The sequence below is a fragment of the Dasypus novemcinctus genome, chromosome 18 (genome assembly GCF_030445035.2).
Source record: "Dasypus novemcinctus isolate mDasNov1 chromosome 18, mDasNov1.1.hap2, whole genome shotgun sequence".
In the NCBI taxonomy this organism is placed as follows: Eukaryota; Metazoa; Chordata; class Mammalia; order Cingulata; family Dasypodidae; genus Dasypus; species Dasypus novemcinctus.
The window spans coordinates 68699682-68771770 of NC_080690.1; the positions used below are offsets into that span (position 1 = coordinate 68699682).

The 72089-nt window shown below is 40.2% G+C and overlaps 1 protein-coding gene across 1 annotated transcript; it reads right to left on the minus strand.

The window, feature by feature from the left end:
- Positions 1-2459: 2459 nt before the first annotated feature.
- SULT2A1 (sulfotransferase family 2A member 1) lies at positions 2460-60164 on the minus strand. Its single transcript, XM_058279139.1, is given in 7 exon segments — positions 2460-2567; positions 24006-24113; positions 32313-32353; positions 55201-55327; positions 57334-57398; positions 57401-57541; positions 60029-60164. Coding segments are annotated over 7 exon segments (726 nt in total).
- Positions 60165-72089: the final 11925 nt, after the last annotated feature.

The window sequence follows — 72089 nt, forward strand, 5'->3', positions numbered from 1 at the left end:
TGTGTTTTTTTCATTGGCCCATTGGTTGTTTAAAAGTACATTGTTTATTTCCACATATTGTGGATCTTTCAGTTCTCTCTCTGTTATCTATTTCTAGCTTCACTCCATTGTGGTCGGAAAAGATGCTGTTGTAGTTTCCCAGCTGCTAAAACAAATACCACACAATGGGTTGTCTTAATAATAGGAATTTATTGGTTCATGGTTTCAGAGGCTAGAAGGCTTGCTTCCTCTCGGGGTTGGTGTCTTCTGGCTGGCTGGTAATCTTTGGGGTTCCTTGGTTTCTCTGTAACATGGGAATGCACCTGGCAATGTCTTCTCCTTTTTCCTTTGGGTTCTGTTGAATTTCAGTTTCTGGCTGCTCCCCATGGATTCTCCCTCTCTTTCTGCCTGAATATCATTCTGCTTATAAAGGACTCCAGTAATCTGGATTAAAGCCCACGGTAATTCAGTTAGGCCATACCTTAACTGACATAGCATCTTTGAGAGATCTTATTTACAATGGGTTCAGAACTACAGAACCATGGGATGGGACTTGACCATGTCTTTCAGAGGGGACAGGACTCAATTCCCAAACACATGCATTGTTCTGGTCAATATACATACAGTAGGGGACTGTAACAGTTTGGCATTGTTTATGAATTCCAAAAATAGATATTGGATTATGTTTGTGAACTGGTCTGTTCCTCTGGGCATATTAGATTGGATTGGATTCAGAGGTTCACTTTTACTTGATTAAATAATGATTAAGGCTTTGATTGGGCCATATCTGTAGGATGTTGAGTCTCTGCCCCCTTGGTGATAGTAATGCACCCCCTCTCAATTCTGATTTCCATTGCTTGAATTCTTTTTTTCATTGTCAGTCTAGTTAGAGTTTTTTTCCCCCAAAGATTATTTTATTTATTTCTTCCCACCCCCTCATTGTTTGCAGAGAAAATGTTTGCAGAGGAGAAAGTTAGAGATTTGATCCTGGAGCCTGGGAAGTAAATATACAGTTAAGCAGATATGTGAGAAGTCTCCATCAGACACAGCAGAGACCCCAGGAAGAGAGACGAGCCATTCGCCTGACAGTTTACAGCTGAACTAGTGGAGAAAGCAGAGCACCTGAGCCCAGAAAGAAGCAAGCCCTGGGAGAGAGTCAAGACTTGTACTAGCCTGCGGCTGAGACTGGGAGGAGCTGGGACTGTGGAGCCTTGGGAGGAGGAGGAAGTCTGAATCCTCACAGACATCACCTGCCATCTTGTTCCAACACGTGACAATAGACTTTGGTGAGCAAAGTCATTTACTCTTCTTTTTTTTCCTCTTTCTGGTTGTATCATCGTCTTTTTTGGTGCATTGCTTCACTGTGCAGGGGCCTCACACCTCTACGCATGGCACCTTTTTTTACCGGGAGGTCCCAGGGATTGAACCCAGGTCCTCCATATGGTAAATGGGAGCTCAATTGCTTGAGCCACAGCTGCTTCTCCATTTACTCTCTCTCCTTTTAAAATGATTTATTTATTTATTTATCTATTTATTTATTTATTTTTCTCCCTTCACCGCCTCCTGCCATGCTGTTTTTGCTGTCTGTGTTGTCTTCTTTTCTCATTTTCTCTTCTCTAGGATTCACCGGGATTCGATCCTGGAGACTCCTGATGTGAAGAGAGGTTCCCTGTCAATTGCACCACCTCCGTTCCTGGTTTCTGCTGTGTTTCACCTTGACTCTTCCCTTGTCTCTCTTTTTGCTATGTCATCATGTTGTTGTGTGACTCACTTGTGCAGGCACTGGGTCACCACGTGGGCACTGGATCACTGCGTGGGCATTCGCACTCACTCTGCGGGTATTGACTCGCTGCGCGGGCATGCTTTCTCTTCTTTTTCACCAGGAGGCCCTAGGGATCAAACCCAGGTCCTCCCATATGGTAGGTGGAAGCTCTATCACTTGAGCCACATCCGCTTCCCTCCCCATTTACTCTTCATGGCCTTGTGACATAAGATTCTACCCTAAATAAATACCCTCTATAAATGACAACAGATTTCTGGTATTTTGCTTCAGCATCCCTTTGGCTGACTAATAGAGGGACTAAAAGTAAATGAGAAGTTACTATCCCTCAAGATCAAAATAATAATACTTATGGAGAAACAGGTGGTAGAAAGGAAAAGAGCCCTCATTCTGTCTGTAATTTTTATTGCCCTTTAAAATAATTCAGACAGAACTTTGGATAATACTGACATTATTTCACTTTCAATCACTATGTTGAAAACATTACAAACATTTTTTAACAGGTAGGATGCCATGATGTACGTTGGGGTAACCAGATCTATTTAACAATCAAGTGGTCAAAGATGTGAAAAATGGAGATTTCAAGGCTCCAGTATAAAATAACACATTTTGTGCAATTACCCAAGTCATCCATATGTGCCAGGACATATGAACAAAGGTCAGTATTCATATCAGATCCAGAGCATTGTGGCCATTATTCTCAAGGGAATGGCTCGCGAGGAAGATCTGCCGTCTTCTCCTGGTATATTTTATCAAAGGCTTCAGCCTGGGCCACTGTAAAGTGATTTTTCCAGTCCCCAAAGATGCCCTGAAAACAATATGAAATAGAGACTCAGATCACATTCAGGGCTAACTCTCAAAGCCCTATCACTTCTGCTCTCCACCGGTGTGGAAATTGTAGCCAATATAGCAGAATGATGAACGGTTGGTGGGCCCCCTTACTACCTGCCAGTCATACGTATGTTTCCACTTGCTGAGAAACTATTTCACATGTTCTTTTCTCTCCCATTCATCCTATACATTGCTGGTTATATCTTCCAATACATCCTGAATAAGCCACATCTGTTCCTACCACTGTGGTTTAAGCCACCATCATTTCTCACTTGGCTTACTGTAGTAGACCTCTACCTGATCTCTCTGCTTTTGATTTTTCTCCTTTATAAGTTATTCTCAGCATGATTGCCATCTTGAGCCTTTGAGAAACTAAGGCAGACCATGTCACTTCCCTGGTCAAATTCTCCAAGGATTTCCGATTTCATTTAGTAAAAGTGCTTATGTTGATTTCCAAGTGTCCAAGGACTGGATCCCAGGGTACTTCTCTCTCCCTATTGTCTATGACTCTGTACTTGCTCACGCTAGCCATCACATTTGGACTCCTCCTGAAACATGCTAGAAACAACCCCACCTTGGACTATTTTATTTCATGTTCCCTCTTTCTGGAATGTTGTTTTCTTAGATATATCCATGTGTCTCTCCTTTACCTTCTTCAAGCCTTTACTTGATGCAGACTTTTTAGTGAGGTTCTCTCCAACCAACCAGTTTAAAACTGCAAACATCCATCCTTGCTATGTTTTACTTTATATTATGGGTCATCTATGACATGCTATATATTTCCTTTTTTATTTTTTGCACCTATTCCCAATATAGATGTCTTAGAAAGTAAAACATTTTTTATTATTAAATTGCCAAACACTTAGAGTTTAGAAAGTCACAGGCACATAATACGTACTAACTAAATATTTGTTAAAGGTTGGATGAGAGAAGGAGTAAAGTACTATTATCTTCATTTTATACATGAAGGGAAAAAAAGGCTTAGAAAAGTGGTTACAGAGTTAGAAAGTGATGGATGGGGAAGCAGATGCGGCTCAGGAGATTGGGCTCCTGTCTGCCATATGGGTGAATGCAAGCTGGCCCGTGCCACAGAGAGCTGGCACAGCAAGGTGATGCAACAGAGGGAGTTGCAGAGGAGATTTATTGAAAGATGCAGCAGACCAGGAAGTTGAGGTGGCTCAAGCAATTGAGTACCTTTCTCCCACACTGGAAAGTCTAGGGATCAGTTCCTGGTCCCTCCTAAAAGAGATAGAAAAGAAGAAAAAGACAAGCAGATACAGAAAGAACATACAGTGAATGGACACAGAGAGCAGACAGTGAGTGCAAACAACAAGGGGGGAAATAAATTTTAAAAAATATATATTCATGAGCATTAAAAAAAAAAGAGAAAGTGATGGATGTATATATGAAGTCAAATTTTTCATACCAGTTCCCATATTCTTTTTTTTTTAGGAGGTACCAGGGAATGAATCCAGGACCTTGTACATGGAAAGCAGGTGCTCAACCACTGAGCTGCTACATCTGCTCCCCAATGAGAGCTGGTTTTTTCATTTATTTGTTTGTTTCTGGAAGTACCAGACATTGAACACTGGACCTTGTAAATGGGAAGCAGGAGCTCATCCACTTGACCGAATCCATTCCCCACCCAAATTCTTAATTGTATATATAAAAGTAAAATAACAAAATGTCAAATATACTGCTTTTTTTACACTTTTTAAAATTAAAGTTAATAGATCACAAAGAATGTTACATTAAAAAACATAGAAAACATAAGAGGTTCCCATATACCCCACTCCCCACCCCATCAAATATACTATTGATGCCTTGTAAATATCCATTTTTACCCTCATGATCATCTTCATCCTCATAATTAGAATAATGTTTATTATTATTAGTTTCTTCTGCTCATCAATCATCCATATCATACCCATCTTATGGTAAGCCAGAAAGAGTTCTTGAGGTGCCAGAATCTCAGTAAGTTAAATGTGGCTGCCCACTATTAAATATGAGTCCATATGAGAGAATTTGGTGGTTCTCTGTAGGGGTCTCAAATTCTAAATCTTACTCAAAACCCTACAAAATTGTCAGTTGTCAATTAGCTCATTATTCCTTATCCTTCAGGGCTGTCCCCAAACTCTTGGTATGGAGACACTTTTAAAAAAACTCTGTCAAATGTGGGACATGACTCCCTGAGATGAGCCTCCCTGGTATCAAGGAATTATTAGGACACATTAATCAGCGATGCATTTGGAAAAAGACCTTGACCAAAAGGGGGAAATATTAAATGGAGCAGAATTTTTATGGCTAAGAGATTTCAAAGTGAGCTGGCGGTCATTCCAGAGGTTACATTTATGAACTCTCAGCAGATTTAATAAACTACCACAGTAAACAAAGCCTCAAACAAAAGTGCTCCCGAAGGCTCTAGGGATGTGTGGACACTATAGGCAAACCACATAACCTTGTGAAATCAACACTCCTTTGGCATGTCCTATTTGGGAATATATGAAAATCTATTTCCCCAATACAACATAGTTATACTCATTTATAATTCCTCTAATCATGATTCTTCTACTCCTTTTATTTGAACCTATAATTTTCAATGTACCTGTTAAATATATTTCTCAGAAACTTAAATCTTAGGGTTGTTCATATGCTGGTTGAGCCCTGAAACCCAGCAGAGATGCAGCCAACTCCTACTCTCTAGTTCTTTGGGCTTTCCCTGGACAACTAACAAAACAATGATAATGGACAATCCCATCCCCAAAACAAGGTGTATCTTCATCTGCATTGCCCAATAATAGCTAAGTCTCCTCTCAGCCTGAAGCAGCCAGAGCAGATGTCATCCTAAATCCTTCAAGATTGAGGAATGAACAAAAATAAGGGGGGAGTGTAACTATGGACCAAAACAGAATTATTGTTGGCGTAGTTATTATCTTGTGAAAAGGAGTAACTTGTAACATTGATATAAAAAATAAAATAAAAAAATCTCTGTCAAACACTAATTTATTAATAATAGTTAAAACTGGACATTTCCATCTCTATTCCATGTTCCCCATTACTTCTAAGAACTGGAACTCTAATGTGCCAATAATGTTTTTGTTATAGTGTAAGATCATACTTACACTATTTATAGTTCTTGTGTTAACTCCTAAACTTCAACTATTTTTCTATTCTGATCTTCAATCCTTTTTTTTTTCGGGAGGTACTGGGGATTGAACCCAGGATCTCGTATATGAGAAGGGGGTGCTTGACCACTGAGCTACATCTGCTTCTTACATTTTGATATATGTTATAACTGAAAGGGTAAAGTGTCATCACCACAAGTACATCATTATTCTTTAATCAAAATTTCCTTAATTAAATCAGTATATTGTATTTTAATTAATTCTTCATTCTGTTCTTTCAAAGAATATTATGAACTGCCTATTCTGTACCAGGCACTGTCCTTTAGAACAGAAAATAGAGATAATAATAACCACAATTAGTTAGACAAATAATATTATTGCTTTAATCTCAAAACCAGATATATCACTATTAAGTGGGTAATTTCAATGGTCAGGTTTCCCTTAAATGAAATTAATATGTGTATTCCTTAAGGGGCAATAAAAGATATTGTTCTCATGCCCTGAGCAGAAAAGGACCCCAAATATCCTAAAAGTAGAAAAAATGGAGCTGAACTTGACAACTGATAGAGCTTTTTAATACATCAAGATTTGTGTAATTAATTATCAAATTATACTTGATATAACTAATTTAAAATTCAATCTTGAGAGACAGGGCTGACTGAAAAATCACAGTGAAGGTAGGAACCAGCTTCTTTCCACCCAGATTGGACTGCAGCCCTGACCTAGGCTTCAGCTCCACCTCGAGCAGGGAGGAAGCTGGAGGGACCAGCATCTCCAGGTAACTGAAAGTACATTCAGCTGGCACAGACTGAATACTTGGAAGTCTACCTGGTCAACTGCGGTCATTTTGGACCCACACTGCATAGACTGCTGTCCACGCCTTCAGTTCCATCCCTATCCCAGGCAGGGGAGGAAGGGATTTGAAGCTTCATCAGAATCTCTGGGCAACTAGTCTTGGCCTGCACAACCTGGGTTATTACACACAACTGTGGCTCTGTCCCTACCCTTGGCAAAGGGGAAAGGTGGAACAAGCTTCATCAGTCCCTTGGGCAATGTGGGCAGCTTGAGCCTGCTCAGCTTACAGCACCAACTACATCCTTGGCTTCTACTACATAACCAAAAAGGGAGAAAGGGCAAGAAAGCCCTAAACTAAAGAAAAAACCGCACCCAGAATAAATATTCTAGTAAACCAGATGCCAAGACACCAATAAAAAACACAATCCATACCAAGAAACTGGAAGATATGGTCCAGTTAAAGGAACAAGATAAGCCTCCAGATGACATAAAGGAATTGAGACAACTAATCACAGATGTTCAAACAAATCTCCTTAATAAATTCAATGAGATGGATAAAGAGATTAAGGACATTAAGAAAACATTGGATGGGTACAAAGAAGAATTAGAAAGCATACATAAAAAAACAGCACATCTTATGGGAATGAAAGGTGTAATAAAATAAAACATACTCTGGAGACATGTAACAGGAGATTTGAAGAGGCAGAAGAAAGGATTTGTGAGCTTGAAAATATGGCCTCCAAAAATGAACATACAAAAGAACAGATGAAGAAAAGAATGGAAAAAATTGAATGAGGTCTCAGGGAGCTAAACAACAGCAAGAGATATGCAAACATACATGTCATGGATTTCCCAGAAGAAGAGAAGGGAGAAGGGGCCGAAAGAATATTTGAAGAAATAATGGTAGAAAATTTCCTAACTCTATTGAAGGGCATAGATATTGATGTCCAAAAAGCACAATGTACTCCTAACTGAATAAATCCAAATAGACCAACTCTGAGACACATACTCATCAGAACGTCAAATGCCAAAGACAAAGAGAGAATTCTGAGAGCAGCAAGAGAAAAGCAATGCATAACATATAAGGGATATCCAATAAGATTAAGTGCTGATTCACATCAGAAACCATGGAGGGTGGTGGACTTGGCCCAGTGGTTAGGGCATCCGTCTACCACACGGGAGGTCTGCGGTTCAAACCCCGGGCCTCCTCGACCCATGTGCAGCTGGCCCATGCACAGTGCTGATGCGCGCAAGGAGTGCCCTGCCATGCAGGGCTGTCCCCCGCATAGGGGAGCCCCATGCACAAAAGAAAGTGCAACCTGCCCAGGAATGGCACTGCACACACAGAGAGCTGACATAAGATGATGCAACAAAAAGAAACACAAATTCCCGTGCTGCTGAAAACAACAGTAGTGGACAAAGAAGATGCAGCAAATAGACACAGAGAACAGACAACCAGGGTGGGGAGGGAAAGGGAGAGAAATAAATAAATAAATAAATAAACAAATAAATAAATCTTAAAAAAAAAAACCATGGAGGCAAGAAAACAGTGGTGTGATATATTTAAGATACTGCAAGAGAAAAGCTTCCAGCCAAGAATCTTATATCCAGCAAGATTGTCTTTTAAAAATGAGGACCAGTTTAAAATAGTCACAGATAATCAGAAAATGAGAGAGTTTATAACAAAGAGACTGGCCTTGCAGGAAATACTAAAGGGTCTTCTACAGTCTGAAAAGAAAAGACAGGAGAGAGAGGCTTGGAAAAGAGTCTAGAAATGAAGATTATATCAGTAAAAGTCTCAAAAGTGTGGTGAAAATAAAACATGACCATTAAAACCCAAAGGTCAAAATGGGTAAAATAAAAACTGCCTTTACAGTAATAACATTGAATGCTAATGAATTAAACTCTCCAATCAAAGGACACAGAATGGTGGAATGGATAAGACAATATGAGCCTTCTATATGCTGTCTGCAAGAGACTCACCTCAGACCCAAGGATAACAATAGATCAAAAGAGAAAGGCTGAAAAAAGATATTCCATGCGTGCAGTTAAAAACAAACAAACCAAAAAAAGCCTGAGTAGCTATACTTAGATGAAATAGACTTTAAAAGACACCAGTTTAATTCACAATTTGAGGAAGTAAGGAAAAAAATTCCATTTACAATAGCAACTGAAAAAATCAAATATTTAGGAATCAAGGATATAAAGCACTTGTATTCGGAAAACTATAAGGCATTGTTAAAAGAAATTAAAAAAGACCCAAATAATTGGAAGAACATTCCATGCTCATGGATTGGAAGACTAAATATCATTAAGATATCAATTCTACCCAGATTGGTATACAGATTCAATGCAATCCCAATAAAAATTCCACCAGCATTTTTTTAAACTTTTAAAAAATTGAAATATATAACTCATACATTAACATACCTAAACAATAAATGTATAATAGTTGTGAACTGACAAAACAAACATATAACATCAAACATAAATAACATCTCACCCTACCACCAATAACTCGCATTGTTTTTAAATCTTTTTACCTAATGATTAAAGGGGCACTGTCAAAATATTACTACTAAACAAAGTATTTTTCCCCTATCCAATCCAATTATTATTATCTTTATATCATTTATATATGAACATACATAAACAATTAAGTGTATAGTAAAAGTTGTGAACTTACAAAGCAAACATGCATAACATCATACAGGGGTCCCATACATCAACTCTCCACCAACACCTTGCATTGTCATGAGACATTTGTTACAAACTATGAAAGAACACTGTCAAAATCTTACTACTAATTATGGTTCTTATCTTACATTTGGTGTGTTTTTCCCCAAACCCACCCCATTATTACTTTTTAAATATATTTTTTGACAGAAGTTGTAAACTTATAAAACAATCATACACATGTGCAGAATTCCCAAACAACACCCCTCCATCAACACACCACAATGTGTGTGTCATTTTGCTACAGATAAAATATCATTTGATTATTGCCATGTCCATAGCATACATTTGGCTCACTTTTTCCATACTGCCTCAGTATCAACACAATACTCCTTTTGCATAGATGCAAGAATATTATATTATTACTACTAACCACAGTCCATAGGTCACTCCAGCTGTATTTTTCCCATGTTTCTCCATATTCCCAACACCCTGCAGTAGTGATATACATTTGTTCTAACTCACAAAGGACACTCTTGCATCTGTACCATCAACCACTATTCTCACCACCTCTTGGTTTACTGTGCTATCCAGTTCCTAGATTATTCTCAACCATTTTGTCAATTGGCATGTACATAAGTAGACTACCATTTTCAGTCAAATCCCCATTTATAAACTAGCTGTTACTCACTGTGTTATCATCCACTCTATACATTTCCACACTTGTACAGTAAAGCTAATTAAAACTTTTTTAAAGATTAATTTTATTTATTTCTCTCCTCTTCCCCCCAACCCTGCCATTGTCTGCTGTGTCCATTCGCTGGTGTGTTCTTCTGTGTCCGCTTAAACATTCTTATCATGCGGCACTGGGAAATTGTGTCGCATTTTTTCGTTGTGGCGTCATCTTGCTGTGGCAGCTCTGTGTGTGTGGTGCCACTCCTGGTCAGGCTGCGTTGTTTTTCCACAAGGCAGCTCTCCTTGCGGGGTGCACTCCTTGCATGTGGGGCACCCCTACACAGGGGACACCCTTGTGTGGCACAGTGCTCCTTGCACATGGCAGCACTGTGCATGGCCAGCTCACCACATGGGTCAGGAGGCCCTGGGTATTGAACCCTGGGCCCTCCATATAGTAGGCAGATGCTCTATCAGTTGAGCCACAACTGTGTCCCTAAAACTTCTACATACATTAAAGATTAGTAGTCCACTCAGTCCTTCTCTTATCTCCTTTAATTTTTAAAAAAGATTTATTTATTTATTTCTCTCCCCTTCCCCCCGGTTGTCTGTTCTCTGTGTCTGTTGGCTGCGTCTTCGCTCCTGTTATTGTCAGCAGCACAGGAATCTGTGTTTCTTTCTGTTGCGTTATCTTTTTTTTTTTAAATTTTATTCATTTTGTAAAAATATTACATTCAAAAAATATGAGGTCCCATTCAACCCCACCACCCCCACAGCAACACTCACTCCCATCATCATGACACATCCATTGCATTTGGTAAGTACATCTCTGGGAATCTCTGCACCTCATGGTCAATGGTTCACATCATAGCCCATACTCTCCCACGTTCCATCTAGTGGGCCCTGGGAGGGTTTACAATGTCCGGTGATTGCCCCTGAAGCACCATCCAGGTCTGTTGCGTCATCTTGTCGTGTCAGCTCTCCGAGTGTGCGGCACTATTCCTGGGCAGGCTGCACTTTCTTTTGTGCTGGGCAGCTCTCCTTACGGGGCACACTACTTGCTCGTGGGGCTCCCCTACATGGGGGACACCCCTGCGTGGCAGGGCACTCCTTGCGCGCATCAGCACTTCGCATGGGCCAGCTCCACAAGGGTCAAGGAGGCCCGGGGTTTGAACCACAGACCTCCCATGTGGTAGACGGACGCCCTAACCACTGCGCCAAGTCTGCCGCCTCTTATCTCCTTTAAGAATCCACCACCTATCACCAGGTCTTGAAGATATTTTCCAATTTTTTCTTCTAGAAGTTTTATGGTTCTTGCTTTTATTTTTAGTTTTTTGATTCATTTTGAGTTAATTTTTGGATAAGGTGTGAGACAGGGGTCCTCTTTCCTTTTTTCAGCTATGGATGTCCAATTCTTTCAGCACCATTTGTTGAATGGATTGTTCTGCCTGAGCTGTGTGACTTTAACAGACTAGTCAAAAATCACTTGACCATACCTGTGAGGGTATGTTTCTGAACCATAAATTTGGTTCTGGGTGGGGGGTATATGGGGCCTCATATTTTTTGAATGTAATATTTTAAAAATGAATAAAGACAAAAAAAAAAAGAAAAAACAAACAACAAAACAAACAAAACAAAACAAAACAAAACATAAATTTGGTTCCATTGGTCTATTGTGTCTGTCTTTAGGCCAGTACCATTCTGCTTTTGCCACTATAGGTAGGTATTATGATTTAAAGTCTGGAGATGAGGATTTGCTTTTTCTTTTTATGATGTTTCTGGCTATTCAGGACTCCTTACCCTTCCAAATAAATTTAATGATCATGTTTTCAAGTTTTTCTTTAATGTTGGTGGAATTTTTATGGCGATTGCATTAAATCTGTATATCAATTTGAGTAGAATTGACATCTTAATGATATTTAGTCTTCCAATACATGAGCATGGAAAGTTCTTCCAGTTATTTAGGGCTTTTTTGATTTGTTTTAACATTGAGTTGCAGTGTTCTGAATACAAGTGCTTTACATCATTGGTTAAGTTTATTCCTATTTATCTGTCATTTATTATCACCACTCTTTTGACACTTATAGTTACTTTTATTGATATAATCTTCATTTCTAGACTCTCTTTCAGGCCTCTCTCTCCTGTCTTTTCTTTTCAGGCTCTAGCACACCCTTTAGTATTTCCTGAAATTCTGGTCTCTTGCTTAGAAATTCTCTCAGTTTCTGTTTATCTGTGAATATTCTAATTTTTCACTCATTTTTGAAAGACAGTCTTGCAGGATATAAAATTCTTGGCTAGAAGTTTTTCTCTTGTAGTATCTTAAATATATCAGACCACTGTCTTCTTGCCTCCATGGTTTCTGGTGAGAAACCAGCAGTTAACCTTATTGGGTATCCCTTATATGTTATGCATTGATTTTCTCTTGCTGCTCTCAGAATTCTCTTTGTCTTTGGCCTTTGACATTCTGATGAGTATGTGTCTCAGAGTTGGTCTATTTGGATTTTTTTGGATGGAAGTATGTTGTGCTTCTTGGACATGGATATCTATGTCCTTCAATAGGGTTGGGAAATTTTCTACCATTATTTCTTAAAATATTCCTTCTGCCCTCTTTCCCTTCTCTTCTTCTGGGACACCCATGACACGTATGTTTGCATGCCTTTTGCTGTCATTTAGTTCCCTGAGACCTCATTCAATTTTTTCCATTCTTTTCTTCATCTCTTCTTTTGTATGTTTACTTTCAGAGGCCATTTCGTCAAGTTCACAAATTCTTTTTCCTGCCTCCTCAAATCTACTATTATATGATTCCAATGTTTTTTTTATTTACTGTTTTTTTGTCTTTACTTATTTTTTAAATATTACATTAAAAAATATGAGGTCCTCATATACCCCTCACCTCCCTCACCCCACTACTTCCCCCATAACAACATCCTCCTCCATCATCATGAGACATTCATTGCATTTGGTGAATACATCTCTGAGCACTGCTGTACCTCATGGTCAATGGTCTACACCATAGCCCACACTCTCCCACAGTCCACCCAGTGAGCCATGGGAGGACATACAATGTCCGGTAACTGTCCCTGCAGCACCACCCAGGACAATTCCAAGTCCCGAAAATGCCCCCACATCTCATCTCTTCCTCCCATTCCCTACCCCCAGCAGCCACCATGGCCACTTTCTCCACACCAATGCCACATTTTCTTCAATTATTAATCACAATAGTTCATGAATAGAATATCAGTAAGTCCACTCTAATCCATATTCTATTCCTCCATCCTGTGGACCTTGGAATGGTTGTGTCTACTCCACATCTATATCAAGAGGGGCCTTAGATTCCACATGGATGCTGGATGTAATCCTCCTGCTTTCAGCTGTAGGCACTCTTGGCTCCCTGGTGTGGTGGTTGACCTTCTTCACCTCCATGTTAGCTGAGTGGGGTAAGTCCAATAAACCAGAGTGTAGGAGCTGAAGTCTGTTGAGGTTAAGGGCCTGGCTATCACATGGTCAGTCCAGAGATTCAGGTCCCCTGGGTATATATTAAACCCCAGCACCAATTACAGTTCTGGTAAAAGTAACAGGAGAGGCTTGTGAACAAAGATCACATCTGAGTCCAGCTCCATCACACAGAAACACAAACTCCAAAGTAGGTCCAACTGACATGGCACTGAACTCCATCTGCCATGACCATAGAACCTGTGGGTCTCTGTAGCCCTCAGGAGGACCAATACCTGGGGTTGTATCTACTTTATCTGTCTCTGGGACTCTGCTGAGGTGTGCATAAGGGCAACCCCTCTGATAACCTCCCAGCTCTTTTTGGAGACTCATAGCCATATAAACTCATTTGTCCTTTCCATTTCCCCCTTTGATTCAGGTCAAAAAGCATTTTTAACTCCTGATATTACATGTAGGCTAGATATTCTGCTGGTCCGAGTTGACCCTTTTATTCAAGGTCATTTTCTAGTTACATCATCAGCTGGTACTTGATAGTAATCCCTCGGCACCAGGGAGGCTCATCCCTGGGAGTCATGTCCCACACTTGGGGGAAGGCAACACATTTACATGCTGAGTTTGACTTCGAGACTGGCCACATTTGAGCAACATGGAGGCTCTCAGGAGGTAACTCTTAGGCAACCTGCAGCTCTAGGCCGTGTTCTTATTTCAGGTGCACAGGCTCACACGCATAGTCATTAGTATCAAGGACTCATTGTTGGACCTTCCTTCTTTTTTGGTCTTTGCCGTTGCCTTGGGGGATTGTTGCTGTTCCTTTAGGGACTGTGATAGAGCTCCCCTGGCTAGGAACTCAGCACTCCCTCAGTTTTTGTTTTTAATTGTATCCACTATGAAAATATCCAAACATTTTTATGTACCCTAGATATATGCCCTGTAGAACTCCCTCCAACCATGTGTCCCCTGTCAATAACATCCCACACCAGCATTCCTCCCCTGCCATTGTTGAACCTCTCTGTGATCCAAAACTTCCTGAAAAGTTAAACCCAATATATTGCCAGGTTCTATTAATAGTAAAATGGAATATAGTGATGAGTTTAAAGGTTAGATATAGAATACATATTAATTTAGAAAAATTAAGGTAAAAATAAATTGGGGTATCAAAAAATAAAAAAATGCAAAAGCTTTGTTTTTGATGTTTTGCCTTCCATCACTGCAATAAGTGTTGCCCTGTATGCAAATTGGCAAGGCAACCACTTCCGTCTTTTCCTCAGTGTCTACGTCCTATCTTTTTCTTTTCTTTTTTCTAATTATTAAGCTTATCTTCACAAAAGTTTTAGATCACAATAATTCATATATACAATATACAGTATTCCCACATATCCAACATAAAACCTTTTCCTTTCCACAGCAATAATCTTTTTACATATTCATACTATATTTACTGAAACTGATGTACAGATATTGAGACAGTAGCCTTCAAACAAGGTAACATTTGTGTTTACATTGTGGTTTATATTTTAAACTATACAATTTTCTAAATTTTTAGTTATCTTATGTTTTACATTATGATTTACATTTTAGCCTATCAGCCCCTGTATATTTTTGGTGTAATTTAACATGCCTTATATCCATCCTTGTGTACTCTTGTGGAACACTTCTGTTGCCCACACAGTTACATTGGTTCCATCTATTCAATACCTCTTTCCCCCTCCCCTTAGGGCCCCCAGTGACAGTCAATCTTCATTGCTTGAAGGGCCATGTTCAGAGATACTTGCAACAGTGTTAAGGGCTTGAGATGCTCAACTGCCCTAATGCACTGGGAGCCACCATTTCTCTTGAGAGATACAATTCCCTCTATTTGAGGGCATCAGTCCTTCCCAGGATGTGGGTATACCTTCACTCTCATTATATGGGTCTCCATCCAATGATATAACCCACTATGGCAAAATGAGCATTCACATATTCCCTAGGAGCCTGTCCTGCATGAGATTATCCCCTTTAAGCATCTTAAACAGGTAACCTTCCTTATTATATTTTTGAAAAAGTTTTCTCAGCATTATACTCTCAACCAAATACCTGACAATCTCTTATGTTCGTATGTTGCCCCACCCTCCCCCCAGTTTCTTGGGCAATATTACCCATCCTCCCATCCTTAGCTCCCCTCAAGCCCGCAAAGCCCTACCCAAAGGTAACCCTATGCCCCCATTTTATCCCTTCCCTGTACAAATACTTAACCTCCAGCTTATCATAGATTTCACCCACGTGTGTGTCAGCTTGCAAGCTTCCTCAACCCAACTTCCTTTAAGCCTATCATCCAGTCTCTAGTTCTCTGAGACAGCTTGGTTTACTTGTTTCGTATCAGAGATGTCATGTAGTATTTGTCCTTCAATGCCTGGGTTGCTTCACTCAACATAAGGTTCTCAAGATTCATCCATGTTATCATATGTATTTGTACTGTATTCATGCTTACAGGTAAGTATTATTCCATTTTATTTATCCATTCATCTGTTGATGGGCATTTGGATTGATTCCAACTTTTGGCAATTGAGAATAGTACTGCTATGAACATTGGTGTGCATATATCGGTTTGTGTCCTTGTTTTCAGTTCTACTGGGTATATACCCAGAAGTGGAATTGCTGGGTCATATGGCAAATCTATAGCTAGTTTTTTGAGAAACCACCAAGCTGTCCTCCAGAATGGCTGGATCCTTCTGCATTCCCACCAGCAGTGGACGAGTGTTTCCATTCCTCCACATCCTCTCCAGCACTTGTAGTCTTCCGATTTTTTGATAGCTGCCAATCTTATGGGAGTAAGATGGTATCTCATTGTTGTTTTGATTTGCATTTCCCTAATAGCTAGTGATTTGGAGCATTTTTTCATGTGCTTTTTAGCCATTTGTATATCTTCTTTGAAGAAGTGTCTGTTCAAATCTTTTTCCCATTTTTTAAATGGTTTGTTTGTCTTTTTATTTTCGAGATATAGGAGTTCTTTATATATGCAGGATATAAGTCTCCTATCAGATATATTGTTACCAAATATTTTCTCCCATTGGGTAGGCTCTCTTTTCACTTTCTTGACAAACTGCTTTGAGGTGCAGAAGGCTTTAATTTTGAGGAAGTCCCATTTATCTATCTGTCCTTTTGCTGCTCGTGCTTTTGGTGTGAAGTTCATGAAGCCATTTCCTATTACAAGATCCTGTAGATGCTTCCCCACATTGCTTTCCAAGGTCTTTATGGTCTTGGCTCTTATATTTAGGTCTTTTATCCTCTTGAATTGATTTTCATATAAGGTGTGAGTTGGTAATCCTCTTTCATTCTTTTACATATGGATATCCAGTTCTCCAAGCAACAATTGTTGAAGAAGCCATTCTCTCCCAGTTGAGAGGGTTTGGTGGCCTTGTCGAATACCATATGGCTGTACATATGAGGATCTACATCAGAACTCTCAGTTCGGTTCCATTGGTCAGTGTGTCTATCCTTGTGCCAATACCATGCTGTTTTCACTACTGTAGCTTTGTAGTATGTTTTGAAGTCTGGTAGTGTGATTCCTCCAATTTCATTTTTCTCTTTCAATATGTCTTTGGGTATTTGAGGCCTCTTTCCTTTCCAAATAAATATCATAGCTGGTTTTTCTAGTTCATTAAAGAATGCCATGTTGATTTTTATTGGGATTGCATTGAATGTGTAGATCAGTTTTGGTAGGATAGACATCTTAATAATATTTAGTCTTTGTATCCATGAACAGGGAATATTTTTCCATTTATTTAGGTCTTCTTTGATTTCCTTGAATAGTGTTGTATAGTTTTCTGTGTATAAGTCTTTTACATCTTTAGTTTAATTTATTCCTAGGTATTTGACTTTTTTACTTACTGTTGTGAATGGTACTTGATTCCTGATTTCCTCCTCAGATTGCTCATTATTGGTGAACAGAAATGCTACTGATTTTTGTGCATTTATCTCGTATCCTGCAACTTTATTGAACTCATTTATAAGTTCTGGAAGCTTTGTTGTAGACTTCTCAGGGTTTTCTATGTATAGGATCATATCATCTGCAAATAGTGAAATTTTGACTTCTTCCTTTCAAATTTGGATGCCTTTTATGTCTGATTCTTGCCTCAGTGTTTCTAAAGCTATGTTAAGTAGAAGCAGTGATAGTGGGCATACTTGTCTTGTTTCTGATCTTAGAGGGAAAGATTTTAGGATTTCACCATTGTAAACGATGTTAGCTGTGGATTTTTCATATATACTCTTTATCATGTTCAGAAAGTTTCCTTCTATTCCTATCTTTTGCAGTGTTTTTATCAAAAAAGGGTGCTGTATTTTGTCAAATGCTTTTTCTGTATCTATAGATATGATCATGTGATTTTTTCCTTCAATCTGTTTATATGGTGTATTACATTGATTGATTTTCTTATGTTGTACCATCCTTGCATACCAGGAATGAATCCCACCTGGTCATGGTGTATAATATATTTAATGTGTTGTTGAATATGATTAGCAAGTATTTTGTTGAGGATTTTTGTGTCTAGGTTCATTAGAGAGATTTGTCTGTAATTTTCCTTTCTTGTGGTGTCTTTGTTTGGCTTTGGTACTATAGTAATGTTGGCATGATAGAATGAGTTAGACAATGTTCTTTCTGTTTCCATTTTTTGGAAGAGTTTAAGCAAGATTGGTGTTAGTTCTTTCCAGAATGTTTGGTAGAATTCACCTGTGAAACCATCTGGCCCAGGGCTCTTCTTAGTTGGGAGGTTTTTAATGACTGATTCTATCTCTTTACTTGTGATTGGTTTGTTGAGATCATCAATTTCTTCTTTTGTCAATGTAACCTGCTTATGTGTTTCTAGGAATTTGTCCATTTCCTCTATATTGTCCTTCTCTTTGGCATATAGTTTTTCAAAATATCCTCTTATGATAGTCTTTATTTCAGTGGGTCTTATTTTGTGTATTTGCATCTTCTCTCTCTTTTTCTTTGTTAGTCCAGCTAAGGGTTTGTCAATTTTATCAATCTTCTCAAAGAACCAGCTCTTGGTTTTGTTTATTTTTTCAAGTGCTTTCTTATTTTCTATTGCATTTAATTCTGCTCTGATCTTTTTTATTTCTTTCTTTCTTCTTCCTTTGGGTTTAGTTTTTTTTTTTTACACTAATTCCTCCACATGTGCAGTTCTTCCATTTTAGCTCTTTCTTCTTTTTTGATGCATGAATTTATGGCTATAAGTTTCCCTCTCAGTACTGCTTTTGCTGCATCCCATAAGTTTTGATATGTTGTGTTATCATTTTCATTAGTTTCAAGTAGTTATTGATTTCTTTAGAGATTTCCTCCTTGACCCACTGTTTTTCTAAGAGTGTGTTGTTTAACTTCCATAACTTATTGTCAAATCTGGGTCTCTGGCCCTTGGAGATTTCCAGCTTCATTCCAGTGTGGTCAGAGAAATTATTTTATATGATTTCAATCTTTCTGAATTCATTGAGACGTTTTCTGTGGCCTAGCATGTGGTCTATCTTGGTGAATGATCCATGTGCACTTGAGAAGAACATATATCCTGCTGAATTTGGGTGTAGTGTTCTGTATATGTTTATTAGGTCCAGCTCCTCTAATACATTGTTCAAAGTCTTTGCTTCTTTATTGATTCTCTTTTGAGATGTTCTGTCCAAAGTTGATAGTGGTGCATTAAAGTCCTCCACTATAATTGTAGAGGCATCTATTCCTTCACTTAGTTTTTCCAGTGTTTGTGTCTTGTATTTGGAGGCACCCTTGTTTGGAGCATAAATGTTTATGATTGTTCTTTCTTCTTGAAAGATTATCCATTTCACTAATACGTAGTGTCCATCTTTGTCTCTCACAGTTGTTTTGCATTTAAAGTCTATTTTGTCTGATATTAATATAGCTATTTCTGCCCTTTTTTGGTTATTATTTGCTTGTAAGATTGTTTTCCAGTCATTCACTTTCAATCTCCTTGAATCCCTGGATCTACGATGTGTTTCTTGTAGACAGCATATAGATGGGTTGTATTTCTTTATTCAATCTTCCAGTCTGAGTCTCTTGACAGGTGAGTTTAATCCATTGACTTTCAGTGTATTACTTTCAAGGAATTACTTTTACTAGCCATATTTTCTTTGAATTTGTGTTTGTCATATTTTGTTAGGTTTTTTTTCTCTTTTTGTCTTTTTAGTTGCTCTTACAGTCTCCTCCAACTCTGTCTCTCCTATTTTTTTCTTTCTTCCTGCAGAACTTCCTTTAGTATTTCTTGAAGAGCAGGATTCTTGTTGGCATACTTTCTTACTTTCTGTTTATCTGTGAATATTTTGAACTCTCCATCATTTTTGAATGCTAGTTTAGCTGGATAGAGTATTCTTGGTTGGAAATTTTTTCTTTTAGTACCTTGGCTATGTCATAGCCCTGCCCTCTTGCCTCCATGGTTTCAGATGAGAAATCAGCACTTAATCTTATGGAGCCTCCCTTGTATATGATTGCTCTCTTTTCTCTTGCTGCTTTTAGTATTTTTTCTTTGTCTGGAGCACTGGATACAAGTATATGTCTTGGGGTTGGCCTGTTGGGATTTATACTTTTTTGGGTGTGTTGTGCTTCCTGGACATGTACATCCATCTCCCTCAATAGGCTTGGGAAGATTTCAGCCATTACTTCCTCCAACACCCCTTCTTTCCCCTTTCCCTTCTCTTCTCCTCCTGGGATGCCTATAATGTGTATGTTTGTGCATTTTGCATTGTCATTCAGGTCCCTAAGTCCCTGCTGGATTTTTTTCTATCTTTTTATTGATCAATTCGACTATATGTTTGATTTCAGATGTATTGTCTTTCACATCACTAATTCTTTCCTCTGTCTCTTTGAATCTGCTGTTATTTGCTGAGAGAGTATTTTTGATTTCTTGAATTGTGCTGTTCATTACCATCACATCCATTATCTTTTTGCATGTGATTGTAATTTCTTCTGTATTTTCTCCACATGTTTTCTTCATATTCTTAATCTCTTCCTTCACTCCATCTAATTGGTCCCTAATATATGTTCTGAGAGATTTAATTACTTGTTTGATGTTCTGCTCCTCTTCCTGGGTTTTAGTTTGTTCATTGGATTGGGGCATGTTTTCCTGATTATTGTGGTTTTTTGTTGCTGTTTAGTCATCATTTTATCTTGACGGGTTTAATCAGTTGCTTAACTTCTTTGTCTAGTCTTGAGGTTTAATTAGTTGTTGTTTTTGTGTGCATGTTATGTCTTCTCTTTGTCACTTTGTTCTTCTTATTCTATTTCTTTATTGTTGGCTAAGTTCACTTGAAGGAAAATATTAGGGTCAGAGAAAGCAAAAGGAGTAAGAAAAGAAAATGTATAATAGTAGTATTTGATAGTAAATGTTAATAGAGGAACCATGTGCAATCTAAGAGAATGGATATTAGACTCATGTAAGCTATGTAGAGTTATAACAGTAAGAAATGTAGAGTATCTATAATGAGACAGTAAACAATATGGGGAGGAATATAGTATGAATTAAAAGGCCAGTTTGTTCAGGAGGGAGAGAAAGAGAAAAGAAAGGACAATAATATAAGGAGTGAATAAAAGACAGAAAACAGAACAAAGGTATTAGAAATAAAAAGTCAGAAAATTGGGGGCCAAAGAGAAGTGTAATGTAAGAAAACAATAAATGATGGAGGATAGAAAGATGTAGAGGAAAGGGGATAGTGTTGGTGGTCAAAATCAATACACACAGAAAAGAGAAAATGGAGGATTAGGAAACAGGGCAAATGTGAAGTGCTCCCTGCAGCACCCAATATAAAAAAAAAAGAAGAGAAAGAAAGAAAGAAGGAAAGGAAGAAAGAAAGAAAGAAAGAAAGGAGACAAAAGGGGGAAGCAACAAGAAAAAGAAAAAGAAGAAGAAGAAGAACAACAACAAAAAAAAATGGAAAGAAAAAAGGGCCTTGGGGGGATAAAAAGGAAGGAAGAACAAGAAGAAAAACCAACAAAAGAGACCAGACAAAGTTTCAAGCAAGGAATCTGCTTTGCGGTTAAATAAAATGCTTAGGAATCTGATATTGCCCCTTTCTCCCTTCCTCACTTCCCTCTCTTCCAGGGCAGCAGGAAAGCTGCATGAGGAGTCTGGTAGGAGATTCAAGTGGGTCCTTATTGAACCAGCTCAGCACAGAAAACAGTGACTCTTAATTTCCAGAGAGAGAGCACCCACACCTCACCAGGAACCCCAGGTATACTATTGGAAGCTTGGAAAGCACCTCCTACAGTCCTTCTCCCTTAGGTGTGCTACAGGAGGCCTAGTTGATTTTCTGACCCCACCTTCTCCCAGACCAAGTTTCCTATCCCAGGGTGTTTAGGTAAATTGGGCTTTCTCAGCAGATTCACCACTCCTTTCTTCCCAGGCTCTCCCCAAGCCAGCTGGTATGCTCCTCCAAGCGCAAAAAAAAAAAAAAAAAAAAGGGAGAGGGACCAGAAAATTGAACCCGCACTGGTTTGGCCCCTCTGCACCTCCCACTGAATCCCTCCCACTCACGGAGTCCATCCAAAACCGGAGGTCTAGGGTAATCCCGCACCTCTGGAAGCACTGGATTCGGGAAAGGGAAGTCCGGGGTATTGCAGACTCAGAGTATGTGGGTCTGTGGAACGTGGGCTATGGGGGCTTAGGGAACACGGACCTGGGGGGCCACACATCTGGGAATCTTTTTTTTTTTTTTTTTTTTTAATAGATAGTTTATTTTAAATTCTCTCAAATTCTTTTTTTTTTTTTTTTTTTTAAGATTTATTTTTATTTATTTAACTCCCATCCCCTCCCCTCCCCCGGTTGTCTGTTTTCTGTGTCTTTTTGCTGCATCTTGTTTCTTTGTCCGCTCCTGTTGTCGTCAGCGGCACGGGAAGTGTGGGCGGCGCCATTCCTGGGCAGGCTGCTCCCTCCTTCGCGCTGGGCGGCTCTCCTTATGGGTGCACTCCTTGCGCGTGGGGCTCCCCTACGCGGGGGACACCCCTGTGTGGCACGGCACTCCTTGCGTGCATCAGCACTGCGCATGGGCCAGCTCCACACGGGTCAAGGAGGCCCGGGGCTTGAACCGCGGACCTCCCATGTGGCAGACGGACGCCCTAACCACTGGGCCAAAGTCCGTTTCCCACATCTGGGGATCACGGGGCTTGGGAACACAGCCACATAACTGGCAGTTTTCAGGGAACACTGCGGCCACCAGCCCTAGGGGGAAGGGTCCCGCCTCCCCACAACTTCCTACCTCTGTGCTAGAAACCCACAATTCTACATTTAGCAAGCACTACTTCTGTCACAGTCTCTCCAAATCGACGTCCATACACCTGCCTTGCATGCTCCTGAAACAGCCCGCTCCAGCAAGATTCCAACCCTACTTGGCTGCTTCTTTGCAGAAGAGATTGTGAGGTTCACTCACTCAGACGCCATCTTGCCCCGCCTCCTCTGATCACACTTTCTAAGGATAATGATGCCTCATGGGATTGTTGTGATGATTCTATTTTAATCTAAATATGAGGTCAGTTTAACAGTAATAATCACATATATTTGTTAACTATTAATATCATTACTATTATTATATTTGTCCCTCACTGCTCTTCATCCCACATGACAAATTCCATGAGTAATTGAAAGAGGGTGAAAATCCTATAGGGTTGCCTTCTGCAAGAGTCCTCCAGACAAGAAGGACTCATGGGTGTTTCCAGGGAATTATGCATAGATTCTGTCATCCCCACTCAGTCTATGCCAAAAATTTGAGTTGCTGATTTCCACAGTCTTTTCTTCCCTGTGGCAGTCACCCTATGATCTTATAGCAATTTCACACAAGCCTTGTACATAGGTATAATATTGTCAACTCTGCCAAATTCTGATGCATAAAATGAAGCCTAATGATGCACACTTTTTCTATACTAGGTGTTCTTGTTTTTTCTACTTTAGGAGAGTGTCAAAGGCTGGATGTGAGGAAGGCCTTTTGAACCATTTAATTTCTATTTTCCAGGGATCACCGTACCTGATATTTTTCAACTGCAGGGTTCTAGGAAAATGAGCTTCCTACTTTGTGCAGTAAAGACTTTCATTCAGTTGGAGACCAAGTGTAAGGGCATGAATAACCTTTCATCACAGAGAGTTTTACAGTGTCTTACAGTAACAGGCTGTGAGCTAAGTGACATGCATTCTCTCTTTGAATAGATATGAGTGATTACTTCAAAGATTTCCTTTTGCAGGACAGTTCACTATGCTAAATCACCAGTGGGTTAGCCCCAACATTACCATTCCCTGTTCCATCCTCCTTCATAGGTCTATCACAGTTGACAAGTTAGGCAGGAGTAGCTAATTGACCTGGTCACTGCTTGTAAAATGGATATTTCCCCATTTCAATTTCTTAGGAGAAGAGAATCTAAATCACCTCACATAATTCAAATGAGAATTGAGAACTAGTCTACTTTCTCCAGGTGCCTGGAGCTCATGTCACTACCCTCAAAACAGACTCCCTGATAAAGGTAAATGATTCAGGCTCTGGTTAAAGAGCAATTAAAGATGATAAATAATTCAAACATTCCCTGCCCCAGTTGTTTTTGCCCCACTGCCAGCATGAGATACCGCCCGTTTGCTCTGATGCATTTTGAAAAAGCATGTTTCTTCTACCTTTTCTCATATAGTCTCTTTGTGAAATCCATAAAGTCATATGTTAAGGTGTATAATTGCTCATCTTGTTTCCTTCATGACCTGGAAATAGCTGTTATGTAGGACTGAGTCCAGTTCTTCTGGTTCTAGCTTTTTGCCCAGGAATTGGCAGATTTTCTCTACAGTGCTTCTTGTGTTCTAGAAGAAGAAATAACAGGAGAGAGGACATGAATGAGAAAGACGAAGGAAAAAAAAGGAAGAGAAGGAGTATCTGGCAAATGAGATGGAAAAAGAGGTGGAAGAAGAATAGTGGAACAATGTGCTGTAGCAAGAAGTGACTGAGTTTGTTGTGACTAAGAAGAAGAAAAGGAAACACTGAAGAAGATAGACCATCAAGTATGTAAAAGATGCACAGATCAACATGGACTTCCTAGTATGGCTGTGTTCAGGACATCTTAAAAGTGATAGATAAGGCCTGAGTTTTCTAAGAGGCAGGTATAAAGGCAGGTATTAAGATCCGGAGTAAGTGATGGGAGGTGCAGGGAGAACTTGACAAAGACTTAGGGGATTGGCTCAAAACATGACTGTGCCATCAAATAATACTGTTTCCTATAACATTTGAATAACACCAACAGTTTTACAATGTTTTCTTTTATATTATTTCAATAATTGGTCCTCCTTCAGGATCCTTGGAAGTTAGCATAAAATAATGGATTTTATAACCATTGGATCATAGAACTTTCTCTTACTGCAGTAATGCTTTAAATTTTTTCTTTATTCCATGAGAACTAATTGTGGTCAAACAAGAAAAGAGACAATTCTAGGAATATTGCAAATAAAGTTTTTTTTTTTTGAAGTAGCAAGGCTGGGGATTGAACCTGGAACCTTGTATGTGGGAAGCCAGTGCTCAACCACTGAGCCACATCGGTTCCCCTGAGCTGGTTGTTTCATTTATTTGCTTGTTGTTTGCTTTTGTTTTTAGGAGGCACCAAGGATCAAACCTGGGACCTCCCATGTGGGAGGCAGGTGCCCAATTGTTTATTTTATTTTGTGGATTGAAAGCAGTTTACAGTGAAGTATGAGAGCATCTACCTTAGGTAGCTATAGTTGTCACCAAAGGCTTTTTGGTAAAATTGAAACTCATATTGAGGCCAAAGAGAATTGGTTAGAAAGGAATATTATGGGAAGGTGTATTTCTCATATAGATGTAATTATCTGTATTTATGTTTTTTTCTATTTGCCTCCAAGATACCGCTGCTAGATAAAGTTCTTCTTCCAATGGTCTAATCACTATCACTATTACTATCACTATTACTGATTTGGAATATCACCTGACAGCTTTTACTACTTATGAATGAACAATCTAGACCTGACCTTTCAGAATATTCGCACAGATTATATCCTTCCTAATTGCAGGAGAGAAATGTACCTTTTATTTAAAGAAATTTGTGGGAAGTGGATTTGGCTCAATGGAAGGAGCATCCATCTACCACATGGGAGGTCCAGGGTTCAAACCCAGGGCCTCCTGACCTGTGCGATGTGCTGACCCATGCGCAGTGCTGGTGCACACAAGGAGTGCCCTGCCATGCAGGGGTGTCCCCTGCGTAGGGGAGCCCCATGTGCAAGGAGTGCACCCTGTAAGGAGAGCCGCCCAGCATGAAAAAAGTGCAGCCTGCCCAGGAGTGGTGCACGTGCAAGGAATGCACCCTGTAAGGAGAACTGCCCAGTGCAAAAAAGGTGCAGCCTGCCCCAGAGTAGTGCCGCACACACGGAGAGCTGACACAGCAACATGACGCAACAAAAAGAGACAGATTCCCGGTGCCACTGACAAGAATACAAGCAGACACAGAAGACAACACAGTGAATGGACACAGAGAACAGACAACTGGAGGAGGTGGCAGGGAAGAGGAGAGAAATAAATAAAAAATAAATCTTAAAAAAAAAAAAAGAAATTCGTGCAAAATTATGTTATAAGTGGCAATGACAAAGTTAACACTACTTGTATCTAGGTAATATGTTTGGAATTGTGTCGCTTTTCCAAGCATACCAGATCAAAGATCATTTGAAAAAAAAAAAACAGCCAAAATACAGCCCATAATATGTAGTCCATATTGGCAACATACAGCTTTGGACTTTTATGGACCTAGAGGAGGAAAGAGGAGTTGAAAAGTATTTTTAACTCAGTATTTGGACCTGTAGATGTGGGAGGAAGGACGCCTGGCTTGCCACAGTAGCAAACGGTGCGGCAAGAAGTGATACCGCCTCTGCCCACTGGGCCTAGATAAAGTGACCACGCCTGACTAGGCCTTTGCTGCTAACGGCTGGCCGGCGCTGCCCTCCCCCTTTTTATCTCCCGCCTAGCCCAACATCTGGCCAGCTCTCACTCCCCCTTTCCCCTCCCCTATTCCAAACCTCTCAGCCAGCCCTCTGCCTAGCAACCGCTTACAATCACCTATCAGGAAGCAGTACCCGCCCGCACCTATCAAATCCCTCCACGCAGTCCCTAACCCTATAAAGCTGTGTCCCCTTCCGCAATAAACCGGACTTGCGTACCAGACCTGGTCTCTGCGGCATTCTTTCTCCCCTCGCTGCGCGTCCTCCACGCCTGAGAGCCCCTCTGAGGCTGTCTGCCGCAGCCTCAGACGCCTTTGCGGCCAGCTGACCCCTCCAAACCCCCCCGTCAGCGTCGGGGTGCAAGCCGCCCCAGCCGCAACTGGCGCCCAACGTGGGGCTCTCCTTCCGGTTTGCGCCAAGATGGCGGACGCTCTCCTTCCGGTCTGCGCCAAGATGGCGGAGTGACCGGAAGAGGCGGGTAAAGAGAGGAGGGATTTCCGCCTGAGGGCCCACACCTCCTCCCTTCAGGCGAAGAAGAAGGAGGAAGTGTGCCATCCTGGTGGCCAGGCGGGAACTTCCCCCTTTCAAGCGAAGAAGAAGGAGGAAGTTCGCCATCCTGGCGACCAGGCAGGGACCTCCCCCCCTCAGGCGGAGAGGAAAGAGGAAGTTCGCCATCCTGATAATGGTCGTCCCGAAGAGGATGGAGCTCAAGGTTGCGGCTGGGGCGGCTTGCACCCCGACGCTGACGGGGGGGTTTGGAGGGGTCAGCTGGCCGCAAAGGCATCTGAGGCTGCGGCAGACAGCCTCAGAGGGGCTCTCAGGCGTGGAGGACGCGCAGCGAGGGGAGAAAGAATGCCGCGGAGACCAGGTCTGGTACGCAAGTCCGGTTTATTGCGGAAGGGGACACAGCTTTATAGGGTTAGGGACTGCGTGGAGGGATTTGATAGGTGCGGGCGGGTACTGCTTCCTGATAGGTGATTGTAAGCGGTTGCTAGGCAGAGGGCTGGCTGAGAGGTTTGGAATAGGGGAGGGGAAAGGGGGAGTGAGAGCTGGCCGGATGTTGGGCTAGGCGGGAATAAAAAGGGGGAGGGCAGCGCCGGCCAGCCGTTAGCAGCAAAGGCCTAGTCAGGCGTGGTCACTTTATCTAGGCCCAGTGGGCAGAGGCGGTATCACTTCTTGCCGCACCGTTTGCTACTGTGGCAAGCCAGGCGTCCTTCCTCCCACATGTAGAAGCTACATGGAAAAGTAAGAGTAAAATACTCTCATTAGGCCTAATTTTTAGCACAATCAAACAAGAATAGGAAAAATATAATAGGGTTAATTAAAATTAATGTCTGAGGTACAGTGAACAATGAGGCAAATGTGGAAATAAGATTTGAAGTTGATGGAAAAAAGAAATGCTTTGCTTCAGAGTTGGTTTACTGTGTTTTTGGTGGGTCTGCAATTTATAGATGTGCAACCTGGTTGGCTTTTGTGTAACTTAGATAACATAACACAATTCCTTTTATTTTCCTCTACAGTTTACTTTTTTTTTGAAGATTTATTTTATTTATTTCTCTCCCCTTTCCCCCTCCCCCTGTCCCAGTTGTCTGTTCTCTGTGTCCATTTGCTGCATGTTCTTTTTGTCCGCTTCTGTTCTTGTCAGTGTCACGGGAATGTGTGTCTCTTTTTGTTGTGTCATCTTGCTGTGTCTGCTCTCCGTGTGTGCAGCACCATTCTTGGGCAGGCTGCACTTTTTTCGTGCTGGGCGGCTCTCCTTATGGGGCGCACTTCTTGCGTGTGGGGCTCCCCTATGCAGGGGACACCCCTGCGTGGCAGGGCACTCCTTGTGCGCATCAGCACTGTGCGTGGGCCAGCTCCACACGGGTCAAGAAGGCCCAGGGTTTGAACTGCAAACTTCTCATGTGGTAGACGGACGCCCTAACCACTGGGCCAAGTCTGCTTCCCTCTATAGTTTACTTTTTTCCCTGAGTTGGTTTTTTTTTTTCAATTTTTTTGTTTTATTTATTTTTTTAATGTTACACAAAAAAATATGAGGCCCCCATATACCCCCCACCCCCCAACCCCCCCCCCCCACAACAACAACCTCCTCCATCATCATGAGACATCCACCGCACCTGGCGAATACATCTCCGAGCACCGCCGCACCTCATGATCAATGGCCCACACTCTCCCACAGTCCACCCCATGGGCCATGGGAGGACATACAATGACCAGTAACTGTCCCTGCAGCACCACCCAGGACAACTCCAAGTCCTGAAAATGCCCCCACATCACATCTCTTCCTCCCACTCCCTACCCCCAGCAGCCACCATGGCCACTTTCTCCACACCAATGCCACATTTTCTTCGATTACTAATCACAATAGTTCATGAATAGAATATCAATAAGTCCACTCTAATCCATACTCTATTCCTCCATCCTGTGGACCTTAGAATGGTTGTGTCCACTCCACATCTATATCAAAAGTGGGCTTAGACTCTACATGGATGCTGGATGCAACCTGAGTTGGTTTTATCATTTGTTTTGTTTGTTATTTTGTTTTTGTTTCTTCAGGAGGCACTGGGAACTGAACTGGGACTTCCCATGTGTGACATGGGAGTTCAATTGCTCGAGTCACATCCGTTACCAGACATACAGTCTTGAAGGAATGGAGCTACTGGTGTTTGAACCAGAAAGGAATTAAAGAGACCCGAGAATGTCTCTGCAATGCCGACTGCTTCTTTTCTGTGAAACTGCCCAATGGCTGACACTTGACTAAAATTTCTTTCACAGATTTTTTCTTTTTTGCAATGCACCATTCATCAATAGAATCACATTGTCTGTCATGTAACTTCATGAAAAACGTGCTGAATGGCTCCAGCAAGTGATTCTGGAAATAGTGAAATTCTCTGCATAGCCTTTTCGTCATCTCAGTGTCAGTGATGGAAACAGTAAGAGGTCTCATTTGATTAGACAAAAAGTTGCCATAATTGGAGATGAAGTTTTAGATCTTCTGAGGTCTCACCCTGGACCAGGCTGGTCAGGAGGCCTCACCCCAAGCTGTCCAGGTAGCCATGGCCTCCACACAGATTGTTTTCATGTCTCTCTTCTTTTAGTTAAGCTCGATGACAGAGAGTGGACTCTATCTCTTTATCAAACCTGCCCTACACACTCCCATTTTCTTTGCTGGTTCCCCCCTCCACTAAGTATCAGTAACACCTGAGTCTACCTGCAGATATGGTTACACCCATTGTACTCTGCCACAGTCCACTGAAAAAGTTCTTTAGATGTTGTCAGATGGAATTAAGTAGAATATGAGAAGAAAGTACTCCTGCCAATTGTGAAGCAGGCTAGAAAGGTAGGGAATCAATAGATGGATCTGGAACCTAGTAGAGTCCACATCAGTAACCCCCAAGATGGCTGCTGGAAGACCCCACCCCACAAGATCCTGCCATCCAGAACAAAGACTTCCTCTGGGAGCCAGGAGAAGCCATGGATGTTCCCTAAGGACTTTATCATTGGGCCCTCCTGGGAGATTGATGGGAGAAATGAGCAATCAAAACAGCAAACAGCTGGAAAGGGTTTATCCCAGCCATTAGCAAAGGGGTGGGATAATTAACAGTTCAAAAGGCAGGCCCCAGACCTGAGCTCTCTCTCTCTCTCATGCTCTCTTTCCTCTGGACCCCAATTCTGGTTGCCTTCTCCCCTGCTTGGATCATCACACAAGTAAACATGGGGATTTATAACCTATAATGGGAAATCATAGCCTGTAAACCAGCCCACTTTATCATTTTTCAGTCCCTTCCTCTCTACCTGGAACCCCTGATCTGTTATTTTTTCCCATTTCTCTTCCCTCCCTACCTGAATAAATTACTGGCCTAACTCACCTGACATGCTCTTGAAAGTCATTTCTGCAGCATAGTCAAGAATCTAGATAAAATCTGGTATATTTGGTGAGCCAGCCAGGAGTTTATTGGTGAGCAAACCTATGGCCTACAGCTTGTTTAATGCCTTCCTTTGATTCTCTATTTTAAACGGGTTTGCTTACGAGACCCCATAGGATGTAATCCTGGGAGGGAAGGGGCCAGGGCTTGGAAATTCTACACATCTGTGCCACGCTCCCAGGCTTGTGATATCTCACCCCAGCCAGGACACCTGGGTCATAGGGCAATGGCTTAAATGACGGCCCTGCCAAGACAGAGGTTCCCCAGTAGAGCACCGGGCCCTGTGAAGCTTCTTTTTCAAGCCATTTTAGCAGCCAGAATCTTTGTCCTCGGGCCTATCTGCCAGTTCCTTCTCCTGCCCCCTCCCCTAGGGGGTGCATGGCAATGGCAGAGAGCTTGGGGCTTCCCCCTCCCAGTGGGTCCACACCTTTGCAAGCAGCTTTCCTATCTAAGCACACCCAGCTACCTGGGGGATGAAGTAGGAGGGGAGTGGGCAGAGTCAAAATGGATGCCATGGGAGTTCCCTTCCCCAGGGTGGTCACAGGCCAGGATACCCTTGCAAAATTAACCTTTACTCATGTTTTACCTTCCTACTTCTTGCTAATGAATTTCTCTTTACAGGTTTGTGTCAGAATGCTTTGGAATGTTTTAATAACTGTGAAACTGGGAACACACCTTTATCTAGCAAGGAAGCTATTGCCCCAGGGCCCCAGTAGCTAGAGCAATTGATCATTAATCACTTAATGGCCTTTTGATGGCTGGTTAAACTGGGAAACTATCCAACAGTAAAGTCATAGAATGAAGACTGTGCCTAAAACTTCCGGAAGGATAGGAGGAAGAAGCTTGCTTCAGTTGGAGGGCATCTGATCTATTTGATCTGTCTTCCAAGTCCAGGTGGCCCCAGAAATGCCTGGTGGTAGGGTCTCTGATCCCCAGGGTGGTGGGAAACAGAGAAGTAACTCTGAATGTCCCCCAAGACTTTTGAAGGCTTGGGCACTTCGAGTCACAGAGCAGTCAGTCTCGGATCCTGGAATGTGGGGGTGCTGAGAACCAGAGAAGTAAACTGAATGGCCCCCATTCCTTGGGCCCATCCATTCAGAGAGCATCCAAATAACCCCTGAGAGACAGATATCTCAGGTGCTTTGATTGGGGGCCACTGCTCAGTCTCCCACCAGTTCAGCTTGTGTGCATTGATTTGATATCAGGAATCGGATATCACCCAGGACCTAGGTCACCACAAGGACACTTGTGGGCCAGGCAGCCTCTGAAATTGAAATTCTCAGGATGCTGGGACAAAGCTTCAGCTCCAAATTATGTGGAGTGGTGAATATTTTAATCAGACTAGGACTCTGGGATGCCAGAATGGCTGACTAAAAAGTGCTTCTTCATTCTTCCTAGAATAGTAGGTGTAGTCCCTAGCATACCAGCAAACCATAGGAGTCTCTTAGGAATCAGGAAATTCTGCCTGCTGCTGGTCCTTGTGGCCACAGTATAGCCAAGAGCAGCCTCTGTACAGGACCCTGAATTTTAGTTAAACCAGTGTAAGAAAAGAAAACAGATAGATCTGAGGCCCAGAAGCTTCATGTTGTGTCTCCTTAAAGAAATGAGGAAATATACCTCAAATTCTCAGTTTAAACTCAGTTGTGCCTGTAAAAGGTGTGAATAGTGATCAAGATAAAGAAAGCTCATGTGCCATCAATTAAGATCAAAGAGCTCCTAGAAATGGTAAAGGTATAAAAGTCTCTCTTCTGTTTTAATCTGCTTAACTTTGTGTTCAACTTTGAAATCTGTGTTTAACTTTGTTAGTTTGCCTGTGCCTAGGAAATCAGATTTGGGGGTCACCTGTTACAAATTGGATAACGGTTAAATGTAACCTGAGGATGAGTCTTTAAATGTCAATACTGTCTTATGAGTGGATTTAATATATAAATCACAAGTGAAAATTATTTAACTGCTAGAAAAGGTGGAGAAATTTCAAGTTGTTCAAGAGATAGACTTCAGCATTGTCAAACTCTCTTGTACATTCAAACCAAGCCTTCAGTACACTGCTGGTTGCCTCTCCATATGAGTTATTGGCTAGGTTGGTCACTGACTTCTAAAACAATAAAGGTATCTACTACATCTCTGGTTGTGTAGCCATCCAACCACAAACGTGACCAAACCATGATCCATATACCACTGCATCAGTGGTGGACAGAAAGAGGGGAGATTACACACTCCATGAAAGCAGGATTCCAATCTATGATGTTCACTGTTTGGGGCACAATTGTTAGTACAACATCTGGCACATGGAAGCAAGTCATAACTATTTGCTGAAATAATGAATTAACAAGGATTAAAACACTTCCTGTTATCATGTATATCATGTACAGATGCTATTACATTTGGAGCAGGCTTTGGACCCAGTTTTCAAGGATCTCTGAATTGATCTTGTCCAGAAAGTCTTGTGGTCTGAGGGATGGTGGCCACTGCCCCTTTCTTATTCAGAGTAGAGCCCATAAGTATATTTCTGTATTCTTAGTTTAATTGTGATATTGAGAAGTCTCATGTTATTGTAATTATTGTTCCTTTAGAAATTATTTGCCTTTCTTCTGGTTTAAGATTTTCTTTCTTTTTTCTATTACAGTTTCCTAGGGACTAGGTAAAGACTTATTTATAACTGTTTTGTGAGGCTTCACACTCACAGTTCATTAAATCAAGAAATTCACAGGTACTTTTCTTTATAAATTGCTTTTCTTATATTTTATATATTTTTCTTGAGAGGGAAATCTCACTCCATCCTCCATACTTTAACTATTTTATCCTTTTGCATGGTTGCTACATTCCTGAGCCCTTCTTAATGCCAAGACTATTAGTTCTACTCAGTTAAACTATCAATCAATAACAAGCATACAATAAAGACATTTTAGGCAAAATATTGTGAAAGGGAAAAATGCTATATGAATGAACTATGTATAGATAACACTTCATGAATAAAGGAGGTAAATCCAAGATAAAGGAAAATGCAAGGCATTCTATCTTCCATCTAAATTGTCCACAGCCTGGTAAATCTCAGTAAGTATTTGTAGGAAAAAATAATGATTTTTAAATAATTATTTTGAGGATATAAAAATATTAAAAAATATACTGGATGTGGGGTTGACTTAATATGACCTGGAGAACAAATCCACATTGTTTGCTATTTTTGTAAAGGAAGTTTTATTGGACTACATTCATGCTCATTCAATTTATATATTTTGTATGGCTGCTTTTACAGTCATGGAGCTGAGTAGTTGCAATAAAGACTACATGGCCCATCAAACTGAAAATATTTACTATTTGGTCCTTACAGACCATATCAGACATTAGTGATGCTAGTGTGCTTGCTAAAAAATTAGATTATCCAGAACAAAATATTAAAAAAAAAAGACTTCCAAAATCTATAAGTGGAAAAAGAGTGAAGAAATATCAAACAATTTCAAGAAGAACTTGGAAAAGATGAGAAAGAATAGCAATGAAAAGCATGGTTAAATAGAAAACAACACAACATACAAGGAAAAAACCCTCATATATCAATGATCAAAATAAATACAAACAGAGTAAAGTTTCCAATAACAGCCCAAATTGTTAATTTTGGGGGAAACTCTGACTGTATGCTTATACAAGTGACACACTGTAATTGCGGGAAAACATTCACAATAAAAATATTTTACATGTATATACACATATGTATATGATCAGAAAAATGGTAATCCACATGAAATCTGGCATACCAATGCTAACATCAGCTCTAATAGGCTTATAAGTAATAAAATAATTATTAGTGATAAAGATGAGTATTACATATTGATAATAGAGACAAAATATCAGGAAGAAATAATATCCCTAATAATGCATGTAGCTTACAAAACAGTTTCAATATAAAAGTCAAAAGTTGCCTAATTGAAAGAAAAAAATATCATCCATACTTATGATAGGAAGTATTTACTCATATTTCTGCAGTAATTAATACTTAAGCAGACAAAAATATAATGAGAAAGTGGATAATTTGATGAACAAAATTTACAAGCTTGGTCTGGTGGCATATGTAGAAGTCTGCATATATTTAACACTTCACTCAAGTAGTAAAATTGGTCATATAGTGCAAGAATAAAGAGTCTTAATTCCAAAAACAATAGTTCTGGTCACCAAGATGACAGAGAGTTCCTCTCCAGGGCTCCTTCACCCCACAGATGCTAATTGACTAACAATAGCTGGCAGAACAGTCTTTCTCAAACCTCTAGAAAACAGTTAAAGGGTTTCAATAACAGGGCAAGCAGTGAATTAAGAAAAAGGCAATTTAAAAACAGTAGGATCTTGTGATTCTCTCACTGGATTCTCTCCCATACCTTCATCAACTCAGCATGAATCTGGCTTATGCTCCCAGTTAGTGTCCCTGGTTCTGGTTCCAGAGGGAGCAGAGTAACTCTTGTGCACATTCTGGGAGCATGTATATCTGTGACAATGTATATGGTGGCAGCCTGAAGGACTGAACCAGGACACTTATCACAGTCTTGCCATCCCAGAACTTGCTCTGAGTATAGAGGCAGTTTACAGAGCTTTCCTATAGAACTGGAGGAGATCAGTCAAATTGCAGTTGCCTGGGGAACAGTTTGTTGGCTGTGGGACATACACTACAGTGCCTGTGAATATAAAGAAACAAAGGAGACATCTGGATCTGTTGAACTGGGGAGTTCCTAGGGCTACTTGTGTATGCACATGGCATATGCAGAAATACTGGGAGGACCTTATATTTTGGTTAGGGCTATTTCATAAACTTATTTTTATTACAGCTAAGCTTTGAGAGAAATTTCAAAAACCAATCTTAAAACACTGAAAATGGTGGTTCCTTTTTCTTTTTCTCTTCTCTCTCTTTCTCTCTTTTTTGTTATTTCCTGTCATTGAAGGGTATCTCTTTCATAACAGTAGTTGGATGCAAGATTGAGGAGCAGATATCTCAGAGTCTAAACTCCAGAAGTAACATATTAAAATATCAAAATGTCTGGCTTGCAACAAAAGATTATAAAACATACAAAGAAACAGGAAACAATGGCTCATGAAAAGAATAAGAATAAAGAATAAAAACCATCAATGAGGAAGACCAGAGCTTGGACTTACCTGACAAAGACTTATAAAAATGGTCTTAGGTGTATTCAAAGAGCTAAAGGAAAACATGACAAGGAACTAAAGGAAATCAGGAAAATAACAGGTGAACACAAAGAGAATATCATTAAAGACAAAAAAAAATGATGAAAAGAAACCAGAGTCAAAGGCCACAGGAACAGAAATAAAAAATCCCAAGAGTGGGTGGTGCTGGCAAAAGAGAATCAGTGGACTTGAAGATAAGAGAACTGAAATCATTCAGTTTGAGAATCAGAAAGAAAAGAGAATGAAGATAAATGAACAGAGACTAAGAATCCTGGGGAATACCAACAAACATACCAACATGTACACTGAGGGAGTCTCAGAAGTAGAAGAAAGAGAGATTGAGGAATAAAGAATATTCAAAGAAATAATGGCTGAATACTTCCCAAATTTAATGAAAGACATGAATATACAAATCTAAGAAGCTCATTGAACTCCAAAATAGAATAAAGTCAAATATACTCACACCAACACATATCATAATCAAACTGTAAAATGCCAAAGATATTAGTACATTGTTGATGGGAATGTAAAATGGTGCAACCACCGTGGAAAACAATTTGACAGGTCCTCAAAAAGTTAAACAGAACTATATTATCCAGCAATCCCACTTCTAGGTATATACACAAAGCAATTGAAAGCAGGGATTTGAACAGGTATTTGGACACTAATGTTAATATCAGCACTGCTCAAAATAGCCAAAAGTTGGAAGCAACCTGAATGTCTATCAGCAAATGAACAGATAAACAAAATGTGGCATATACATGCAATGGAATATTATTCAGTCATTAAAAAGGAATGGATTCTGATACTCCTTCAGGGACTACAGGGATGAACCTTGAGTGAAATAAGTGAGAGACAATAGAACAGATATTGTATGATTTCATTTATATGAAATCACTGGAATATGCAAATTCATAGAGACAGAAAGTGGAATACAGGTTAACAGGGTTGGGGAAGAAGAGAAATGGTGGAATTTAAGAGTGTGGGTGAAGGTTTCTATTTGGGGTCATGGGAAAGCTTTGGTAATGGATGGTGGTAAGGGTAACACAACATTGTGAATGTAGTTAATCTATTGAATTAATGCTTGGGACTGGTTGCAATGGGAAAGTTCTGATTGTATATATGTTTCCACAATTAAAAATAGAGGGAGAGAAAGACCAAGCAAGGTGGCAGCAGAGTAAGGAGCTCCTAGAGTCAGCTCCTGCTACAGGACAGTTAGCAAATACCTAAGCTCTCTGGAGCTAGCTGAAGCACCTGTTTGGGGGCTCCAGGAGACCAGAAGAGTATCCTGCAAGGACCTTGAAGGAGTAGGAGAAGACTGCCCATCTGCAGAGAAAGCTCATAAGTAGCGTGTTCCACACTGTGGAGGCTGGTGCCCATCCTCCACTGGAGGCACAAGCTGCCTTAGGAGCTGTTCCTCAGATGGAATTGAAATTTCAGTTCCCCAAAATGGGGGAGGAAGAGACAGTTGGGCACCAATTTCAGCTACAGATGAGCAAATTCAATATAATTTGGTAAGCTACAGTATAATCCTGAGAACAGCTAAAGTTTGAGCCTGTCCAAGTCAGAAAGGGCTCAGGAGCCACTATCTTAACTCTGCGCCTGCCACAAGGGGAAGCGGGTGGACTGAGGATCCCAGTGCTGGTGGGAACCGCCATCTTTCCATCCAGATCATATTGCAGCTCTAGCCTAGGTCACAGTCCCACTTTTGGCAGGGAGGAAGCTGTGGGGACCTGCCCCAGCCTCTCTGGGAAATGACCAGCCAAGCCCCAGAGGCCGGTAATCATTCTACTCTGGCAGCCCGAGCTGTCCCAGGGGCTATTCTGTGGCTGGAGTTGGAGGCTCCATTTCTCAGAAATGGGGGAGGAGGAGATGGTTGGCTGCCAATTTTGGTTGCTGATTGGTAGACTCGGCTGGCTAAGGTATAACCCTGATAACAGCTGGGGTGTGAACCAGCCAAAGTCAGAAAGAGGCCAGTAGCCACCATTCTGACTCCGCCCCAGCCTGAGGGGAAGCCAGGCTGACTGAAACTCTCAGTGTCAGCAGGAACCAGTTTCATTCATGCAGATCAGCCTGCAGCCTTAGACTAGGCTTCAGCCCCGCCTCTGGTGGGGAGGAGGCTGAGGAGTTCTGCACCGGCCTATACAGGTAACTGCAGAGAGCTTTGGCTGGCATTGACTGAAAATCAGAAGTCTACCAGGGCAACTGTGGTCATCTTGGACCCACACTGCATAGATTGCTGCCCACACCTGCACATCCATCCCCGCCCCAGGCAGGGGAGAAAGGGACGTGAAGCTTCGTCAGTCTCTCTGGGCAACTACATTCTAGGCCTGCACTTGGATTATTCCACATACCTGTGACTCTGTCCCTACCCCTGGCAAAGGAGAAAGTTGGAAGAAGCTTCATTGGTCCCTGGTGCAATGAGGGCAGCTTGAGCCTTCACAGCTTACAGCACCAACTACATGTTTGGCTTCTACTGCACAACTAGCAAGGGAGAATGTTGGAATGTTGTCCCAAAGGGTATCAGGAATGAAAGAAAGAGAAAAAGGACAAGGAAACAAAGAGAAAGAAAGAGAGAGAGCTGGGATCAGGGTGTCTGTGAGTAGAGACTTATCAGACAACTTTATTGTTTACAAGGGGTTCTCTATATACCTCAGTCTATGTGAGAACAAGCAGCAACATGCAATTAACTAGTAGCGTTACTCATGATCTAAGGAATTAAAAAAATCTTATCTCAAGGTGAAAAGTCTAAGTGCTCTATTTACTATAAAATATATATGCACATTTTTATCTATGCTTGTGGCATCATTCTGATAGCCATCAAGCATTCAACCATTGGATTTCTTATGTTGCAAGTGTAGCCACGGAGACAGCATGTTTCTCCTTGTGAGATCACTGTGCCTCAGTTTCCAACAGGAGAAAGGATAGGAAGCCCTACATAAAGAGAAAAACTGCACCCAGAACAAATATTCTAATAAGCCAGATGCGAACACACCAACCAAAAATTACAATCCACACCAAGAAACAGGAAGCTATGGCCCAGTTAAAGGAACAAGATAAGCCTCCTGATGACCTAAAGGAGTTGAGACAACTAATTATAGATGTTCAAACAAATCTCTTTAATAAATTCAATGACATGGCTAAAGAGATTAAGGGTATTAAGAAGACATTGGATGAGCACAAAGAAAAATTTGAAAGCATTCATAGAAAAACAGCAGATCTTATGGGAATGAAAGGTGCAGTCAATGAAATTTAAAAAACATTGGAATCATAATAGCAGATTTGAGGAAGCAGAAGAAAGGATTGGTGAGCTTGAAGAAATGGCCTCTGAAAGTGAACATACAAAAGAACAGATGAAAAAAGAATGGAAAAAATTGAACAAGGTCTCAGGGAACTAAATGACAGCAAAAGGCATGCAAACATTCATGTCATGGGTGTCCCAGAAGGAGAGGAGATGGGAAAAGGGGCAGAAGGAATATTTGAAGAAATAATGGTAGAAAATTTCCCAACTCTATTGAAGGACATAGATATCCCTGTCCAAGAAGCACAACGTACTCCCATCTGAAAAAGTCCAAATAGACCAACTCCGAGACACATTCTCATCAGAATGTCAAAGGCCAAAGACAAAAAGAAAATTCTGAGAGCAGCAAGAGAAAATCAATGCATAACATATAAGGGATACCCAATAAGGTTAACTGCTGGTTTCTCACCAGAAACCATGGAGGCAAGAAGACAGTGGTCTGATATATTTAAGATACTACAAGAGAAAAACTTCCAGCCAAGAATCTTATATCCTGCAAGACTGTCTTTCAAAACTGAGGGAAAAATTAGAATATTCACAGATAAACAGAAACTGAGAGAATTTCTAAGCAAGAGACCAGAATTTCAGGAAATACTAAAGGGTGTGCTAGAGCCTGAAAAGAAAAGACAGGAGAGAGAGGCCTGAAAGAGAGTCTAGAAATAAAGATTATATCAATAAAAGTAACTATAAGTGTCAAAAGAGTAGTGATAATAAAATAATGACAGATAAATAGGAATAAACTTAACCAATGATGTAAAGCACTTGTATTCAGAAAACTGGAACTCAATGCTGAAAAAGATAAAAAAAAAAAGCCCTAAATAACTGGAAGAATATTCCATGCTCATGGATTGGAAGACTAACTATCATCAAGATGTCAATTCTACTCAAATTAATATACAGATTTAATGCAATCCCTATAAAAATTCCACCAGCATTAAAGAAAAAATTGGAAACATGATCATTAAATTTATTTGGAAGGGTAAGGAGTCCTGAATAGCCATTATAAAATGGAAAAGTGAACCCTCACCCCCAGACTTTAAATCATAATACCTACCTATAGTGGTAAAAACACCATGGTATTAGCCTAAAGACAGACACAGTAGACCACTGGAACCAAATTTATGGTTCAGAAATAGACCCTCACAGGTATGGTCAAGTGATTTTTGACTAGCCTGTCAAAGTCACACAGCTTGGGCAGAACAATCCATTCAATAAAAGGTGCTGAAAGAATTGGACATCCATAGCCAAAAGAAGGAAAGAGGACCCCTATCTCAGACCTTATCCAAAAATTAACTCAAGATGGATCAAAAAACTAAAAATAAAAGCAAGAACCATAAAACTTCTAGAAGAAATAATTGGAAAATATCTTCAAGCCCTGGTGGTAGATGGTGGACTCTTAAAGGAGATAAGAGAAGGACTGAGTGGACTACTGATGTACATTAAACATCAGCTTTACTGTAAAGGCATGGAAATGTATAGAGTGAATGGTAACACACAGTAACAGCTGGTTTATAAATGGGGATATGACTCAAAATGGTAGTCTATGTATGTAAATGCCAATTGACAGAAGGCTAGAGAATAATCTAAGAAGTGGATAGCACGGTAAACCAAGAGGTGGATAAGAATTGTGGTTGATGGTACAGATGCAGAGTGTCCTTTGTTAGCTAGAACAAATGTACATCTCTACTGCAGGGTGTTGGGAATGTGAAGAAGCATGGGAAAAATACAGCTGGGGTGACCTAGGGACTGTGGTTAGTAGTAACAATATAATACTTTTGCATCTATGTGAAAGAAGTACTGTGTTGATACTGAGGCAGTATGGAAAATGTGAGCCAAATGTACACAATGGACATGGTAACAATCAGATGATATTATTTTATCTTTAGCAAATGACACACCACATTGTTGTGTGTTGATGGATGGGGTGTTGTTTGGGAATTCTGCACATGTGCATGATTGTTTTATAAGTTTACAACTTCTGTCATAAAAAATATATTTAAAAAATCATAATTGGGTGGTTGGGAGATAAACACACCAAATGTAAGATAAGGACTATCAGTAGTAAGATTTGGACAATATTCTTGCATAACTTGTAAAAAAACATCTCATGACAATGCAAGGTGTTGGTGGAGGGTTAATGGATTGGACCCCTGTATGATGTTATGCATGTTTGCTTTGTAGGTCCACAACTTTTACTATACACTTAATTATTTATGTATGTTTATATATAAATGATATAAAGACAATAATAGGATTGGTTAGGGAAAAATACTTTGTTTAGTAGTAATATTTTGACAATGTCTTTAATTATTAGTTAAAAAGGTTTAAAAATAATGCAAGTTATTGGTGGTAGGGTGAGATGTTATATGTTTATTTGATGTTATATATGTTTGTTTTGTAAGTTCACAACTATTATACACATATTGTTTATGTATGTTTATGAATGCATGATATAGTTCAATAAATTTAAAAAAATATAGGGAGAAATTAAGGTGAAATAACAACTAAAGGCAATAAATGATCCCAGACTAGATCTAAGAATGGAGAAGAAAATGCCCAGAAGGACATTACTGGAACACATGAAAAAATTGGGCAATAGACTGTAAGCTTTATATCAGTGTTAAATTTCTTGAGCTTGACAACAGTACTTGAGGTGATTCCTAAGTCAATATCCTTGTTCTTAGGAGATGTACATGGAAGTGTTAAATGTTCAAGAAGCACGATTTATATACCCTATTCTCAAATGTTAAGAAAATAGATAAATAGATGGAAAGATAGCTAGATGCATAGATAGATAGATAGGTAGGTAGGTAGGTAGATAGGTAGGTAGGTAGGTAGGTAGATAGGTAGATAGGATATGACAAATGTGGCAGAATGTTAAACGTTAGTGTATCTGGTTATCTAGGAGAGAGATATGTCTGAGTTCTCTGAATGATTTGTACTGTTTTTGCAACTGTCCTGTATGTTTGAAATTATTTCAAAATAAAAGTTTGAATAAACTGCAATTAATAACAATACCATGCATATTGAATGCTTTGATTACAATGCAATAAACTTATACTAAAAATAAAGGATACTTTAAAATTTTATGGTTTAATGGGCAGAGCTTAAAAAAAGAATAAAGAAACAAAAAAATTTTATGGTCAGTATCAAAAATACTTTCCTGGGGAAGATGGCATTGAAGTAGGTAGGCAGAGCTAAACTCATTTACAAAAAGAATGGAGAGAGGGCAAAACTATTTGAGGTAGCCGCTTTGGGGATCTGCAGACGGGGAGAACGCTGTGCATCATCCAGGGAGGAGAGGGACGGAGAGACAAAAGATGTGAATTACTCACCCCTGTGGTTGGGAATGGCACATATACCCCGCCTCAAGCTGAATAGCCTGGTTCACTGTGGCCAACTGAATGGGAAAGAATGTTCTCTTTGAGGAAGAGGAGTCTGGTGGAGGGTGGAGAGTGGCTTCTCTTCAGTGCGTTTGGCCAGCTGAGCCCCCTTTGAATCTCAAAAATGACCCCAGTCAGCACCGAAGTGGCCCCAGGGAGAGGGGAGAGGGGATCTGATCAGGCAGACTGCCACGCCCAGCCACCCAGGGAGACAGAGGAACTAGGTCAGTGAGGAGGTAGGCAGAGATGGGCACATTACCAGCCCAGGAGAGAAGGGACAGGAGAGAGAGACAGCAATCTGTTAGAAGACCAACTCACCTGAGGGAAAAAGGGAAGGGAGACCAGATAAATTTCAGAAAGTTACCTCAACTGTGAAGTATAGAAATGCTCCCTGGTTCAATTTCCTAATAGAAGGAATCCAAAGAGAGATCCACTGGACTGTCAGTCACCCAGGCAACACCTTATGACAGGGAACTTAAAAACTGAGATATTTTTTGTCTTAGGTTTTTCAATCTGTTAATTTTTAAAATAAAAAATTTAAGAAATTCTTAATTTTTTCACTGAAACTGGGTACCTTACCTGTGGAGGGCAGCCTGCAGGGTAATTGATTTATGAACACTGGAAGCCTGATGTGGTTCCTAGGGGCCTAAGAGGAAAGCCTGTTTTCCCTGGGTTGGTTTTGGTTTTTGGTTTTTGGTTGTTTTTTTTCTTTCTTTCTTTGTTTCCTTTTTCCTTTTCCTTATTTTTTCTCCTTGGTTTTAAAAATTATTTTCTTTCTTTCATTTTCCCACTTCCTTTGCTTTTCTTTCATTCTCCATTTTCTAGTTTGGTCTTCATTTTCTTCTTCTTTTCTTATCTTGCCAATCTTTTATTTTATTCCATTTTTTCTATTTTTTTCTCATTTCATTTTTTCTTCCACCTTTTTATTGTTGTTCCTGTGTATATTTTATGATTTCTCACTCTTATTTATTTTTTCTGGCTCTTATATCGTTCCTTTTCTATCTTTCTTTAAAAAATTATTACTATTTCTTTTTCTCTTTTTCTTTCTTTCCTTTTCTATGGTCTTAATATTTTTTTCAAGGGATACAGACAACTACAAGGATATGGAATAAGAGAAACTAAGTGTCAAAAAGGAATCTTATGATAAAAAAACAAAACAAAACAAAACAAAATAAAACCCTAGGGTTGAAAGAGATGCTAACCATTGGAATAAGCCTATCAAGATGGACAGATGCCTAGACACCAACAAAAAATTACAAGGTATACTAAGAAACAGGAAGACATGGCCCAGTCTAATGAACAAATTAAAAAACAGGAGGAGATGCATAATGTGGAATAACCAAGGATGTCCATGAATCAACTTAATGAAATGAAGGAAGAAATGAAGGATATTAAGAAGACACTGGGGGAAGCTACTGAAGAAATCATAAACAGGTGGCAGACTTGGCCCGGTGGTTAGGGAGTCGGTATACCACATGGGAGGTCTGCAGTTCAAACCCTGGGCTTCCTTGACCCGTGTGGAGCTGGCCCATGCACAGTGCTGATGTGCGCAAGGAGTGCCTGCCATGCAGTGCCCCATGCGCAAGGAGTGCACCCTGTAAGGAGAGCCGCCCAGCGAAAAAGGAAGTGCAGCCTGCCTAAGAATGGCACTGCCCACATGGAGAGCTGACACAACAAGATGATGCAACAAAAAGAAACACAGATTCCTGTGCCACTGACAACAACAGAAGTGGACAAAGAAGACACAGCAAAATAGACACAGAGAACGGACAACCAGGGTGGGGGGGGAGGGGAGAGAAATAAATAAATAAATAAATCTTAAAAAAAAAGAAATCATAAACATACATAAAAATATAACAGAGCTAATGTTGTTGAATGGCAAAATGCAAGAAACAAAAAATATGCTGGAAGCACATAACAGCAGATTTGAGCAGGCTGAGGAAAGAATTAGTGATGTTGAAAATAGTACATCTGAAATCACACAGATAGACAAAAAGATTTTAAAAAATCAGCAGGGCCTCAGGGAATTGAATGACAACATGAAACATATAAACCTATGCATTATAGGCATCCCAGAGGGAGAAGGCAAGGGAAAGGAAACAGAAGGAGTGTTGGAGGAAATAATGGTTGAAAATTTCCCAAATCTTTTGAGGGATATGGATGTGCATGTCCAGGAAGTGCAGCACACCCCAAATAGTATAAATCCTAACAAGTCTGCCCTGAGACATATACTTATCAAACTGTCAAACACTCAAGAGAGAATATTGAAAGCAGCAAGAGAAAAGAGATCCATCGCATACAAGGGAAGGTTGATAAGATTAAGTGAAACCATGGATGCAAGAAAGCAGTGGTATGACATAGTTAGGGTGCTAAAAGGAAAACAAATTTGTCATCCAAGAATTCTGTATCCAGCAAAGCTGGCATTCAAAAAATGAGGGAGAATTCAAAATATTCACAGATAAACAGAAATTAAGAGAGTCTGTCAACAAGAAACCTGCCATTCAAGAATTACTTTAGGCAGTTCTTCAGATTGAAAGGAAAAGACAGGAGAGAGAGGGTTGGAGGAGAGTGTAGAAAGGAAGATTATTAGTAAGAATAACTAAAAAGATAAAAATAGAAATGAAAACAAAATGTGACATATATAAACCTAAAGAAAATTAGGCTAATGTAAGTAATGTCTTGACAGTAATTACCTTGAATGTTATTGGATTAAACTCCCCAATCAAGAGACACAGATTGGCAGAATGGATAAGGAAATATGACCCATGTAAAAGAAACTCATCTTAGACCCAGGAATGCAAGGAGGTTGCAAGTGAATGGTTGGAAAAGATTTTACATGCAAACAATAACCAAAAAAAAAAAAAAAAAAAAGGGCAGGAGTAGCTATACTAATATTGGACAAAATAGACTTTAAAATCAAAACTATTGTAAGAGACAAAGAAGGACACTATATATTAATAAAAGGAGTAATCTATCAAGAAGAAAGAACAATCATAAACATTTATGCACCTAACCAGGGTGCCCCAAAGTACATGAGGCAAACATTGGAAAAACTAAGTTTTTCCTACTACTAAGAAGTAAATGCCTCTACAATTATAGTAGAGGACTTTATAATCTAATGTCTAATGTCATGATTAGACAGAACATCTCATCAGAGGATAAATAAAGAAACAGAGACCTTGAATAATGCATTAGGGGATCTAGATCTAATAGACATATACAGAACAATACATTCAAATACAGTGGAATATACATTCTTCTGGAGTGCACATGGATCATTCTCCAGGATAGACCACATGTTAGGTCACAGAACAACTCTCAACAAATTGAGAAAGATTTAAATTATACAAAGTGATTTCTCTGATCACAATGGAATGAAGCTGGAAATCAGTAAGGGACAGAGAACCAGAATAGGCACAAATACATGGAAGTTAAACAACACACTCTTAGACAATCAGTGGGTCAAGGAGGAAATTGCAAAAGAAATCAGTAACTACCTGGAAATGAATAAAAATAAGAACATAATGTATCAAAATTTATGGGATGCAGCAAAAGCAGTGCTGAGAGAAATTTATAGCCATAAATGCCTATGTAAAAAAAGAAGAAAGAGCTAAAATCAAAGACTTAACTGCATACCCAGACAAACTAGAAAAAGAACAGCAAACCAATCCCAAAGCAAGCCAAAAGAAAGAAATAATAAAGATTAGAACAGAAATAAACGAAACTGAGAACAAAAAAAAAAAAAAGAGAAAATCAACAAAACCAAAATCTGGTTCTTTGAGGACGTCAATAAAATTGACAAATCCCTAGCTAAACTAACAAAGAAAAAGAGAGAGAAGATGCAAATAAATACAATCATAAATGAAAGAGGGGAAGTTACAACTGACCCCACAGAAATAAAAAGGATCGTAAGAGGATATTATGATAAACTGTATGCCAACAAACTTGACAACCTACATGAACTGGAGAAATTCCTAGAAACACACAGACAACCTACAGTGACAAGAAATACAAGAACTTAACAAACTAATCACATTTTAAAAGATTGAATCTGCCATTAAAAATCTCCCAGCAAAGTCCAGAACCAGCTGGCTTCAGAGGTGAATTCTACCAAGCATTTTAAAAAGAATTAACACCAATCCTGTTTAAACTCTTTCAAAAATTTGAAGAGGAGAGAAAATTATCCAACACATTTTATGAAGGCAACATCACCCTAATACCAAAGCCAGGTTAAGACAGTACAAGAAAAGAAAATTACAGGCCAATCTCTCTAATGAACATAGATGCAATAATTCTCAACAAAATACTTGCAAATCTAATCCAACACATATATCAAAAAACTTATACATCACAATCAAGTGGGATTTATTCCTGGTTTGCAAGACTGGTAAAACATAAGAAAATCTATCAATGTAATAAACCACATTAACAAATTGAAGGAAAAAAATCACATGATCATCTCAATCAACACAGAAAAGGCATGTGACAAAATTCAACATACCTTTTTAATAAAAACACTTCAAAAGACAGGAATAGAAGGAAAATTCCTCAATATGATAAAAGGCATATATGAAAAATCCATGGCCAACATTGTACTCAATGGGGAAAGGTTGAAAACATTCCCTCTAAGATCAGGACAAGAAAAGGATGTCCACTTTTGCCATTGTTATTCAATATTTTACTGGAAGTTCTAGATAGAGCAATGAGACGAGAAAAAGCAAAGGGACCCAAATAGGAAAAGAGGAAGTAAAACTCTCACTCTTTGCAGATGACATCATCCTGTATTTAGAAAAATCTGAAGTACACACAACAAAGCTACTTGAGCTAATAAATGAGTTCAGAAAAGAGACAGGACACAAGATCAACATGCAAAAATCAGTAATGTTTTTGTACACTAGTACCAAACAACCTGAGGAAGAAATCGGGGGGAAATTCCATTTACAATAGCAACAAAAAGACTCAAATACCTAGGAATTAATTTAACCAAAGAAATACAGGATCTATATGCAGAAAACTATAAATCAATGCTAAAAGAAATCAATGAAGACCTAAACAAAAGGAAAAAGAGTCCATGTTCATGAATTGGAAGACTAAATATCATGAATAGGTCAATCTAACCTAAACTGTATCCTAATTATATCATACTACTGTCTTCTCACCTCCATGGTTTCTGAAGAGAAATCCATGTTAAGTCTTACTGGATGTCCCTTGTACATGATACTTTGCTTCTCCGTTGCTGCTCTGAGAATTTTCTCTTTATCTTTGATAGTTGATATTCTGAGTAGTATGAGTCTTAGAGTAGGTCTATTCAGATTTATTCTGATTGGGATATGGTGCACTTCTTGGCCATTTAATTTCTTTCATGAGAGTTGGGAAATTTTCAGCTATTATTTCCTCAAATACTCTTTCTGCCCCTTTTCCCTTCTCTTCTTCTGGAACTCCCATGATACGTATGTTTTTGCATTTCATGTTGTCATTCAACTCTCTGAGGCCCTGCTCAATTTTTTCCCATTCTTTTCTCTCAATTTTAGCTCCTCTTCTGTCTTTGGTATCACTTATTCTTTCTTCTATCATTTTGAGTCTGCTGTTGTATGCCTCTAATATGCTTTTGATCTTGCCTATTGCGTCTTTCATTCCCATGAGCTCTGTTATTTTTCTGTTCAGCATTTCAAATTCTTCTTTGTACTTGCTTAATGTCTTCTTGATGTCATTTATCTCTTTAGTCATATTGTCTTTCAATTAATTATTTTAATTTTGTAAATTTTTGTGCATCTCTCTAATTAGTTTTCTCAAATCCTGTGTCTCTTCTGGGGCTTTGATATAGTCCTTTCCTTGGGCTATGTTTTCCATTTTCTTAGTACAGCTTATAATTTTTTGCTGATGTCAACGTGTCTGATTAGGATGTAGTTTATGCAGATGCTCAATTTCTTTCTCTTTTGTAGGGATTTAGTGATGGGAGGCTGTGTATTATCAGTGTTTTTTGATTTTTGGCTCAACCTGGATTGTTAGGAGTGTCTCTGCTAGTTGTTCAAAACTGGGCTTTGGGCCCAGTAGTTAGTTGCAGGCTGGCTTCCCAGGGCCTTGGGGAGGGTAGCCTATAAAGGTTTGAAAAATCTTCTCTTACTTATTTTTAATTTTCTCACATGTGCTTCCTTGGTCTGCCAGCAGATGGCACTTTTTGGTAACTGTCAGTTAAGTGTCTGGTTGGAGCCTATTTGTTGTAACACAGACTGGATCAATGTGATAGGTCTTCCCATCTGGAGGCTAAGATCCTTGTAATTCAAACTTTCTCAGTGACAGTTCTCCAGCCTTCTCAGGCAGTCTCCTCCCTTTTTCCTGGGTTGGGAATATTTCCACTCCCTTCTGAGTCCTCAACAATCAGTCCCTGATAGTAGAGTTAGAGATTGAGAGGGTTGTATATCTTTAGCCCCTTGCTGGCTCCCAAGACAAACAATTGCACCACCCCAGCTGGCCTAGGAGGGCTCTCGGGACATAGCAGACAACCTTGTGAGTCAAAACCGAGTCAGCCTTAGGCTATATCCCTCTCTCTCCCCTTTCCTGGGATGGTGGATCCCTGGAGTCCCCTTTGTCTGTAGCAGCAGGCCCAGAGGCCTGAGGATTCTAACGTGTCTTTAGTGTGGTGGAAGGTGCTGGCAGCAGCAGCTGCTGGTTTCAACCCACAGTTCTGTTGTTGTGATTCCTCACCTTTGTCTCTTTCTCCTCTGGGCAGTGCTCAGTCTTTTCCTGATGTCCGAAACCCTAGAAGATAATTTTCCAGGCAGTTCAGCCTATCTTCTAGCTATTTTTCTGGAGGACTTCATTATTTTCTTATTATTTTTATTATTTTTTGTTGTTGTTTTTTGCTTTATTGGGGGGTTGGATTGCAGAAGGGTCACAACTGTGGCAGGGGAGGATCACTAGTGTGGGGCATTGGTGATGGGAAGATGTGTGGGGAGGGGTGCACCTGGGCATGCCTCTATGGCATATGAATATGTTCAAGTGTTCATGGGGTATTATTGTCTTGGTGGATGGAGTTCCACACAATAACCCAAAGAATACTGAATTCCCATCCTGGGAATCCTGTTACATTCTCTAATGGAGCAGCAATAATCCCCTTTAGTACAGGGTCAGAGCCTAGTGAAAGAGGACAGACTCTTATACCAGGCCCTTGATATTGATACTTGTACTTATGAACCTTTTCTAGTGAAATTGAAACTTAGCCTAGTATTATATATTACCTAAGAATTACCTCCTGAAGCCCCTTGTTGCTCAAATGTGGCTGCTTTCTAAACCAAACTCAGCATATAAACATACTACCTTCCCTCCAGCATGGGACATGACTCCCAGGTTGAGCGTCCTTGGCACCAAGGGATTATTACCAAGCACTGACTAGTGATGAATCTGGAAACAGACCTTGACAAAAGGGGGAAATTTTAAATACAAATGTGTCATTATGGTTAAGGGACTTCAAAGTGAGTTGGGAGTTTATTCCAGAGGTTACTCTTATGAATGTCTTAGCAGGACCTCATTGACTGCCACAGTAAACAGTGTCTCAAACAGTGGGGCTCCTGAAGGCTCTAGAAACATCTGGACACTGTAGGCAGGGCAGACAATCTCAAGAATTTGGCTTCCTGTCATTGGGCCTCACTTTGGAATATAAACTCCCTAATATAACAGAGTTAGACTCATTTATAATTTCCCTACCCATAGCTCTTCTGCCCCTTTTATTCGAATCTATAATTAACATTATACTTGTTAAGTATTTGTCCCAGAGACTTAAATCCTTGTTCTATTCATATGCCAGTTGATCCCTGAATCTCAACAGAGTTGCAATACCTGCTCGCCAGTTCATTGCACTCAGGACAACTAATGAAAGGATGATGTGAACAACATCCATCCCAGGAAGTGGAGAGTGTCTGTAACGGCAAACAATACAGTTCCATCCATCTGCCCCATAGGATCTAAGCCCTTTCTCAATCAGACCTATCACCACCCCCAAATCCTCAAGATTGAGGAATGAACAAACAAGGGTGGTAAGCAACCTGGGACTGAGGTGGGGGAGAGGGAAGAATAGGTGCAACATGGGGCATTCATGGGACATTGAAATTGTCCCGCATAACATTGCAATGACGGATACAGGCTATTAAACACTTTTGTCAGCCTATAAATTGTGCAGGGCAAAGTGTAGACAATAATGTAAACTATAGTCCTTGGTTAGTGCAATGTTTGAATATGTTCATCAATTTAACAAAGGTACCACACTAATGAAAGATGTTAATGTGGGAAAGTATGGTGGGGGGAGGCGTGGGGTATAGGGGAATCCTCTATATTTTTTATGAATATTTGTGTAATCTAAAGTTTCTTTAAAAATAAAACAAAATTTGAAGACTTTTCTCAGTAACTCACAGTTCTAGATAAATGACAGAGAATTTTATTAAAGTTTAGAATTTTAAGATTATGAAAATATTAAATACAAAAAAATTGAGAAATGTGGTTAAATCAGTTCTTGATGGTAAGATTATACCCTTAATGCTTACATTTTAAAAAGACCAGAGACACACCATTAATGAATTAAGCATCTTTGAATATGCATTTTGGAAGATAGAAAATGAATAAAAGTATGCAAGAAAGGAATATAGAAGTAAAGAAACAATGGTGGTAAGAAGGGAAATTAAAGAGATCAAAAACTAAGAAATGGAATTATTTAACCAAGAAATGAAATCATTTATGTCCACTACTAGTAAAAAAAGTAATTTTCAGGTAACCTTTGGCTTATCCAAATGGCTCTTTTAGAATTGGAAACTATGGGTAGGACTATAATCATGAGGGTCCTGGAATTAGTGCTTCAATATCTGCAACCCCATATATAACACAGTCATCAAATACAAACCTAATAGAAATTAGAGAAAAATCTTTAAAAAAAAATCCAAATATCTGGTGATCCAGGTAACAGAAAAAGAAGAAAATCCTTACCCTCTGTAGCAGTCTGATATAGTTATGAATTCCAAAAATAGATATTGGATTATGTTTGTAACCTGGTCTATTACTGGGCATGATTGAGTTATGATTATGGTTCTGTTTGGGCCATGAAATTAGGGCATTGCGTCCCCCCACCCCTTGGTGGGTGGAGACCCACAGATAAAAGGCATGGCAAAAGACAGACTTAGAGCTTTTGATGCGAGGGTTTTTGATGTTGGAATTTGATGCTGAAGCCTTAAGCTGGAGCCCCGGGAAGTAAACTCACAGAGGAAAGAGAAGCCAGGCCCAGGAACAGAGGAACCCTGAGCCCAGGAAGAAGCAGACCCTGGGAAGGAAGGAACCTTGAACCCAGAGAAAAGACCCTGGAAGGGAGGAACCCAGGAAGCCTGAACCCTCGCAGCCATCGGCAGCCATCTTGCTTCAAAACGTGAAAATAGACTTTGGTGAGGGAAGTAACTTATGCTTTAAGGCCTGGTATCTGTAAGCTCCTACCCCAAATAAATACCCTTTATAAAAACAACCAATTTCTGGTATTTTGCATTAGCACCCCTTTGCTGTGTGATATTAGTAGACTTCAATGTCAGAGTATGGCAAGGGCAGTGGGAGAAAGGAAAATTCTAGGATATCACAACTGTAAGCATGGATGCAAAAATATAAACTAAAATATTACTAAAATATACAAAAGAGAAAGATATGATATATCTCCTGATGTGATATAAATCAGAAGTACACAGAATTGTCAAGAAATCAAACCTGAACCCAATAACGCCTCTATATTAACTACCAGCTTATTGGAAATAGAAGGACTATAAGAACATGTACAATAATATTTCAAAAGCAAGGAATTCTATGGAACAAAAAAATCAATAAATAGAGAAAAAGGAAGTAAAAATGTTATAGAATAAAATATATATTAAAACTGTTATGTATGGTAACCAATGTCAACCCAATTCAATCAAATGCTTTTCTTTGGAAACCAATTTAAAGAGATCAAAAGGCATTTATGAGATAATCTAGGAAAATTGAATACTGGATTATACATCAGAAGATGTTAAAGTTATATGTGTTTTTTGGTGTAATAATAATGGCACTTTATTTATAGAGAGATATAATGAAATAAATACAGATGAAAAGCATGAAGTCTGAGAGCTTTTCTAAAAGAGTAGAGTGGGAGGAAAAATGAGAGCATACAGATGAAATAAGATGGGCCATATATCACTAGTGGTTGAAACTGAGCAAATATATTTGAAATTTTCCACATTAATACACTGAAATAAAAATTACAAGCACATATGTTAGAACACTATTATAGCAATATATTAAAAGGAAATAACATGGAAAATATTGAATACTTAAAATCAAAGCTGAACTATCTTAAAATGTATTAGTGTAAATTACAATTTTACACAAGAATGGAGAAAATGTCATTTCAAATGAATCCAGAAAAGCATTTGATAAAATTTAGCATAAAGCCTTTATTTAAAATATATTTCAAAATCAATATGGAATAGGTTAGAATGTAAAAAAAACTTCTCTACTCAATACTTATAGCAAGCATAATATCTAACAATGAAGTTTTAAAATAATTCTCTTTAAAATGAAGAAAAATAGAACTATTACCATTAGCCTCAGAGATTTGGTCAATGCCATAAGGTAAGGAAATGGAAAATAATATACAAGTATTAGAAATGAAGATGATAGTCATTACTTAAAAGTTCTATTTTTGCTTCATAGAAAACCATAGAGTATGTGGGAAGAACCAATTAGAATGAAGGAGAGAGTTCAGTCATTTGATGACTACCCAATAAAAAGTTAAAATCAGTTACATTTCCAATATTGGGCCAAAAAAACCTATAAAGCATAATTTAAAAGTTGTTCATCTCACACAAAAATATACATATGTATATAGAGTTACAAACCTTTCATAGAAAAAATGATAAAATATCATCTAAGACATTAAAAAAGCTTTGAATATAAGTAGAGATAAGCCATATATACAAATAAGGAGATAAACTATGTAGAATATGCCAATTCTTCACCCATTATTATGTAAAGCGGCTATAATTACAATCATAGAAACATTGATAATAACAAATAGCATCGGAGATACGTGGTAAAGGGAACTCTCATACCTTCCTTATGGTAATATTAATTTATACAGCCACTTTGGTATATAGTCTGATTTTTTTAAGTTGAAAATTTATATTTGCTATGCCTTAGCAATTCCACACCTAGGTATATAAACCAAAGAGTGAGGCATACACACATGGACCAGAGAAGCATTATATCTGATAGACCTGTACCTGAAACAGCTTACTTAATTTTTAACTTCGGATATGCAAAGTTTTGGGAAAAGCGTATGACCAAGAAACTACTAGCCATCATTGATGCCTGCAAACAGCAATTATAGTTCATGCATTTTGCTTCTCCCTGTGGCTACTGCTAGCCTAGCAGGCAGGTGGGCTGGTGTGGTGTGCTTTAGAGCAGGGGATCCTCTGCGTGCTTGTTATCCAATGAGTCCAGAAGCTCAGCTCTAAATTTAGGGACCAAACCAGGGCTCCCTGCTGCCCTGGTCTAAGGGTGTTATTTCCTGTGATTTAGATTCCTGAAGTTACTTCATTTGTATGGGGAATAATGGTAATAATTACTAAAGAAGAAAACTAATTACTAAGGAAGGAAAAAACAGATAAGAAGAGACAGGGAATGATGCTTTAAGCGTTAAAAAACAACAAAAGGAATTCTCTAAATACAGTGACATTTTAGTATACACCAGAATGAAGGTATCAGTAATTACATAATGGAAGTTGATGAGGAGGATGTAGGATTGGGATGGAAAACGATGACACATGTGAAACATCAGAATAACGCTGGCCCTTCGGTGAGGGGTGGTCTATTTACTGAGACAGATAAGCCTGGAGTAGGAGCAGTTTGGGATGTTGGGGAAAGGCGTTTTAGGTTTTGAAAATATTGAGCTATCTGTGGCTCTGTCCAGTAAAGATGTCCATAGGCCTGCAGCCTGGGAGACATATCACAGGTTAGATTTTGGACTTCTTGTGGTTTCATGAAAATATGAAGAAAAAAAAAAAAGGCAAGTCCCGAGAAAGCCCGGAATTTCTGTGTAATGATGGAGTAGATTGTTGGGGTGGGAGGAGTAGGGTGGGGGGTGGGGGGTATGCGGGAATCGCTTATAATTTTTTAATGTAACTTTTTTTTTGGTGATGTATATATCTTAAAAAAAATACCATTTACAAAAATGATGGGGTGGGGGGGTGGGGAGTGGGGTATATGTTTTTTATGTTTTTTTTTTTTTTTAAAGATTTATTTATTTTATTTAATTTCTCCCCCTCCCCTGGTTGTCTGTTCTTGGTGTCTGTTTGCTGCGTCTTGTTTCTTTGTCCGCTTCTGTTGTCGTCAGCGGCACGGGAAGTGTGGGCGGCGCCATTCCTGGGCAGGCTGCTCTCTCTTTTCACGCTGGGCGGCTTTCCTCACGGGCGCACTCCTTGCGCGTGGGGCTCCCCCACGCGGGGGACACCCTTGTGTGGCACGGCACTTCTTGCGCGCATCAGCACTGCGCATGGCCAGCTCCACACGGGTCAAGGAGGTCTGGGGTTTGAACCGCGGACCTCCCATGTGGTAGACGGACGCCCTAACCACTGGGCCAAAGTCCGTTCCCTATGTTTTTTAATGAAACATTTTTTGTGATCTATTAACTTTAATAAAAAAAGTGTAAAAAAAAGTTACTCCAGCTTAAAAAAAAGAAGAAAGTATAGCAATCCTAGGATAGCACAAACATTTTCTGAGATAGCTAGGTAAAGATGATTAAGGGAGTTTTGAAAAGAGGCAACTAAAAAAAATGATGTAAAGTCAAGATTGTGCAGTCCAGGAAGCTAATGAGAAACTGAATTTCAGAAAGCCACAACTGGCAGGGTAGAGGAGAAGAATATGGGTAGCCTTTGTGTTAGTTGTGGGCAGGCCTGGAGACTCAGAAAATAGCTAGATTGGTTTATCTTGGATGGAGAAAACAGATGGGCTTATGCAGGATAGTATGTGGACTTAGCAACCTTGGGCTCCAATCGTACGGGGGCCTTACACCCTTCACTTTGATGAGATGTAGAGACATCAGTTTGGGTTTAAATTGAGAACTGGAAAAGGACTTCAGGAATCCCCCCAGCTCTCGTATTTTACGTCACACTCACCATTTCCTTGGAGGAACCATTCAAAATATTGTTCCAGTGACTACCCTTCCTTAGATGCTCTCACTACTTTCCAGAAAAAATAACCAGAGACAAGAATATCTCTGGGATTTCTGATGGGATTGGTCACCTTAAATGGAAAAAAGGGATAATAAAAATCAACACAGTTATTTTCCATCTTGCTTGATCTTCACAGAAATCACAATTCCTATAAAATGCTGACAAAATATCAATAGAACCTTAATAAATCAGTTCTTTTGTTCTTCAATGAAATATATTTTTTGAAGTTCCTATATATCAATCACAGGGGTAACATTAGGAATAAAACAGTGGAAGAAGAAAGCATTGCCTCTGGGATATTATAAACAAGTCATAGGGGGAAGTCATTGGAGAGTTTTAAAGGTGATTGGTGTATTGTATTTGTGTTGCAATCTAAGAATGTTAACAGGGGAACGGATTAATAAAGTGTGCCATGTTTAGATACACCGTAATACATATCCGTGCGTACACACAGCAGCATGGAAGAGTCCCCCATGTTACACTGAATGAAGGAAGGCAGCGTCGAGGAGTTCACGTAGTACCAGTCCATCTGTGTGAACTTCCAGAACAAGGCAAACTACTCTCTGGATATAGAAGTCAGGGGAATGGTTTCCTCTGTGGGTGGGAATTGACTGGGAAGGGATATGAGAGAGCTTTCTGGGGGGAGTAGAAAGCTCTCTACCAGGATCAGAGCGTACATATATGAAGAGTCACCATAGTGACGCTAAGATTAGTGCACACACACACACAAAGATCTCTTGGCATTACATCCACTGAGTTTTCCTCCAGACTCTGAACAACTCTGTGCGACATTATTCTAGGTTCTGTCTCTCTCTAGGTCTCAGCTTCACACCCAGGGATTTACCAAACACCATTAAGACACAAACATAGTTGTACTGTAAACAAACTTGGAGTGATGTTAAAAACAAAAAAACTTGAGCTTACTGCACATTGTGAAATTCCAAGGAAAGGATACTTTTCTGTGTCTCAACTTAATTTTCTTTTTACTAGCAAGAAAGCTTAATGTAAAGTGAATGTATACACTCAAAAGGGGAGTGCACGCATGCTTGCGTAAGTTTCTCTCAACTTACTCATAAAACTTAAAAAATCCTCAAAGCAATTTACATCTTCCAGTTTTTTCGCTTTCTAGTCACAGCAGCATTTTATTAATAGTTACACAGCAAGTCTTGAGAAATAACTGTTTGTGAACTCATGAATGGTAAGTAAAACTTGTATGCTTAGACTTCTCTCCCAGAAACTCTAAGAATTTTCTCATCTGTGAACTGCTTGACCACTTTTGTATCAATAGATTCCTTATGTAATTACTGTAAAGATGTGATGTCAGCCCGACTGACAAACGTTGCAAACACTCCTTTTACATCATTTCTGTGAAAGGGTAACTTCTGCCCTGCTGGGAAACACTGTGAATGCCCACTCCTTGATGATCTGTCCTGAGCCCTGCAATTCCGTATCATGCCCCCGGTCACATGCTCTCCCCATCCGCACATCGCCAGGTAGTATAAAAGACCCCTCTTGCTTTGTGGCAAGTGCGGACTCAAGCCTTGGAAGCACCATGCTCACCTCCCACTGCCATGGAAGAGGATTTAGCCCCGGCCAGGCTCAGACTCTCCGAGAGGACTCCCCTTCCACCATCGAGGGCGAGGCCCCACGTAAGCCCCCTATTAAATGCTCTTTTGCTCGCTAAGCTGGCTTTGTCTGAGTCTTTCTTTGGTCTGACATATCCTTCTCAGCTCCCTCCTATACTTAAAACAGATAAGCTAATTATTCTTTACAGCAACAAAGAGCAGTAGTTAACGAATTCTTTTTGGGCTTAAAATGTGCTTTTTACAGATTCTGGCCTTAATATTTTACTTCGTCTCTGACTTACACCTTGCCAGTATAATCTGTGGGATGGTCTACACCCTTGACTCAAGTGTGGCGCCTGGAGCTGCCTCATGGGCATCGTAGGAACTGGTTAGAGACGCAGACTCTCGGGCCCCACCCCAGGCTAAATGACACTAGGCATTTTAATGAGCTCTCCAGCTGCTTCCTATAAATATGAAAGTCTGGGAAGTTTCTTGACCATGATGAACTGACCTTGGCCTTGGAACTGAAGAAAGACCTGGGGAAGAGGTGGATGGGGAGGTGGGAGGGGAGGAGGCTGGGCCCTCCATGTTCTTGGTGAGATTATACCCACGCACAGTTTCTATGCAGGGTGAATGGTTCCAGATGAACACAGATTGGACCCGTTTGGGATCCCCCTTGGAGTAGATCAGGGAGATAATCTCCAGCAACCAGTTGGTGCCTGGAAAAGAAGGGAACATGAGGGTCACTGATTTCACTCTGACTTTTCGCCCTACTTCACTACCTTTACATCAGTTGCAGAATTCACCAAAGCACTCTACGTTATGGAACCCAGTGGTCCATATCATCCATCCTCTGGCATCATCACTAGGCAGGGATCAGTACACTAGAGCAGTTCTTCCTCCTGGAAACACTACGTCCTTGACCTTCATAACACCAGATCCACTGGGTTCTCTTTCCTCTCTGGGTTGTCTTACTCATTGTCCTCAACTTTTTCCTTCTTCCTCACCCATTCTGTCTTTCTAGATAGGCTTGATATCCTTGGGGACTGGCAGACTACAGGGTAAACAATAAAGGCAAAAAAGCTGCTACAGACACAAGTATCCAGGGAAAAAATAAAAGGAAACATATAAAAATCCATGCAACTAACAAACACAACGTATCAGGAGAGTGATTTTCACCATCTCCCAGTCCAGGTCTTCTTCACAAACTGGTGCCTCAAGGACTCAGAAATCCTGGTTTGGTACCATTCTGGGTCTACTATAACTACTTAAAACCAAATTAGTTCCCACTTGCACTCTTATTTTTTTTGAAAATGAAATTTTTTATTGTCTATTTTTTTTAAGGATACATAGATCACACAAAATGTTACATTAAAAAATATGCGATTCCCATATACTGCACTTCCCATACCCCCCACTTTTCCCACATCAACAACCTCTTTCATCAGTGTGGCACATTCATTGCATTTGATGAATACATATTGGAGCACTGCTGTACTGCAAGGATTATAGTTTACAGTGTAGTTTATACTCTCCCCTAGTCCATTCAATGGGTTATGGCAGGATATATAATGTCCTGCATCTGTCCCTGCAATATCACTCAGGATAACTCCAAGTCCTGAAAATGCTCCCATATCACACCTCTTCTTCCCTCTCCCTGGCTCAGCAACTCCCGTGGCCACTGCCACTCTAAGTTTTAGATTAAGGCCATCATAAGATCTAATTTTGGTCAAGGAGATATCAAAACTGGTCAACTTGGAACATTCCAAGGAAATCCTGAAGGTCAATGAAAGTGTTGTTATGCTGCCCTGTAAGACTCTGCACTGTGGACTTTGAACAGGGTCATCATTACCCCAGACTTTTGCCATCTCTCTTTTCACTTTTTTTCTTTCCAGTGCCCAATTACATCTGCAAATCACCTTCTGGGCAGATCCAGAAGGCTACTGCTTTTACAGGAGGTGCTATGATGATTCCTTTCACTTTTTTTTTCCAGCAAGGAAAAATTTAGACTCCAAAAAACATTATTACTTTATTCAACCAGTTTCAGAAGCAGGCACGTTCCTCTTGGTACCTCAGAAATAACACTAAACAATAAAAGGGGCACACTAAATTTTGGCTGAGAAAATCCTCTAAGGGGGGTTCTAGGCATTAGCTGCTCTGCACGTTGCACATTCTGAAGTTTACTGTTGACAGTGCTGTACTCAGAATGACACAGGAGTGACATTTTTAGAGCAGAAAACGATCTTTCTATGTCAAATCCCTATGTTCTCTAAGAGAGACAAATAGTTACCTAAAGGCAATCGTCATGGAAATTCAGACCTGTAATGTGAAATGCTGAGCACGGGTTTCCTGCAGTCCTGGCTCATTGTCCACCCTCTGCTGCCATGCATGGTCTCGCATTCATCTTGTTCCCCTCCTGAAATCCTGGAACCACCCTGGGCTGCTTCTTTCCTCAGCCCTCAGTCCCACAAAGTAACAAATTGCTTTGAGCCAACCATGTAAATATTTTTCACTCCTCTCAAAGTCTCTCCATCTCCTTTCCCCCTAACTAGACCTCCAGGCCCCAGATCCTGAGTATCTTCCTAACCAGTTCACACTTACATTCTTCCTCAACAATCCCCTTAAATTTCTTTACCACAGAGCAGCCAGTGCAAATGTTTTGAAACTGAAATTATGCTCAAGCCACTCTTTTCTTAAATCCTTTAATATGTTCCCAGTGACACCAGCTTTTCCCTTCCAAAGTCTTCAGCATCAATCCTTGTCCAATTTGCTGTTGTCCTAAGCCCCCTGGAGAAATATCATTTCTTCAGTCCCTTGAATTTACCAGGCTCTTTTCCAATCCCTGATCATTGCCCATGGTGACCCCTTTACCTGAAACTATCTCTCTTAACAAAATAATTTCTCATCAACTATTTTCATCTCATTTTACATACTATTTCTTCTATAAGACTTCACCTATCTTCTACCACCACTCACCCAAGCCTTCCTTGGGAGTATTCCTTAGGGTTTCCCCTATGCCTTCCATTGCCCTAGCTGAACATACATCTCATAGAATTTAATTTCCTGTTTCAATCCCTTTCTCTGAATGTAAATGGTTAGGACACTCCAATTTCTACCAAAGCATTGCACTTTGTCCAGTATATCGAAAGCAAAAGCATCAGGAACATAGGCACAGCCTCTCTCAGTTCCTGATCCTGTTTCCTTACCTGACTTGGGGTAAGTGAATATGAACACATCTTCATCAGTCACCATAAAATCTTCCCTTACTAACTTCAGGGTTTCAGCATCGTATTCCTGGTTTGGGAAAGGCATTCTTTCAAACCAGAAATAGTCGCCCGACATTATGATGAGTCCTTCGTGCTTGGCGTTATGGATTCAGCTAGATCCACATCAGAATATAAATTAACTCAGAAACAATCATTTTCAGGATCTGCAAAACAATCATTAACATCCCCAGTTGTTAATAAGTCCTCTGACTATTGAAGATACTTAGAAATGGGTAGTGGGACTGACAGGTGGATTTTTACTGGTAATAATGAACAACTGTGAATATTCTGGGTAATCAAGTTTTATTTCATGGAATGGAACCAGAAAACAAGAGCAAGCAGAAGGACATAGATTTATGGGCAATTAAAAAAAAATCTTAGTGAACTTTACTTTTTTGCACACTTTTAGATTTACAGAAAAATCGCAAAATGTTTTACAGAGTGTGTCTATATACCTTGCCACCAGTTTCTTCTGTTATTTATATCTTCCATTAATATTGATATATTATTAACCCAAGTCCATGTTTTATTCAGACTTTCTTAGTTTTTACCCAATACCCATTTTCTCTTCCAAGATCCTACCCAGGATACCACATTTCAACTAGTTGTCATATCTCCTTAGTATCTCCTGGGCTATGATGGTCTCACATTATCTTTATGCTTGATGACCTGGAAAGTTTTGGAGGTTCTGGTCAGGTGTTTTGCATAATACCCCTGTAATAGAATTTGTCTGGTGTTTTTCTCATGATTAGATTGCAGTCGTGTAATTTTTGGAGGAAGCCAATAGAGGAAAATGCCATTTATCATATCATAGCAAGAGTACATCCTATCAACATGACTTATCATATATTGATTTGGTCACCTGGCTGAGGTGGTATTTACCAGGTTTCTCTACTGTAGTGTTCTTCTCCTCCTCCTTCTCACATGAACATGTTTGTAAAATGAAGTATATGTCTAATGTATTCATAAGGACATACAATACAAACTCTAGTTGCAGGACATATTAAAACATAATTACGGAAATGGATGTGGCTCAAGTGATAGGGCCTCTGCCTACCATATGGGAGGACCTGGGTTCAATCCCTGGGGCCTCCTGGTGAAAAAGAAGAGGAGAGAGTGTCTGTGTGGCAAGCTGAGTGCCTGTGTGGAGTGAGTACAGCAGCTGAGCCTGGAAAGAAACACTGGGAAGAGAGGAAACCAAGAAGACTGGACTCTTGGCAGGCATTGGCAGCCATCTTGCCCCAACACGTGGCAATAGACTTGGGTGAGGGAAGTAACTTATGCTTTATGGCCTGGTAACTTAAGTTTCTACCCCAAATAAATACCCTTTACTTATGTTCTCCATTTCTACACTCTTCTCCAGGGCTCTCACCCTTGTCTTTTCCTTTCAGGCTATAACATACCCTTTAATATCTTTTGTAGATCCTGTCTCTTGGTAACATACTCCCTCAGATTTTGTTTGTCTATGGGGACTTTAAACTCACCTTCATTTCTGAAGAATAGTTTTGCCAGATAAAGAATTTTTGACTGGCAGTTTTTCTCTTTCAGTACCTTAAATATATTGTACCTCCATAATTTCTGATGAGAGATCAGCACTTAGTCCTATTGAGGTTCCCTTGTAAGTGATACATTGCTTTTCTCTTGCTGCTCTCAAAATGGTCTCTTTATCTTTGGCATTTGACATTCTAAATAGTAGATGTCTTGTAGTGGGTATATTTAGATTTATTCAGTTTGGGGTATGTTGTCCTTCTTGAATATTGATATTCATGTCTTTCAGAAGTATTGGAAAATTTTCAGTCAGTATTTCTTCAAATATTCTTTCTACCCCTTTTCTGTTCTCTTCTCCTTCTGGAACACCTATAACTCAAACTCTTCAGAAAAATTGAACAGGAAGGAACATGACCAAACTCATTCTATGAAGCTAACATCATCCTAATACCAAAGCCAAATAAAGATACTGCCAGAAAACAATATTACAGACCAATTTCTTTTGTGGATATAGATGCAAAAATTCTCAACAAAATACTTGCTAACAGAATTCAAAAACATGTTTTAAAATTATACATCATGGGGAGCAGATGTAGCTCAGTGGTTGAGCACCTACATGTACAAAGTTCTGGGTTCAATTACCAGTACCTCCTAAAAAAATTATACCTCATGATCAAATGGGCTTTATACCAGATATGCAAGGGTGGTTCAACACAATAAAATTAAACAGCATAGTATGCCACATTAATAAAATGAACCAGAAAAATCACATGGTCATTTCAATAGATGCAGAAAAGGCACTTGACAAAATACCATATCCTTTCTAGATAAAAACATCCTGAAAGATAGGAATGGAAGGAAACTTTCTCAATATGATAAAGTGCATATATGAAAAACCCACAGTTAACATTGTACTTGGTGGAGAAAGACTGAAAGCTTTCCCATTGAGACTGGGAACAAGACAAGGATGCCCATCCTCTCTATTGTTATCCCATATGGTGCCAGAAGTTCTAGCCAGAGCAATTAGGCAAGAAAAAGAAATAAAAGTCACCTAAATAGGAAAGGAAATGTAAAACTTTTGCTATTCGCTGATGATATGATCCTACACTTAGAAAATCCTGAAAAATCTACAACAAAACTATTAGAACTTACAGGCAATTTCAATAAAGTGACAGGATACAAGATGAATACACCAAAAACCAACAGCATTTCTATACAGTACTAATGAGTAATATGAGGGGGAAGTCAGAAAAAAATTCCATTTACAATAGTGATGAAAAGAATAAAATATTTAGGAATAAACTTAACCAGGGACATCTTGGTTCAAGAAAACTATAAAACATTGCTAAAAAAAAAACAAAGAAACCAAAGATGATCTAAATAAATGGAAGGATATTCCAAGACTATCATTAATATGTCAATTCTACTCAAACTGATCTATAGATTTAACACAATCTCAATAAAAATGCCAACATCTTCGCTTATAGAATTGGAAAAGCCAAATATCAAATTTATCTGGAAGGGTAAGAGTCCCTGACTAGTCAAAACTGTCTTTACAAAGAACAATGTTGGAGAACTCTCACTTCTAGACTTTAAAGCCTGTTATCTAACTACAGTGATAAAAACAGCATGATACTGGCATAAAAATAGACAGATTGATCAGTGGAATCAAATTGACAGTTTGGAAATTGTATTAGTCAGCCAAAGGGGTACTGATGCAAAATACTAGAAATTGGTTGGTTTTTATAAAGGGTATTTGTTCAGGGTAGATGCTTACAGATACCAGGCCATAAAGCATAAGTTACTTCCCTCACCAAAGTCTATTGCCATGTATTTTAGCAAGATGGCTGCTGACGTCTGCCAGGGCTCAGGCTTCCTGGGTTCCTCTCTTCCCAGGGCTCATTTCTCTCCAGACTCAGCTTCTCTGTAGAACAGGAGGCTTTCTAGGCCCGCTGTAGAACATGAGGCTTTCTAGGCTTTGCCTCTCTCCACAAGGCCAGCGATAGACTATTAGGTGCCTAGCTCTGTCTCTCTCCCCAAGGCTTGATTTCTCTGGGCTCGGCTGCTCTGCTCCTCCGTGTTCTTACTTCCCAGGCTACTGCTCAAAAGTTCAGCATCAAAACTCCAACATCAGGGAAATGGATATTGCTCAAGCAGTTGGGTTCTCCTGTTTACCATACAGGAGGGCCAGGGTTCGATACCCAGGGCCTCCTGGTGAAGGCAAGCTGGCTGGTGTGGCGAGCTGGCCCACACAGAGTGCTGCCCTATGTGGGAGTGCTGCCCCACGCAGGAATGCAGCCCCATGCAGCAGTGCCGGCTGATGTGGAGAGCTGGTGCAGCAAGAGAATGCAGCAAAAAGAGACACAGAAGAGAGACAATAAGAGACGTAGCAGAAAAGGGAGTTGAGGTGGCACAAGAGAAAGATCACCTCTTTCCTACTCTGGAAGGTCCCAGGATCTGTTCCCAGAGCTGCCTAATGAGAATATAAGCAGACACAGAAGAACACATGGTGAATGGACTCAGAGAGCAGATAATGGAGGGAGGGAGAGAAATAAATAAATGAATCTTAAAAACAAAATAAAAAACAAAACCTCCAACATCAAATCTCCAGCTAATTTCTCTGCTCTGCAGTATGGTTTTATCTGTGAGTCCCCGCCTACCAAGGGGGCAGGGACTTAATGTTCTACTGATGTGGCCCAATCAAAGCCCTAATCATAATTTAATCATGCCAGGTACAGACCAGTTCACAAACATTATCCAATATCTATTTTTGGAATTCATAAACCGTATCAAACGGCTATAGAAATAGACCCTCACATTGATGGTCAAGTCATTTTTGACAAGGCTGTCAAACTCACTCAGGTGGATCAGCCTATTCAACAAAAATGGTTCTTGGAAAACTGGATATCCATATCAAAAAGAAGACCCCTATTTCACACCTTACACAAAAATTAATTCACAATGGATCAAAGACCTAAATATAAAAAGTAAAACCATAAAACTCCTAGAAGAAAATGTAGGGGGAAGCCGACTTGGCCCAATGGATAGGGCATCCACCTACCACATGGGAGGTCCACGGTTCAAACCCTGGACCTCCTTGACCTGTGTGGAGCTGGCCCATGCACAATGCTGATGCATGCAAGGAGTGCCGTGCCACACAGGGGTGTCCCCCATGTAGGGGAGCCCCACGTGCAAGGAGTGTGCCCAGTAAGGAGAGCCCCCAGTGCAAAAGAAAGTGCAGCCTTCCCAAGAATGGTGCTGCACACACTGGAGAGCTGACACAACAAGATGACGCAACAAAAAGAAACAGATTCCTGGTGCCGCTGATAAGGATAGAAGCGGTCACAGAAGAACAAACACACAGCGAATGGACACTGATAGCAGACAACTGCGGGGGCGGGGGGGGGGATAGCAGGGAAGAGGAGAGAAATAAAAAATAAATCTTTAAAAAAAAAAGGAAATGTAGGGAAACACCTTCAAGATCTTGTGGTCGGTGGTGGTTTCTTGGACTTTACACTCAAAGCATGAGCAACAAAAGAAAAACATTGATAAATGGGACCTCAAAATTAAACAGTTTTGCGTTTCAAGTGATTTTGTTAAGATGGTGAAAAGACAGTCAACTCGGGGAAAAAAACCTTCAGAAACTATATATTTGATAAGGGATTGATCTCCACATATATAAAGAGATTACACAATTTAATTACAAAATGACAAGCAACCCAATTAAAAAATGGGCAAAAGAGTTAAACAGACATTTTTTCCAAAATGGAAGAAGAAATGGCCAAAAGACAAATGAAAAGATGTTCAATGTCAGTAGCTATTAGGAAAATGCAGATCAAAATTACAATGAGATATCATCTCACATCATACATTAGTTAAAAAGGGCCATTATTTAAAAAACAGAAAACTACAAGTGCCGGAGAGGATGTGGAGAAATAGGAACACTCCTTCACTGTTGGTGGGAATGTAAAATAATGGAAGACGATTTGGCAGATCCTCAGGAAACGAAATAAAGAAGTGCTTCCATAACTTGTTGGGCTGCCTTTTTCTGTTACTTTTAAAATTTGAAATAATTTATTTTTTAAAAAAAGAAAGAGAAAATCCATAATAGCAACTGTTATTTTGTTGGTCCAACCCTTCTATTTTCCAGTGGCAGACACAGAGGACCAATGATTTCTCAAGTTCAGTTGTCCAGAAAAGAGAATCCAGTCTGAAGTTCAAATCCTACCCACTCGAAATCCTACAAATCTTTTGGATGTCAATTTCTGTTGGATTTCTCTCTTTAAACCTTGCCTTTTAGGAATCTTTCAAAACTCTTGAGTGTGAAGGCAATCTTTAAGGTTTTTTGACAACACAAATATATTAATAATGGCTAAAAGTGGACAAATTCTTCTCTATTCCATATATCTACCATTAGTCTTTTCAAAGTAATCTGGACTTTTTCTTAGAGAAGCACTAATAATTTTGGCTTCTATGGGAAACAGACTTTGGCCCAGTGGTTAGGGCATCCGTCTACCACATGGGAGGTCCGTGGTTCAAGCCCGGGCCTCCTTGACCCGTGTGGAGCTGGCCCATGCGCAGTGCTGATGCGCGCAAGGAGTGCCCTGCCACACAGGGGTGTCCCCCGCGTAGGGGAGCCCCACGCGCAAGGTGCCGTAAGGAGAGCCGCCCAGCGCAAAGGAGGGAGCAGCCTGCTGAGGAATGGCACCGCCCACACTTCCCGTGCCGCTGACGACAACAGAAGCTGACAAAGAAACAAGACGCAGCAAAAAGACACAGAAAACAGACAACTGGGGGAGGGGAGGGGAATTAAATAAATAAAAATAAATCTTTAAAAAAAAAATTTTGGCTTCTATTCATTCCCTAATTCCAAAACTGTTTCCACATATATATTTTTTGCTATTTGTCATAGCAGCTCCTCATTTTCCGGTACCAAAACCTGTTTTAGTTTCTAGGCTGCTAAAAAAATGGGTTGACTTAACAACAAAAATGTATTGGCTCATGGTTTCAGAGACTAGAAGACTTGCTTCCTCTTGGGGTCAACGTTTTTGGCTGGACAGCATTCTTGGGGATCCATGGCTCTTCTGTCACATGGTAACGCACGTGACAGTGTCTTCTTTCTCTTCCAGGTTCTATTGACTTCTAGCTTTTGGTTGCCCTTGTGACTTCCTTTTTTGTGTTCAATTTACTTTGCACATAGGGACTTCACCCACATGGATTAAGGCCCACTCTCATTCAGTTTGCATACACCTTCAATAGGTCCTATTTACGAATGGTTTCATCAATAGCACCAGGGGTTGGGACATGAACATGCCTTTTAAAAATTATATATATGTTTATAATCATTATATCTTCTCTTTGTAACATTAAACTTTATTTTTAGAGAAGTTTTAGGTTTATACTTACCAAAAAATTACACTGAAAGTATAGGAAATTCCTATATAACCAACCTCCCACACAGTTTCCCCTATTATTGACAAATTAGTGCAGTACATTTGTTACAGTTAATGAATCACTATTGAAGCATCATTACTAACTAAAGTCTATGGTTTACATTTTGATTTACCCTTTGTGCTGTACAGTTCCATAGACCTTGACAAATGCATAATGTCATGTATCTGTCATTGCAGTACAAAAGAGAAGACTCTTACCACCCCAAATATGCCCTGTTGAATCTGCCTTTTGTGGGAGACATTATTCTATCCTGAACATTGTATGATTTTGGTATTTTTTATTTTATTGAGAGTTGTTTTATAACCTAACACATGGTCTATCCTGGAGAATGACCCATGTGCACTGGAGAAGAATGTGTATTCTGCTGCTTTTGGGTAAAGTGTTCTAACTACATCTGCTAGGTTTAGTTGGTTTATAGTGTCATTTAGTCTTCTATTTTCCTTATTGATCTCTTGTCTAGCTCGTCTATTGATTATTGAAAGTCATGTATCGAAGTCTTCTATTAATATAGAACTGTCTATTTCCCCCTTCAAATCTGTCAATATATGCATCATATATTTGGGGGATCTAACATTTGATGCATATATAATTATAATCTCTGTCTCTCTTGTTCAATTGATCCATTTATCGGTATATGGTGACATTCTTTGTCCTTCAAAACAGTTTTTTTTTAACTTAAAATCTCTTTTATATGATGTTAGTATAACTACCCAAGCTCTTATTTTCAAGTGCATGCCATTATTTCTTTGAATATTCCTTCTGCCCTGTTTCAACCCAATTTTGAAGGGCACAAGCTGGAGCAGCTGTAAGGCCAAATAAACCATCAGGCAAATAGTCGGACATGAGCTTTGTTGGGACTTATGAAGAGGAGAGGCTTTTTGATGGTGGCCAGCCAAAGAATGAAGTTAGTGCTCTGTGAAGAGATGAAGAAATGAGGGGTGATATAAGCGGTTTCAGAACAAAGGCATTCCATAGGGCATGAGAACAGAATTTCTGCAAAAGTTACATAAGGTGCACAAATGGGGTGTTTGGTGATGTTATTGCAGGAAGGCAGTATACAGTCTTGAGGGGATTAAAGTTTGCAGAAACATTTGTACATTCAGGTTCTGGTTATGCCAGTGGCTACATGCTTTGGGTTGTGTTTCATTTGGTGGGGTCATCCCGGGGCCCACAATCCACCCCATGCAGCAGCCAGCATTGACCACAGGACACGCATTGCACCCACATTCCACAGCAACAGTATAACAGACACAGAATAATGAGTCCTCCATTAAAAGCTCGTAGACCTATGACAATGTCCCCAGGGTCAAGAGAGGGAATTAAACCAGTCAGATAGGGGGTCAGTGGCTAATGGCTAGAACCACCAGGGGATGCAATTTACTTTGTACCTAGCTTTAACCATTTCCCAATTACCAGGAGCATGGGGTAAGGAATCATATAAAGTGGCAGGGACATAGGGCTGTCCCCATGTACATTGTCTCCAGTTCAGTTGTAGGGCAAATACAGCCACCTGTTTTGCTCACAAGTCCATATCCATCCTTTAGGAGATGGATAAACCCTAGTTGTTAAGTGATAGGCTTGCCATCGGAAAAGGCTATCATTGTTTGGCTTGACAGTAAAATCACTCAATTGGAGGGTAAACATCCCGTATTAGGGATTCCCTCCTGTCATTCCCTACAGACAGGGGCAACGTGATCTAGGGTGACAAATTCAGCAGCTAACCATCCTAAACCATCATATACAGCATATCCTAATAAAGCTTTAAACTTATTCACTTGCTCCCTTACAAGGGAAAAGATACAATTACGCGTCTCATTGAAAGATGGCAGCTAGATTTCAATCTTAAATGAGAAGGTCTTATTCCAAACTTGTCAATGGGTCATATCCTGTCATGCCAGCAAGGTGTTCCATGCTGTCTAGTTTGCAGGGGTGACTGTCCAAGGTCAGTAGCACCTGAGGGTGGCAGGTTTGTGCAGACCCAATATTGGGTCCGACTGTGGGCCTGAGTCACAGCTGGAGCCCACTGAAGCAAGGTATTGGCTAGAGTGCTGTGGGTCAGAAGAAAAATGTTTATGGGGAACTATAAGGGGCAGATCATGCTGGCTTAACAGTACTTAAACAACATTTGCATCAGTAGAAAACAAAGTACCAGGTTTTATGAGGATGCTTCTAATACCATATACTTCCCCCTTTTAGATTCTCTGAGTTTTCTCTGGTGACGTCAAAAACTAGTTTAGGCATAAAAAGAGTCTATGTAGATACACACAGAGCTCAGAGGGATTAGGAGAACCCATATTGATAATAAAGACTTTTTACTGGTATTTTTTTGTACAAACTGTGGTCTTATAATGATGTTTTGGGTGACTCCTATTCCCCGCAGACTTAAGATTCTCAGCCAGCAAGGGCGCACAGACCAGTACCATGGCAAAGGACCTCATTTCCCCCAGTTTCTATAGTTTGAGGCATAGGCAGCAATAGATTATTATTACTTCCTCTTTTGGGCTGCAGGGAGGTTGATGCTTTACCTTGTATTTTCAATGCCTGCATCGGTCCTGCAGGTAGCATTTCGATTGGAGCAGGGGTCACACCACAAACTCCAAAATAATTGATGGCTTTTCTGGGGTTGTTGGGATATTGGAGACTGTTCACCCCTCACTTAGCTCAGATATTAAAACCATTGTATGTGTTAATCAGGAAAGGTTGTGTGTGGGAATGGGAGGCCCCCTAGCTGGGTGCTTTTGAAGAAGCAAAGAGGGCAGTAGCACAGGCTTACGCACCAAGGGGGGTGGACCCTGACTCGCCCTGTGAATTGCGTGTAGCCAGCACTGATATTGGCTTTGGGTGGGGCTTGTAGAAAAGGCAACGTTCTAAATGAATATGTCTTGGGTTTTGGTCACAATAGTAGAAAGGGGCAAGTTATCATATAGCCCCTTAAAAAAGCAACTGCGTGCAGCATACCACACCCTGTTGCAAGTAGAGGACTTAACCTAAGGGTTCAGTCACTCTGAACACTGCCATCCTTACCCAGGATGTGGATACTGGAAACAAGACAGGAACAATGGACTGTCTGGGGCTGCCCTCTGTGGGGGAGAAATCTGTGGAAGGACATCTGGGATGCCTGCCAGCGGCAACAGGTAACTGTCTATCATGTCCCTGTGCACTCCTTTAACATCCTTTCAGGAACGTTGCAGCAGATGCCCTCGTGAAGATCTGGAGCTATACCATTGAGACCCAAGCAGCAGCAGAGTGACTTCACAGGAAAAGGAGACATCAAGGCTACCAGACCCCGTGAGGTCTTGTCCTGCCGTTCCAGCTGCCTCTCGCTCCCTAGCAGCTCATGGACATCACCTGTGAGTGTCCATCATGCTCACTCCACTGACGATGACAATTACCTTACCAGATGGGACATACTGCTGTGCACAGACTCCAGGAGCACAATGGCAAGTGGATTGCACTGGCCTCCTCCCGCTCTCCGACGGGGCAAGGTGTGCTTTCAGTGCTGCAGACACTGCCTTGGAACTCTTCTAACAAGTGGGATACTATCCGCTGCCTAGAAAAAGTAAGTACCCTATACAGGGTGCCAGCCCAAAGTGACAGCGACCAAGAAACTCTACTTACCATTCGCCTCACGCAGTCGGGCTATGGGCCAGGATATTGTTTAAACTTTCCATCTGTCTTATAACCCCCTGGTGGAGGTCTTATAGAAAGGATGAATGGCCTTTTACAGGAACAAAAAAAAAAAGGTAAAAATGGATCTTTATATCAATGGACTAAGAGGCTGTATCCAACGATAACCATTTAAATTCAGCACCACAGGTGTGGCCCCTGCTCCAGTTGAAATGCTAATGGCAGGACCAATGCAGGTGCTAAGATTACTAGTTAAGCCCCAAAGAGGAAATAATAGCAATTTATTGTGCCTATGCTTTAAACTATACAAACTGGGGAAAATGAGGTCCTTTGCCATGGTACTGGCCTGTGCGGCCCTCGCTGGCTGGGAATTGTAAGCCTGTGGGAAGTAGGAGTCACCCGAAACATTGTTATAAGACCATTGTCTGTACAAAAGATACCAGGAAGAAATTCTTCATTAATGAGGGTTTCATTCCTGCTGAGCTCTGTGTGTCTATGTAGACTCTTCTTATGCCTAAACTGGTTTTTGATGTCACTGAAGAAAACTCAGAGAATTTAAAAGGGGAAAAATCTATGGTATTAGAAGCTTCCTCATAAAGGAACTTTGTTTTCTACGGATGGAAATGTTGCTTGTATATTGTTAAGCCAGCATGATCTGCCCCTGATTGTTCCCCATACACATTTTTCTTCTGACCCACAGCACCCAAGCCAATGCCTTCCTTCGGTGGGCTCCAGCTGTGCCTTATGCCCACAATCGGACCCAATGTTGAGTCTGCACAAACCTGCCACCCTTGGGTGCTACTGGCCTTCCTTGGACTCACCCTGGAAAAGTGGACAGAACACCTTGCTGGCACGACAGGATACAGCCCATTGACAAGTTTGCAACAAGAGTGTAGCAGTTTGATATTATTTATGAATACCAAAAATAGATATCGGATTATGTTTGCAATCTGGTCTTTTCCTCTGGGCATATTAGATTATATTGGATTCAGAGGTTTCACTTTTACTTCATTAAATAATGATTAAGGCTTTGATTGGGCCACATTAGTAAGAGGTTGAGTCCTGCCCTCCTTGGTGGGCAGGGACTCATAGAAAAACCACATTGCAGAGAAGAGAGGTTGGAGTTTTAAAGCTGGAGTCCCAGGAAATAAATACATGGAGAAGCAGATATGTAAAGAAGGAGAGAAGGCTTCATTAGATATGGCAGGGGCCCTGGGAAGAGAGAGGAGCCATTCATCTGCTAGTCTACAGCTGGCCTGGTGGAGAAAGCAGAGCAGCTGAGCCTGGAGAGAAATGAGCCCCAGGAAGAGAGGAACCTGGCAGCCATCTTGTTCCAACATGTGGCAAAAGACTTTGGAGAGGGAAGTAACTTATGCTTTATGACCTGGTAACTGTAAGTTTCTGCTTCAAAGAAATGCCCTTTATAAATGCC